This window comes from Myxocyprinus asiaticus, chromosome 45 (assembly GCF_019703515.2).
Source record: "Myxocyprinus asiaticus isolate MX2 ecotype Aquarium Trade chromosome 45, UBuf_Myxa_2, whole genome shotgun sequence".
In the NCBI taxonomy this organism is placed as follows: domain Eukaryota; kingdom Metazoa; phylum Chordata; class Actinopteri; order Cypriniformes; family Catostomidae; genus Myxocyprinus; species Myxocyprinus asiaticus.
Genome location: NC_059388.1, coordinates 1,201,819 through 1,273,907, shown reverse-complemented (window position 1 = coordinate 1,273,907; position 72,089 = coordinate 1,201,819). Strand labels below are relative to the sequence as shown.

Here is a 72,089-nt window from a genome sequence, read left to right as displayed (position 1 = left end):
TCTCCAATTAAAGGCAGATCTAGAGAGTCAAGAAATGTATTAATTGACAGTGTATCTATGTGCAAAGATTGAGAGTAGAGAGTTATAGTAATAGTAATAGTATTCAAATGAATTTTGAATATCCTTTATATTACTACTTATATTCCCTGTAACTGGGCTTTTAATTTTACTCACCATTTTCTCTGTTTTTTTGTTTACACAAGCACCAGGCTAAGAGTTTTATGGCTCTGGAGCCTGTCTCATAAAACCTCTGCTTGGAAAATTTGGCCTTTTTCTCAACTTCCTCCTGATATATTTTGTTAAGCTCTTCTTTAACTCTTGATTTGGTTCAATATTTGTGAGTCGTTTTTCTGTCTGTGTTGACATTCTAGATATTTGACATTTTCCTGCAGATCCTGTAACTTTAGTTGTTTCACCTTTTTCCAAAATGAAGTCAGTGCTATGAGTTTTCCAAGTATAATAGCCTTAAAGGCATCCCATAATATGTGCGGTGGATCTTCTCCATTGTCATCCTTCAAATATAGACAAAGGTCTTTTTTCACCTATTCTTGCACTGCCATATCATTTAAAATGCCTTTATTTAGGTGCCATAAACTATTTTTTGGTGGATTATCTAGATGAAATTTAAGATAAACCACTGCATGGTCTGATACATCTCTCACGCCTGTGTCACAACTTATAATGCAATGTTGGTCTGATTTCAGCATAAAAAAAATAGTCTATCCTGGAGTATACAGAGGGGCCGAATAATATGTATATTGTTTACATGAGGGGTGTAAGTCCCTCCAGAAATCAATTAACCATAACTCTTTAAGCAATTTCTGAACCACTGAGGCTTGTGGGGTTACTCCTTATTTTTGCAATTGAAAGGTCCAGCTTAGGTTGGAGATAAATATTTAAATCACCACCGCATATTAAAGTTCTGTATGTGTCTGTGGCAATCTTTTGAAAAGCCTATCTAAAAACATTTTTGTTACTCCCTGGCAGGGCATAAATATTAAACAACGTCACCTCTTTCTGATCTAGTTTGCCCTTAACTATAATAAATCTGCCTTCCTTATCTTTAATTTCAGATAGTATTCAAAATTTTTTGAGTTGGGAATTAAAATAACTACTCAACGTTTTCAGCCAGACCTGTATGATAAAAAAAAACAGTTCCTAAAGCCTAGTTCCCTGTCTGTCACTCACTCAATGTTGTGTTGATGTAGTGTCACTAGGGGTCGAAATTGGGAGCCCCAATCGCCTCTGATATTTGAGAAAAGGCTAATGAGAATTGGCGAGTGAAATTTGCATGCCACTCCCCCGGACATATGGGTATAAAAGTAGAGGGCTTGCATCCATTAATTCAGATTCGTTCTTCGGAGCCGATCAGTGTTGACTAATCCACTGGCGTTCCATTCACCACTAACAGTGTATAAAAAGGCTGTTGGATATTCGCCGCATTACAGCGGGTTCTCCCTTCTCTCACAGATAAGTGCAGAGAACGCCCCTGGACGCTTCAGCAGCCACACTAAAAGAGTTTATTTTCTCTAAAAGCATAAGCACTGATGGAGAGCGTCTTTTTAAAGATGCCTTTCCGTTTATGTGCAGTTCCTGGGTGCGGTCGGTATCTATCTTCCTCTGATGGCCATGATCGCTGTCTCACGTGTATGGGTCATAGTCATGCTGAGACAGCGTTCGTGGATGGTTCATGTTCTCACTGCGAGAACATGACCATGGCGACGTTGCGATTTGGGGGCTTTAATGGGAGCATTTCCGCCAGGTGAATCCCCACGGACCTCCCATTCTCCAGCATGCTCGTTTCCACCGGTTGAGTTCATGGATGAGTCAGACGGCTCGCCCCAGGGTGGGCTTAATGTCTCATTCGGGGCTCGAGATGAGAATGAGGTATCGATCACAGCATCAGGGAGCTGGCTTTTGCAGTCTGACGCTGAGAACTCGGCCGGGCTCCCACAGTCTGGTGCGATCGCCCAGTCAGAGGCCAATGCGGAGCTGATGGCTATGCTTTCCCAGGCTGCCATGAGCGTCGGGCTGGAGTGGAACCCTCCACCCTGCCCTGAGCATTCGTGGCTGGATGACTGGTTCCTGGGCTCAGAGCTGGCTTGTCAGGAGGCAGGCAAGGACACCACTGTTCTGCATGCAGAAATCGCAATCCTTCTAGAGAAGGATGTGATAGAGCCTGTTCCTCCAGCCGAGATGAAGAAAGGGTTTTACAGCCCCTAATTCATCGTACAGAAAAAAGGCGGTGGGTTGCGGCCAATCTTAGACCTGCGAGCTTTGAATCGGGCCCTGCACAAGCTCCCATTCAAAATGCTGACGCAGAACGCATTCTGTCATGCGTCCAGCATCAAGATTGGTTCGCGGCAGTAGGCCTGAAGGACACATACTTTCATGTCTTGATTTTGCCTCGACACAGACCATTCCTTTGGTTTGCCTTCAAGGGTCAGGCATACCAGAACAAGGTCCTCCCCTTCGGTCTGTCCCTGACACCTCGTGTCTTTATGAAAGTCGCAGAGGCAGCTCTTGCCCCGCTAAATGAAGAGAGCATCCGCATCCTCAATTATCTTGACAACTGGCTGATTCTACTGGCTGATTCTACCTCATTCTCAAGATTTATTGTGTGCACACAGATTGGGGCTTCAGGTCAAGTGAAGAACAAGCTCTCCCTGGTGCAGAGCGTCTCTTTTCTCGGGATGGAGTTGGACTCAGTCACTATGACGGCAAGCCTCATGAGTGAGCGTGCTCAGTCGGTGCTGAATTGCCTGAAGTCATTCAGAGGAAGAACAGCGGTACCGCTGAAACAATTTCAGAGGCTCCTGGGGCATATGGCGTCCTCAGCAGTGGTTACGCCACTTGGGTTGATGCATATGAGACCGCTTCAGCACTTGCTTCGGACTCGAGTCCCAAGATGAGCATGGCACCGTGGTATGCATCGCGTGGCTATCACACCGGTCTGTCGCCGCACGTTCAGCCCTTGGACGGACCTTGCATTTCTACAGGCAGGGGTTCCCGTAGAACAAGTGTCCAGGTATGTCGTTGTCACAACAGACGCGTCCAAGTCAGGCTGGGGCGCCGTTTGCAAAGGGCATGCAGCCTCGGGCTCCTGGACAGGACCTCGACTGCATTGGCATATCAACTACCTCGAGTTGCTGGTGTTTCAAATTCTAAGTGAGCTTGAAACTACTGGATTAGAAGTTCCTTGCTCCCTCTAGTGGTCAACAGAATTCTGTCGAATCCAGTAGTTTTAAGCTCACTTAGAATTTGGACCCAGTTTAGGAAATCTTTCAGACTGCATAGAGCTTCCGTACATATGCCTATTTTAAATTTAAAAAAAATAATTTCACTCCGCATACCGTATTTGGGCATGCAACGGTCTTCTCGCAATTAAAGATTTGTACGAAGAAGGGGTGTTTTTGTCCTTTTCGTCTCTGTCAGCTGTTTAATCTACCCAATAGTCATCTATTTAGCATTTTTCAGACTAGACTGAAAATAACCATAAACATCTTAACTCAGTAATTTACGATTTAATTAGCACTATGAATACTGATCTGACAGGACCTTTAAAGGAAATTTGGGAAAGGGACCTTTGTACACTCATTTCTGATGATCAGTGGTGTCATATTATAAACTGGGTGCATTCTTCCTCAATTTGTGCTAGACACGGCATGCTATAATGTAAGGTGCTCTATAGAGCCCATCTGACAAACGTTCAATTAGCTACATTTTTAGAGTGATGCTTGTAATCATTGTTGACATTGATTGTTAACCTTTTGGTCCAATGTATTTGACACACTGAAAAAAGCAGAAATTGTTTTACTGTCTCCACTGGTCAGGTTGTTGCTTTTACTACTCTTCTTCTCCAATGCATGACAGATGGATCTAAAACATTTTCGCTTACATCTTAATTCTTCTAGATTTATGTATGCTCCTAGGATCTCTCAAATCCTTTTATAGCACCTGGGATCCCTTCATGAACTTTATTAAAAGCTTACTAGAGCCTGATAGTTCTGGATAATGACTGATATATACTAGGCACTAATTCATTCATACGTCTCTCTTCCTTTTTTCATGCCTTAGTTGGTAACACTTTATTTTGATGGTCCCAAATAGATATTTAACTGACTATAAGTGACTCATCAACTGGCTTGCTATAGCTAGTAAACAGTGTTTCAACAAACATTCAGTAGACACTCAGTAGCCTGTACATAGATCTCTATTAATGACCTACTTACATTATTGTTGAGAACATCAGTTCATTAAAAGGTCATTAATAAAGATCTATATACAGGCTATTGAAAGTCTACTGAGTGTTTGTTGAAACACTGTTCACTACCTATAGCAAGTCAGTCGATAAGCTGTTATTTTGCTGCTGTTAAACAGTCTATTGAAAGTCTACTGAATGTTTGTTGAAACACTGTTTACTAGCTATAGCAAACCAGTTGATAAGTCACTTATAGTCAGTTAAATATCTATTTGGGACCATCAAAATAAAGTGTTACCCCTTAGTTTGTTAAGGTTTTTGTTTTTGTGTGGTGAGGGCTGGGGTTAATATGTATAAAATTAGGACATTCTTTGTATACTGATTTCTTCCATGTGTTTGCTGATCTGTGTTAAATACCACAATAAAGAGATTGGAAATAGAATGTCATACACATCTGGGATGGCATGAGGGTGAGTAAATAATGAGAGAATTTTCATTTTTGGGTGAACTAACCCTTTAAAACAATAGCCTAAATAATCTACTTTTTGTATATGTGATCAATAAAGCTGCCTTTAAATCCAAAACATCCTGCACAGGCAACATAAAATTTGTGATCATTAACTAGCAAACACAGAATGTTCCCCTAACGTTAGTATTTGGTTCCCATTTGGTAATTTTTTTGGGAACCAAATAATAAAGTTCTTGGAACATTCTTATTAGGTTTTATATTTGCAACCATAAAATAACTTTCCCAGTATGTTGCAGGGAGTTTTTATTTTTTTAGACAACCTAAAAATAACTTATACAGAATGTTCCCTAATGGTTAATGGTAATTATTATGGCCCATGTCTGTGGAACAGCCTTCCTGAAGACCTGAAGGCAGCAGAGAATGTTGATATTTTTAAAACCAAACTTAAGACCTTCCTTTTTAATCTGGCTTTTAATTGAATTTTACCTCCCAGTTCCTTACTCCCTTTTTTTATTGAGTCTCTTTATTTATAACATTTTATTTATAATATTGTTTAATGCTTTCTGTGTCGAGGGTGGGGAATTGGTATTTTTATGTGTAAAGCACTTTGTGTTACATTCTGTTTGTATGAAAAGTGCTATACAGTGTCACATGATGCCATGCGAGGTTCAGACGTGTGAATGGCGAGCTCTGTGCACTTTGCCTGTTTTAACACTATTAATGACATAAACCGGTGAGATTCGATACACTCTATTCCATAACTGTTCTAGGAAGACAATTTGTCAAAGAATTAAAAACTCTCTGGCTCTAGAGACATTAAAAGACACTTACATGCTCAAGCTGACACCCCCGAGAAGGCCCCGAGCCAGGGTGTTGATTTGGTCAGAGAAATTAGGGAAATTCGGCAAGAGATGTTGAACATGTTGGCAATGTTGATGAAGGTCATTGCTGACTTGGAGGATCTTGCTGTAATATGTCGATCGATCACTGCCATGGAGACGAAATTCTCTGAGGTGGTTACAAGAGTGGGGGATGTCGAAAAATGGATCAATTATCTGGAGTCATTGGAGAGGTAATTATCTGCTAATCCACTAGCGACCAAGGTGGATTTGGAGCATGTCTGGGAGAAGTTGGAGGACATGGAGAACCGTAGCCGGTGGAATAACATCCGAATCGCCGGAATTCCTGGGGCCGAAGAGGGTCAGGATATGGTAAAATTCCTGGACGGGCTCTTTTCGAATCAGCTTGACATAACAGGCCATAAGTTGGAAATTGAGCAAGCTCACAGGTTCTTCCACTGAGGGAGACAGGCCTGATCAATTCTGGCCAAATTTCTGAGATCATCCGATAAAGATCTTGTGTTACGCGTGGCGAGGAGTAAAGGAAGGCTTTTTTGGAAGAACCACAGCATTTTCTTGTTCCCAGATTTGTGAATTCGACAAGAGAGAAACGTGATCGATTCAAGGAATGCAAGAAACCCTTACATCAACGGAAAGTCACTTTTGCACTGATATTCCCGACCAAATTGAGAATAGATGCTAAGGACAGCTGTAAAACATTCACATGCCCACAGCAAGCGATGTCCTTCATAAAGTCAATGGAGTGAGTAAGTTATTTTGTGGTACTCACATTGCAGCTGAGTGGGCCTATCTCACTGAACATTCACTTGACTGTTTGAGGAAACTGAGCGCCTTTTTTGTTTCTTTTTGTGCTGGGTCCACCTAGCGGCTGGAGTTTGGTTTGTGGAGTAACACTCCTTCGGGACAGTGTTGTGGATGAATCTGCATGCTCTGTGTGCTTATGCCTCCTATTGGCTGGAGTTTGTTTTGTGGAGTATTTCTTGCAAGACATTGGAGTGATAAGGTCATTTTTTGCACTCATGTAGCAGCCGAGTGGGCCAGCTCACTGAACATTCGTTCGACTGTTCGAGGAAACTGAACACCTTTTTTTTTCTTTTTGTGTTGATTCCGCCTAGCAGCGGGACAGTTTTGTGGATGAATCTACATGCTATTTGTGTTTATTCCACCTATTGGCTGGAGTTTGTTTTATAGATTATCTTTTGTTGTGTAATTCTGTCTCACAAAATTTGTATAGAAACACCGGACTTGATCAATCCAATGGCAAAGTTGTCGCGGGTACTCTCATAGGCGTACATGGACTGTTTGAGTTTGGAGGGATGGACGGCAGTTGGCGCTGTCATGCGTGGGGTTAATGTGCACGTTTTTCTTTTTTCTGTTTGTTTGGTTCTTGGGGAAGTTCGGGGTTTGATTATTACACTAATGTTGGATTGTGGTCTGTATAATTTTATTTTTGACACACAATCTATTTTTTCTCATATGTCAAATGTTAATATGAGTGGATTGTCTCTCTCCACGTGGAATTTGAATGGGTTGGGGCACCCCATAAAGAGAAGGAAGGTTATTTCTTTTCTTAAGCGTAAGAAATATGATATAGTGTTTCTTCAAGAAACGCATCTTTCCCCATAGGAAGCTAAAATTTGGGAAGATATGGGGTGGACATGTTTTCTTTAGTGCTGGCTCAAGTAAGAGCAGGGGAGTAAATAAAATAAATTAGGAAGAATCATTATTGTTTTAGCAGAAATTCAGGTGCAAAGGTTGATTTTGGCTAATGTTTACGCACCAAACGTCGATGATCAGGGCTTTTTTACAGATCTTGAAGGGATGTTGCGAGCTGCTGGCACCCCTCATGATATAATATTGGGAGGAGACTTTAATCTATTGATGGACTCAAAAGATTAACCATAGTGAAGCAAAAGTTGAGCAACACTGACGCTTCACAGGATGTGTAAAAATCTTGGTCTTACAGATATTTGGAGACTTTTGAACCCATCTGGTAGGGACTATACATTTTTTTCATCAGTCAATAAGATTTAACCTAGAATAGTTTTATATATATATATATATATATATATATATAAAATCTAAGTCCCTCATTTCATCTGTTGTTGATTGCTCAATTGAAAAAATTTTAGTCTCAGATCATGCCCTGGTGTGTTTAGAGGTGTTGCCACATATGGAGAAAAAGAAATCATATAGTTGGTGCTTTAATGTATCCCTTTTACAAAATCCTGAATTCCAAAAAATGTTAAAGGCTGAAATCAGTGTTTATATGGAGACCAACTGGTCCTCAGTATCCTCTGTAGGCGTGGCTTGGGAGGCACTTAAGGCAGTTCTTAGGGGCCGGATCATACAGTATGCCTCATTCACCAAAAAATCCAAAGCACGAGGAGTTGGAAGGGAATATTAAAAGTGCAGAGGCAGAGCTGAAGCACCGAATGTTGTCTGATGGCCTCAGAGAATTTACCCAATTGAAATACAGATATAATACTATTTTGTCACGGAAGGTGGAGTTTTGGCTATTCAGGGCAAGACAGTCGTACTTTGAGGCGGGGACAAGGCAGGAAAACTTCTGGCTAGATATACAAAACAGAGAGAGTCTTTTTCTACCATTCCCTCAGTGAAATCTGCTGGTGGTGAAATATTTACCTCAGCCATTGATATTAATAATGGTTTTAAAGAATTCTATCTTAATCTCTATAGTTCCATGTCTTCGTCTACTAATGAGGGTATTAGAAACTTAGTGAAAACTTGGCAAGGTAATTAAGGCCTTGCCTACAGTCAAGGCTCCGGGGCCAGATGGCTTTGCCGCTGAGTATTTAGATCTTATGATACAGAACTGACTCCACTTTTGCTAGAAGTTTATACGGAATCATTAAAGAATGGAAAACTTCTGCCAACCATGACACAAGCCTGGATCAGTCTGATTCTTAAAAAGGACAAAGATCCAAGTGAGTGTAAGAGTTACCATCCAATTTCTCTGATCCAACTAGATATTAAAATATTGTCAAAAATTCTGGTTAACCGATTAAGTAAAGTTATGACATCTCTTATACATATAGATCATGTGGGGTTTATTCGGGGCCGCAGCTCTTCTGATAACATTAGGTGATTCATTAATGTCATGTGGGCAGTGGCGAACGATCAGACTCCAGTCACTACCATCTCACTTGTCGCCAAAAAGCATTTGATATGGAAGAATGGGATTATCTTTTTAAGATTTTGGAAATATACAGGTTCAGGAATACTTTTATTGGATGGATTAAGTTACTTATAGACACCCGGTAGTGGCGGTTCAAACGAATGGATTAGTTTCAGATGATTTTACTCTGGATGGGGCACCCGGCAGCCATGATAATGGAACCATTAGCAGCCACGATAAGAAAGGAGGATGATTTTCCAGGGGTGGTGGCAGGAGGTGTGGCGCATAAGTTTTTGCTTTAGGCAGATGATATTTTATTATTCGTCTCTGACCCTACTAGATCTATGCCTTGTCTCCACAGAATTATTCATTCCTTTTCTAAGTTCTCAGGATACAGAGTGAATTAGTCTAAATCCGAAGCTTTGGCTCTGACAGCGTACTGCCCGGTAATGGCTTTTCAGCCAGGCACCTTCCAGTGGCCCAAACAGGGCATTAAGTATTTGGGCATTTTATTCCCAGCAAAATTGTGTGATTTAGTTAGTTAATTTTGATCCTTTAATAAAATGGTTTTCGAACAATGTGGGTAGATGGGCTTAATTACATTTATCTATGATTGGGAAGGTTAATGTTATTAAAATGAATTGTATTCCAAAATTTAACTACCTGCTACAATCTCTCCCTATAGATGTCCCCCTCTCTTGTATTTCAAGCTATTTGATAGCATAGCGAAGTCCTTCATTTGGAATGGTAAACATCCCAGATTACATTTCAGTAAATTACATGGGCCGACTGACAAAGGTGGGCTAGCCCTACCCAAGATTTTGTTTATTATTATATATTCGTCTCAGACATTTGGCTCATTGGTCGCTTCCACCTGAGAGAGCCCCTCCCTGGTTTTGTATTGAACAGGAAGTTCTTGCCCCCATTTCGCCATTGCAAAGTCTTTCTATCAAACTAACCGGAGAAGTTAAGTTACACCCGTTATCTCGCATTTGCACTCAGTATGGACAAAAGTGTCCAGAGTGTTTAATTGGGACATTTATTTAAATGTTGCCTCAAGCATATGGCTGAACCCAAAATTATGTATTAAAAAGTCCCCTTTCTGCTGGTCAGAGTGGATTGTGAGGGAGATTAATATTCTCGGTGACCTATATAAGAGTGGAGTGTTGAGATCTTTTGAAAATATGGTTCAAAATTTTGGGTTTCCCAGGTCTCAATTCTTTAGGTAATTACAGCTGCGCCATCTGCTCTGTACTATTTCTGGGTTAATTTTTTATAAGTTGATTCCGTATCTTCTGTTATGTTTGTTTAATTTGTTGAAAGGAATCATTAAAAATTGTTAATAATAATTTTTTTTAAAAAAGTACCCATATCTGTCTGTTTTTCTTTTGGTTTCTTTGTAATAAACCAATTGACATGCAGGGACGGATTGACCACCAGGCCGATTGGCCTGTTGCCCAGGGGCCTCTAAACCCAAAGGGCCCCAAGCTCTATATCAACTATTTATTTATTTTGAGATACCTGTTATAAATACATACAAAAGTCAGCCTTATATAAAATACCATTTGTTCGGTTGAATGCATGCTGGAGGACAGCAGCGAGAGCACAGAACTACAGAAAATAGCGTCTGATTTTCAAAACACTTCCAAACACAAATATAAGGTGCAGTTTTTAGAGAAAGGTGCCTTAATACCCTAAATATGTACACGGTAACCTTTTGTAATATTTGGTTAACCACGAGAGTTCACGAACGGTTATTGTGTTATTTGTCGGGACTCGGGAATAAAGAGGGTTTATTGCCATGGATGCGTCAAACACATTCTCGATAGCAGGGAATAAAGTGTACAGTGAGCTATGAGCCTAAATAGCACAATACATAGATCTTCAGATGATAAAATCACATTAAAGTCAAACAAAAATAATCTCTGTCACTGCCTGCAACATAGTAGGCCTATTCTTAATAAATGGAAAATTAGTAATTCTGCCCGGGCAGGTTTCGATGAGGCCACGAATGCTACAGATTATTGGACTTCTTCGGAATGCTTTGATTTTTAAATGATTCAGCATTTAACTTGTGTAATTATTGTCTGCACACCAGAGCAAATGTGGGAAAAACATTGGCTCCCTGTTTATCAAGTGCTGAAACTTTGCCAGGTGAAAAACAATCTGGAATCCTGTGTAACAATCACATTAAGTCGTCTTTGCAACCTGAACTTCATCAGAATGTTGATTTGTGACACCTGAGCTGAAAAAGCTTGATGCAGCGCAACAAATCGTGAAACAGACCACAGGTGCCTCAGGATGCGTTTATAAATATTGAAGTTCTTTTAAACTTAACAAAGTGTCTAAAAAAAATGCAACTGCTGAAAAAAGTGAGTTGTGGCACAACGATCAAGATCCATCCAGTGTGCGTTTACATGGCCTCAACGCACGTGTGAACAGCCTGTAACATGCTCTATAGGCTACTTGAAAAACTGACCTGAACCTGGTTGAAGGTTGAAGACCTCTAAACATGTGCAGAATAAACAAATAGTGATTTTGATATTTGAATACCATGCACATCCCTATTAAAAACGCATGATTTTGGATCGGTTCATAATTAAAAAGTACATATAACTGGCTGTGTAAGACATTGCTCCAGACTTTTCTTCTGTCAATTTGAAAAATCCAACCAAATCTGGCAAGCGTCCTGTAGCACATTAAAGTGAACAAAGTCACGTGACATGTCATGGCGGGGGTGGGGCTCCATGGTGTGCCGGCCCATGGGCCTCTCAGTTCTTAATCCGTCCTTGTTGACACGGGTACATTCTTGCCGATTACCCTGAAATACGTTGCATGTATGTATGATGTTTTGTTTGACATTTTAGTCAGAGGCACGGCTGTGTTGTTTAAACGTGCTATGAGATGCAGGCGAGGGAGACGAGCAGGCATGCTGGTCAAAATCCGTCGGCAGGGCTTTCGAACAACGCTGCCGAGCATTCATCTAGCGAATCTCCACTCTCTCCCTAACAAAACGGACGAACTACATCTCCTCACCCACACAAACAAGGACTTTTCAAACTCTGCTGCCTTGTGCTTCACAGAAACCTGGCTGAGTGAAGCCATTCCGGACAGCGCGTTACATCTGCTGGGCTTTCAGCTGTTCAGAGCGGATCACATCGCAGAGTTAATGGGGAAAACAAGAGGCGGTGGAACATGTTTTTACATCAATGAAAGTTGGTGTACAGATGTAAAAGAAGATGTGCTGTCCTAATTTGGAAGCGCTCTTTATTAACTGTAAGCCTTTCTACTCCCCACGGGAGTTTTCCTCGTTTATTCTGGTGAGTGCATATATATCGCCAAACGCGTGTTTGAATACAGCGCTGCAACAGCTGGCTGATCAAATCACGGAACAACAATACCCGGACTCAGTTATAATTATTCTTGGGAATTTTAAAAACAAACCTCACACGTGAACTGCCTAAATACAAACAGCACATTACATGCCCAACCAGTGACAGAAATATACTGGATCACTGCTACACAAAAATAAAGGATGCATATCGCTCTGTTCCTAGAGCAGCTTTGGAACTATCTGATCACTGTCTGATTTATCTTCTTCTAACCTACAGACAGAAATTAAAATCTGCTAAACCTGTAGTAAGGACTGTAAAGTGATGGACCAACGAAGCAGAGCTGGAACTATAAGCCTGCTTTGACTGCACTGACTGGCATGTTTTTTAGGCTGCAGCCACAGACCTGGACAAGCTCACAGATACTGTTACATCATATATCAGTTTCTATGAGGATATGTGCATTCCTACTAGAACTTATTTAACATTTAACAACGACAAACCATGGTTTACAGTGGAACTCAGGCAGCTTCGTCAGGCCAAAGAGGATGCTTACAGGGTTGGGGATAAAGTCTTGTACAATCAGGCCAGGAACACACCAAATAAGGAAATCAAGAGTGGCTAAAAGAAGATACTCTGAGAAGCTGAAAAACAAGTTTTCAGCTAACGACCCTGCATCAGTGTGGAGTGGCATGAAACAACTTTCGAATTACAGGACTCCTACCCCCAACCCTGTGGTGGACGAACAACTGGCTGATGACCTGAATGTGTTCTACTGTAGATTTGAAAGGTCCAATCTCACACCCCACACCCACTCTGACCTTCACTTCACACAAACACCAACACCTCCTGCAACCCCACTCCTCCCCTTCCTGCTACTCAACCGGCACTTAAGATCTGTGAAGATGATGTGAGCTGCGTCTTGTGAAAATAAAGGATAAGGAAAGCACAGACCCCAGATGCCATTTTACCTGCATGTCTTAGATCCTGTGCTAACCAGCTGGCCCCCATCTTCACACAGATCTTCAATAGATCACTGGAGCAGTGTGAAGTCCCATGCTGCTTCAAACATTCCACTATCATCCCCATCCCAAAGAAACCAAAAATCACAGAACTTAATGACTACAGACCTGTCGCCCTGATATCTGTGGTCATGAAGTCATTTGAGAGACTGGTGTTGGCCCACCTGAAGGACATCACTGGACCCTTTCTAGATCCCCTTCAATTTGCTTATCGAGCAAACAGGTCTGTGGATGATGCAGTCAACATGGGATTGCATCATATCCTGCAACATCTGGACAGACCAGGGACATATGCAAGGATCCTTTTTGTAGACTTCAGTTCGGCTTTCAACACCATCATCCCAGCTATTCTCGGGACTAAATTACACCAACTCTCTGTTCCCATGTCTATCTGTCAGTGGATTACCAGCTTCCTGACAGACAGGCAGCAGCTTGTGAGACAGGGGAAATTCACTTCCAGCACCTGTACAACCAGCACTGGTGCCCCCCATGGATGTGTGCTCTCCCCACTACTCTTCTCCCTCTACACCAACAACTGCATTGCCAAGGACCCCTCTGTCGAGCTCCTGAAGTTTACAGACGACACCACTGTCCTCGGCCTCATCCGAGATGACGATGAGTCTGCATACAGTAGGGAGGTTAAACAGCTGGCTGTCTGGTGCAGTCAATACAACCTTGAGCTGAACATGCTCAAAACAGTGGAAATGATTGTGGACTTTAGGAGGAACCCCCCAACACTGTCCCCCCTCACCATTCTAAACAGCACTGTGGCAGCAGTGGAGTCATTCAGGTTCCTGGGCACTACCATCTCACAGGACCTGAAGTGGGAGACTCACATTGACTCCATTGCGAAAAAGGCCCAGCAGAGGTGGTACTTCCTTCGCCAGTTGAGGAAGTTCAACCTGCCACAGGCGCTGCTGATACAGTTCTACTCAGCAGTCATTGAGTCTGTCCTCTGCACTTCAATATCTGTCTGGTTTGGTTCACAAAATTATATCTGTAAGGCCATGATAGCATGTCAGTTAATAGTAGCAAGCATACAGGGTCTGTACAGGCACATTACATATGCTACAGAGCATGCTTTATATCCATTGTATCACATACACTGTTGCACACTGACTACATTGAGTAGTAGAGAATGCAGACAGAGCAATCCCTGAGGCTGAAAGGCTTTTCTCCACAGAAAAAATGTATGTGTTTATATCTGGGTCGTATGTGCATAAAAATGGTTGTGTACAAATAAAGGTTTTTGAATGCCCACTTAGAGAAGTTCAGAGACTTGAAATATCTTAATATACTTTTCTCAACAATTTTTGTAGATTTAATATTAATTGAGCTACACTTGTTGAGTTTCCATCAAATTGTTTTAAATTAGTTATAAAAATTTGACTAAAGAAAATTCTAATCATTGCATGTTTCCATTCACTATGTCATGCACATTATCTTGAGGAAGCCCGCCTTGTCATGATGGAGCAGCTGATTGACATCCTTGCTTCGGGGAGAGTTTTATTTGCAGTATTGGAGCAACTGTACCTCGTTTTATTAAATGCTGCCTGGAGATGCCACATAATGAGTGTAATATCTTATATAATGAGGGCTGAAATGACTGATGTGCCCATACACCACCAGCCTCAGCATACCTGGGAGCGTCCGCGGCATGTTCTGGAAGATTGTGAGGACCCAATTTAACAAACAGCTGTGGGATAAACACTTTCCAATGTCAAGGTTTATTTATGAAGAATTGTGTGTTAATGCCAGATCTTTCATTTGGCCAGTCACATTAAGCTATCACTTGGTCAAAACACATCATTTTTGCAAAATAAACTGTTTCCATCACCTTAATGCACATTTTGACTTATGCAAAACTCTAGAAAAGCCACCTCTGCCTAACGCATAAACTTTTAAGCAAATTTTGAGAGTTTATGTGCATATCAAGCATTTCCATTCAGCTTTTCTTAAATGCAAAAATTAAAACTGAGCTCTAAAATGTTAGTTTTCATCACTGGACTTCTGTTGACTTAATCAAAGAATTGACAAAGACAGACTACAGGAATGAGGCTCTTTTTCTTTTTTTGTTGATGGTTATGATATATGGCCACAGTTTTCAAACTGTGGGGTGCGACTACCCAGGGGGGTGCCAAAACATGTCAGGGGAGGCGCAGAGAATGATGGTAAATTCACAAAGTAAGATCAAAAGATAAAAAGTAAAATGTTACAGTAAAAATGTTTTGTGAAGATAAATGAAAATTAATAGCTTAACAGATTATAGTCCATTTTAAAGGTTCACTCAGTAGTTTAGTTCCTCATGTAAAAAGTGTTACTTCTAAAGAAATGAATAGTAATTTTGAAACATATGTATAAAATCATGACCACTCGTGAGATGAAGAGTTCAGTCAAATCAGTAACCTTATAAAAGCTCTTTAATTTTACATTGAGCAGTGGCACCTCATGGGGGCAGCCATTTTGGCATCACATGACCAGCTGAATAATACTCGTTTAATTTCAGTAACTGCCCTGTTATTGGACTTTTTTCATTCATGGATTAAATTAATTCTGGCTTACTGTGCATAGTGAATTTCTACAATGTCATTGGTAACCGAAAACTTGTGTTTAAATTATTCAGTATCCAGGCCATTGGGTGTCAGTGTAAGCCAATGTAAGCCACGTCAACATTCTTGTGGTGGTGGCGTAGTGGGCTAAAGCACATAACTGGTAATAAGAAGGTTGCTGGTTCAATACAGAATTTGAGCAAGGCACGTAACTCCAGGTTGCTCCAGGGGAATTGTCCCTGTAATAAGTGCACTGTAAGTCGCTTTGGATAAAAGCGTCTGTCAAATGCATAAATGTTAATGTCTTCCAAAAATTTCTGAGTGCACCTTTAATAGACTGTAGCTTTGTGGCGTTATAATACTGTTAAATGTCAAGAGCAAAGACATGTCATGCAAGAGCACATCTACTGTGTGTACAAGTTGCCCAAACCCTAAATCTACACTGCTGTCTTGTGAAATCTACCTGCTCTCGTACAAAGAATGCGTGTGCTTGCACAAAACATTTCCTGTGCACTGTTCATTCATACAAAGAGTAAAGTTTCTTTGTGATCTCTGACCAGCACACAAAAATACTTCAGACAAAAGAGTAAAAAGTTTTTAATGATATCCAATGTTAACACTTGTGTAAGAGCACACAAATATTTAAAGGTGCAGCATGTAAGATTCAGAAACCCTTGTTATTAATGACACCGGTGGCCGTTAAGTGAACTGCAGCCTGTTGCTCGTGATCGCACGTGCACACACTGTATTGGGATGCGAGCGAGCATAACAAAAACAAAGAGACTGAACGTGATTCACCGGCATCATGCTGACAGATGAGGTAGCATAATTAAAATTACACCGTTATGATTGTTTTACTACAAACTTTGAGACTGTATATTATATTTGACTCTCCAGTACTGGAACAGGGCTAAAACAAAGTGTGGATATAGGTCTGACTATGCGAGACTGTAGTTTGAAGTAATCACTTTTCTTTACATGATACATTGACTGCATTTATACGATAGCCTATGTCGGCGTTAGCTAGCTAGCCAGCCTTATCAATAGCTGTTAGCTAAATTTGGTGGATGATGACAGTAGCTGTTTATAAAAGAGACTGTACATTATAAATATGTTGACACAATTCAGTATTGATGTGATTCCATCATAACTGTCATTTTGATATATCGATGCGCTATAGTTTTATAATAATAGAATGTTTATATTTTCTGTATAACCAAGTTACGTTACACTAATGATGGAGCATTTTGCATTATCTTGAACATTTTCTAGCATTCATTTCATGTGTTGTTGTAGTTTACCTTGCTGAATAATTACAGATTAACATTGTTTATGACAGTTACTGTGAATCAGCATACCTGACTTTTAGTATAAAGAGAAGATCGTTGAAATTATTTGAAAGTTACGAAGCAAGGTAGCTTGCAATTCATCAGCATTAGCAGGCAAGATCAAGTTAGCTAAAATTACACAGATCAATCCTTATGGCTCTATATTTCACATGCTTTGCAGTTATGTAAGCTTACCTGTCCAATAAGAAGAACGCCAATTCAGGGTCGAACGAAGGTCCCTCCAGGAATCAAATGCCCTGCCGATGTTCACTCTAGTTTTCACTCGACCACAATCACGTTCCTGCTTAGCCAGACGAGATTCAGTAGATACATTTTTTTTTTTTTGTTGGCTTCCTCAGAGTTTGTGTAGGAGTCGGTGTTGTGCTGAGAGCCGGACGTTTGCTGGATTTCATCTCTAAGATAATGTTACCTAATGTTGCAGTTTGTTGTCACTGTTGAATAACGGAAGAGAAGCACTGAAGCAAGGCTCTTGGGAGTGTGCATAAACATCACATCCTTTGGATTTTCCTGTCAAAAGCGACCCGCTCCCTTCATATGAAAATCAGTCTACAGGCTTTAATAGGCAACCTAGGAAGTCGGGAAGGGCTCATTTTTTAAGTTGTGTTACAAGCCATTCACACATTGGCAAAAAAAGGTGAATATTACATGGAAAAAGTTACATACTGCACCTTTAAGCAAAATGAAGGAATTTTCATTTAAGTAATTTCATTCATTTGAGCAGAATTAAATTAGAATGTTATATTTTGAATAGCCGAATTCCCCTGATAAGTGTAGATAGGAGATACCAACCGGCTCTACCTTTGGAGAAAGCGTAACGGTCAAGCTGGATGATGTCATGTAAACCAGTCATATAATGGCACCAACGTCAGTGGATGGCCTTCAGAGTTTTAATTTAATCAAAAACATAAATTTTTACATTTTCTTTACACAATATACAAAATGTATTATTACATTGTAATGCTATACATTTGTTGATATACAGTGCATCCGGAAAGTATTCACAGCGCTTCACTTTTTCCACATTTTGTTATGTTACAGCCTTATTCCAAAATGGATTAAATTCATTATTTTCCTCAATTCAACAAACAATACCCCATAATGACAACGTGAAAGAAGTTTGTTTGAAATCTTTGCAAATGTATTAAAAAAATAAATAAAAAAAAATTAAAATAAAAAATAAAAATAAAAAAATCACATGTACATAAATATTCACAGCCTTTGCTCAATACTTTGTTGAAGCACCTTTGGCACATATTACAGCCTCAAGTCTTTTTGAGTATGATGCTACAAGCTTGGCACACCTATTTTTGGGCAGTTCTTCTTTGCAGGACCTCTCAAGCTCCATCAGGTTGGATGGGGAGCGTCGGTGCACAGCCATTTTCAGATCTCTCCAGAGATGTTCAATCGGGTTCAAGTCTGGGCCACTCAAGGACATTCACAGAGTTGTCCCTGAGCCACTCCTTTGTTATCTTGGCTGTGTGCTTAGGGTCGTTGTCCTGTTGGAAGATGAACCTTCACCCCAGTCTGAGGTCCAGAGCGCTCTGGAGCAGGTTTTCATCAAGGATGTCTCTGTACATTGCTGCATTTATCTTTCCCTCGATCCTGACTAGTCTCCCAGTTCCTGCCACTGAAAAACATCCCCACAGCATGATGCTGCCACCACCATGCTTCACTGTAGGGATGGTATTGGCCAGGTGATGAGTGGTGCCTGGTTTCCTCCAGACATGACGCTTGCCATTCAGGCCAAAGAGTTCAATCTTTGTTTCTCATGGTCTGAGAGTCCTTCAGGTGCCTTTTGGCAAACTCCAGGCGGGCTGTCATGTGCCTTTTACTGAGGAGTGGCTTCCGTCTGGCCGCTCTACCATACAGGCCTGATTGGTGGAGTGCTGACGAGATGGTTGTTCTTCTGGAAGGTTCTCCTCTCTCCACAGAGAAATGCTGGAGCTCTGTCAGAGTGACCATCGGGTTCTTGGTCACCTCCCTGACTAAGGCCCTTCTCCCCCGATCGCTCAGTTTGGCCAGGCGGCCAGCTCTAGGAAGAGTCCTGGTGGTTCCAAACTTCTTCCATTTATGGATGATGGAGGCCACTGTGCTCATTGGGACCTTCAATGCTGCAGAAATGTTTCTGTACCCTTCCCCAGATCTGTGCCTCGATACAATCCTGTCTCGAAGGTCTACAGATAATTCCTTGGACTTCATGGCTCGGTTTGTGCTCTGACATGCACTGTTAACTGTGGGACCTTATATAGACAGGTGTGTGCCTTTCCAAATCATGTCCAATCAACTGAATTTACCACAGGTGGACTCCAATCAAGTTGTAGAAACATCTCAAGGATGATCAGTGGAAACAGGATGCACCTGAGCTCAATTTTGAGTGGCAAAGGCTGTGAATACTTATGTACATGTGATTATTTTCATTTTTTTTTTAATAAATTTGCAAAGATTTCAAACAAACTTCTTTCACGTTGTCATTATGGGGTATTGTTTGTAGAATTTTGAGGAAAATAATGAATTTAATCCATTTTGGAATAAGACTGTAACATAACAAAATGTGGAAAAAGTGAAGCGCTGTGAATACTTTCCGGATGCACTGTAGGCTGGTGGTAATTTCAAAAATGAGTCCTGTCGAACACTCTCTACACCGCCTTGTCTTATTAAACAGCATTTTTATTTTTTATTTTTCAAAATGTTGAAGATTAGCAGACAGGCTGTCGATTCATTAAGTAAGCTTTTAAATTGGCTACCATAATTCTCAAGAGTATATTTAGCGCTATATCAGCCAACACACGATTTTAGCTTCCTTATAAATGAACATTATGTAGATATTATATGTGTAGAACAGTTTATTAAAATGATGTTATATGTTAGATTATCAAAGATATACTCACCACGGTAGCAAGCTAAAAGTTCTTCTGCTGTTCTGGCGGTTAATCTAGCAGCTCCAAAAGCCCGCCAAGTGTCGTCACTAGATGTCACAGCTAGTGCGTATGTCTTGAAACTCAGAGCAGAGATGGTGTTTTTGTTTTTTTCTCAAAACCACAGTTACCTTAACCACTTTAAGCTTGTTTGATTATAGGAATTAAATCATTAATTACCAAATTTAGTTACATTTAATGGATTAAAGAAACAACCTCCATGTTGAAATCACCAAAGTTGAGAAAAAAAGAGAATGTGGAAAAAAGCTAAAAAATAAATGAATAATAGGAATTAAAATAATAATGAAATACAATAAATAACAAAGTTGACAGGGAAAGGGCTTTACAACTGATCTTCCAAAGTACATTTTTTAAAAATTTATTATGTGTGTGTGTGTGTGTGTGTTATGTTAAAATATATTACGTTTAAGTTTAGGGGTCACTGCTACATAATTTTCTGACAAAGTCGGACCAATTTGCAACATAGTTAAAAGGTGACCCACCTTGAAAAGGCATCTCTACCCTATCCCGTGCCCCAGTCCCTGATCTGTCCACCCCCAGCACTCAACCTAAACTGGTCCAGGTCTGTATGGCCATATCTCACTCAAAATGAGGCCAGCACTTATGGTCCATAGTCGGGCCGAATGTGGCTAAATGTGCCGTGTCTCAGCCCAAATCGGGCCAAATCCGCACATCCAAAGCCTAGCCAAATCTGGCAACCATTACTGGGCCAGAGCTGGCTCACTTTTGGTGAGCCGCTGCCAGAACACAGCCGAGTGAGCCAACACTCAGCCGCAATTGGCCCGATTGCGCTGGCTACCTGGGATGTAACGGGATTACGTATTTAAAATATTAAATATTAGTAACTGTATTCCACTACAGTTACAGTTTAAATTGTAGGTAATCGGAATACAGTTACATTCAAAAAGTGTTTTGATTGATTAATAGTTAGTCCATTCAACTGGAAAATATTTATCCATATAAATGATGCAATCCGAGGAGCATTTGAACAGCGATGAAACACTTTTCTTTCATTTATGAATTTGTTTCATTTATATGAACAGTTTGTGAGTGAAAAGGTGGATATGATGTCATTGAGGAAGTTTGCCTTTGGAGCTTAATAGAGTAACTACATCGTGTTTCTACAGCTTAACAAAAAGCAGTTAGAAACGTTTTGACAGATGAAACATAAATCCATTAAATACATGATTACATGCCTTGTCAATGTTTTTAATGCTGTTTGGGTATTTATTTATTTTTTTTTACAAGAAATTCTAACCAATGTAGCCTTTAACATCATATAGAAAGCTGTAAGTAATATATTTCCTGCCTCATTCTGGGAACAGAATCCACATACGATTAGAAAAGGATGTCGTTGTGTACACTGTGAGGTTTTGAAGTTTGGAGCAGCAGAAATTGTTAACCTTGTTTAAATTGTCATGTGAACATTTAGCTTTATGCTAAGCTAAAATGCTATTTTTGCCTTACATGCATCTGTTACCAGGTGTGAATATATTTTATAATGAGTTCTATGAAGAAAATTCATGTTAGAGCATAACTTTTTTTCTCAAGTAAGACCTTTGATATTAGGGCAAAGATGTACTGCAGAAATGTATTCTTAATGAGAATTTAAAGTGAAAAAATCAACCAGTGCTGAAGAAGAAATCAAATGTATTTAGTAATCTAACGGAATACGTTACAAATTACATTTTACAGTATGTATTCTGTAATCTGCAGTGGAATACTTTTTAAAAGTAACCTTCCCAATCCTGTAAATGTGTAAATAAATAGATGCATTTAGCCTGCATTTGTTTCCAGATTCAAAAATAGAGCATCGCTTTTGGTTACTACACTTGCAAAAAACAAAGCAATTTTGTCGTCAACGACTATAGCTGCTTTTAAACCAATGGGGAGAAGTATTTATCGGGCAAAAGTAACCATTACAGTTATTTTTTATCCACTGTGGTGCTTTAATGTACGTAACACTTATGTCAGTTGGCGACGGCGTGAGAGGTAAACATTTGAGCGATTGCACTATGGAGGATGATCTGATATTCCAGTTTATACGACTGCTTTTTTCCGTTTTTTTTTACTCTGCTAAAGCACAGGAAAGACATGGCCCATGATGCAAAAAGGAGAGGTTTGCCATCATTTGCTGAGGGGTTGTGTATGCCACCAGACATGGCCACACAGAAAGGTAAAAGTTCCCAGACTTGCTAAAAAGAACATTTACTGACAACATATTTTACGAGTATAAGCTAGCTAGCATAATCTACCTCCCTGAAGAAAAAGGCATGTAGAAAAATAATGAACGATACTAGTTAAACCATCATTATAGAATACATTTATTTTTATTTGTATAGCACTTTTCACAAAATGTTTCAAAGCAGCTTTACAGAAAATGATTCTGTAATGTCTTAGAAAATCATGAAGATACACCAAACATACACTATTTTTTAAAGACATTTATTCAATTTTATCAACCTCACCAAAGTAAACTTTGCCAGCTACCTAGAAACAAATGAGTTACCTTGGCATTGGCATATTAACAATTGTGAGGTGCCACCTAGTAAAGGCATTCCACCAGCACGGTTGAGCACGGTTAGCTAACCGTGCGGAGAAATCCAGGCCGAGAACGGCTTGTAATCGTGCCATGCAGTACTATGCTCGTGGAAATGCTACTGGAACCGTTCCTCACCATGCTCCGAACCATTCGGCCCGATGGTGGAAATGCACCTTTTAATACAGCACTTGATGCAAGCTTCAACAGGGGTAAGATTGTCAGTGAAAAACAAAATTGGGACTATTCCTCACACAAAGTTAACATAAATTATATGGACAACTTTTATGGTGGTTTTTTGTCCATTTTGGACCTTGACAGATGATCACTATGAATTGTTGATGTATGGAAACGAGGTCTGTGAAGATTCTTCTTAAATTTCTAATTTTGTGTTCCACAAAAAATAAATAAAAATCCCTTAAAACATCCCTTACAAAAAATCTAAATGAGCAAATGAGTTTTTGATTGGCTGCAAATGTTTGCCAGAAGTTTGTAGCTCTTTGCCAGTAGTGGTGAACCTCCAGCAAACCTTTGGGAACAATGGACAGTTTGCCGCAAGTTTGCCACAAAGCTCATTTGCATGTTAAAATTTTCAGTAGCGAATTTAAGCAAGTTTGCGGCAAATCTGCCACAAATTCTCGATTTTCGTAATGGAATGTGTTTCAAACTACTTGAGGGTGAGTAAATAATGTTTTGGGTGAACGATTCCTTGAATTACATAACTTATGTTCAGTTTCTGTCCTACTACTTTGCTACCCTTACAAAAATCTAGAATTCTGGAAAATCCCTGTTACCCATGCCGCCAATTTGCTGCAGGTTCACCACTACCGGTGAAGAGCTGCTAACTTTTGCCAATAATTTGCAGCAAACCGCAAAGCTCATCTGCATGTGAAAATAATGAGTGGCAAATTTGCAGCATGTTTGCTAGAACTCTAGATTGTAGTATGGATAATTGCATTATCAATTAAATGGAAATCTCAAAGAATTTTGTTTTATTAATTTTTTTATTGTGCCTATATTACACATCACATTGTTATATTACATATGTAGTGGTTGCATTGCCTGTTTTCCAAATGCTTAAAACAATTAACATATACAATAAAATTATTGCCAATGATCCATGAGATTTCACGCTCTAGCGACAGTATTTATGTCACCATCCAGTCATGAAGGAAGATTCTTTGAGGAAGTCTGATTACCCCTCCAGATCCTGAGTTGCTTTACTGTCTGTGTCTGTGCCTGTGTTTACAGGACTGGAGTCCACAGGGGTGTTCAACTTCTCTGGCTTCTCTTCCATATCTGTAGGATGAGATTCTCCCTGAGGGACTTCTTCACTGGAGGGTCCCACAATTTCCTCTTCTTGCAAAGTGTCTTGAGGAGTCTTTGATGAAGGACTTGACGTTTTCTCAGGAGCCACAGAAGCAACATTTTCCTCCTTTACGCCAGCAAACGTTCGTTCTGGATACAAGAGTTTCAACTGCTCCTCAAAGTAACTCTCCAGATTAGCTCCCACACTAGCCATCTCAGTATCCTCCTAAAAAAACATGAAAACTCAACATCAGATGTTAGATTCACATGGTGCAGCCCAGTCAAGCAGCAACCACTGTTTATAATTTATATACAGTGAATATATATATATATGTATATATATATATATATATATATTCAGTTTTACCAGTGTTGGGGAAGCTACTTTTAATTTATGAGTAGCTTGTATCTTTAAAGCTACAAATTCTCAGTGCGCTCAGCTGTAAAGCTGCACGCACAATCTAATGTGACATAAAAACAGTGCTAAAAACACCTTTTTGTCACGCTACACCGCTACTTGTTGAAAAATTAGCTCGTTACTGGAAAATGTAGTTATTTAGTAGCATCACAACTGTATGTCAGTTACTCCCCAACACTAAGTTGTATGTTCTAAGTAGAATCAAGTTCTTGAAAATACTGTATCAGGATCTTTATGATCATATTCTTAGCATCTGAAATGGAACACAACCAACGTCAACATACCTTATGGAAAGTTGCACAGTTTTTGAAAATCAACCTGACATCTACAACAAAGTCCTCTGGGGTCTTATATCCAGTGTTCTCCAGTTTGCTTCTGATAACAGAGAGGTCCATTGGTGTCTTTATTATCTCACTGTACTCTGGCATCGACTGAAATTTGAAGAGTAAAACAGGGTCAGTACGCCAAAGAGAAAACTGTCCTGGTCATTAAATGGAAAGATTTGATATTGGGTGTTTGGATGGTTTTAGTTAAGATCTAACATAGAATTGTATAGAACACATGAGACATCCAGTTGATACCAAAGCTACGGCCTGGGAAACATAGACTGGCCTCGGCTTCAAAACAAATAGAAAAACTAGACCAGCACTGAGTATGACAAAATGAGGAATACGAACACTGTAGTCTCATGAAATGGTCTGATCAAAATCCCATGTGGAACCAATTCACACGAAAAGACGACATTGTTCATTGCCATTACTATGATGGTATTTTGAAGTTTAACAGCAATAAGAGTCCGTTAATGTACCACTTTAGAAGTCAGTATCCAATGGTGGTAGTGAGGACTGGTACAGCACAACATTACTATTACCTCACTGCTCGCTTTTTTGTGACCAACCACCTCACCCATTCTAGACAACTTAACTACCTCTACCACCCGATGAAGACACTACTTCTCCATTCCTGACTGCTACACTAAATCTGCCACCCACTGAAGACACTACCTCTCCATACTAGACCACTACACTACAACCCAATGAAGATACTAACTCCCTATTCCAGACCACTACACTACTTCAACCACCCACTAAAGACACTAACACCTCACCCATTACAGACCCCTCCTCTACCTTTACCACCAACTGAAGATGCCACCTTACCCTTTTCAGCCTCTAACTCTACCACCTAGTGAAGACACCACCTCCCCTCTCTGTTGACCATCTGGCAGCAGAACCTGATGTAATCAGCCCCTGGTTTCTGAAACATTAATCAGCCAAGCGCTGGAGTACTTCCTGTAAAATCCTGGTGCCAAAGATGGGTCACTGTCACAATCAACTGTAGACATTCTATACATGGCGCTTTATCTCACAGCACATTTAGGCAAGTTCCTGCAGCTTTTATTCAGTCTGCTGTCATCAGATGGTTGGCTCAATCTTACATACTTCTCATCTGGAGTAAAGACACTTAACTGGGACAGTTCTTTTCTCAGCCATGGACTCAGCAGTAGCACCAATGAACACTTTTACCCTGCACAGTATGTAAAGTCTTGCACTGTATTTTATACTTGAGTATGTTCAGTTGTGTATTGTGCTCTTTGTGTTTGATTTTGCTGATGTTGTTTACCTATATGTTCCCTTGAAAAACAATAAAATTTCATTATCTAGAATGCCATATTAGATATTTGATCTTACTGATGGTGTTACAGGTTCCTGGAAATCTGTGCTGAGCTCATTGCAGAAAAGACGAAGCAGCAGCCGCTCACATTTCTGCGTGAACACAACAAATGTATCAAATGAAAGTTGTCTTTTAAATCCTACTTCTAAATATTTTACAAATGTAAAACCATTTTTAGCCGCTCTGATAGGTGTCAACAAAATCAGTGGTTCTCAAACCTGTTACTGGAGACCCCCTCAACACTACACATTTTCGGCTTCTTCAAATACATCTGATTCCATTAAACAGCTCGTACTCCAAGTCAGATAAGAGATGCATACAACAAGTGTACTTTTGGGGGCCTCCGGGACAGGTCTGGGAACAACTGAACTATAATAAAACTGAAAGGAAAAGTTGTTCATACTCGTCTATCCACAGGAGTAAATACTTCAAAATCCGGATCCTTTTTCACATTGTTTGATTCTCTGCAACCATCGTTATACTCCATTTCAGGTGTGGTAAGGTCACGACAGAATGTACAAAACCACTCACCACTACAAATACACACAGAAATAACAATCAGATTTGCCAGATTTGTCTCGTAGACGAAAGCTTTATTATGCAATCAATTTCATTCAGTAATTTAGTATTTTCACTGGGGTCTAGTTTATGATTTCCATTTTGGGGTTATAAGTTTAACTTATAGTGTCACTACCATTGTCAAAAATAGTTTGAAACACTCCGCCTATCTTCCACTGGTCAACCAAACCGATAGTCACATCCCAATTTCATGCTATTGGTTGACCAGTATTGTTATGTACGATTCATTTGGGTCACTAAAAAAAACTGCAATTTTGTTTGGTGCCACTAGTGGCCCAGAAATTACACACGGCCCCACCAAGCATGACACCGTTACCTTGGTGATGCAGTGAGAGATGGGATATGGCAGCTAAGATGGAAGACTTTGGGGCATTTATCACAGCAGAGCAGTTCTCCTCCGTTCTGGCACACTGCACACCAGTCCTCATTGGGGTCTTCATCTATTTCTGGGGTCGTCTCTGATGGCTGCTCACCCTGCTGCGGCGTCTGGGACTGAACACCCGTGCTGTCTGGAAGACTGGCTTTAGCACTGCTCTTCACCTGATGTAGACAAAAATACATGTGCATTAATTCGAAGTATAGGTCACCTGAACATACATGAACATTCTTTAATCATTTTTTCATCCTCATTTTGTTTAAAACCTGTATGACATTCATTCTTTTGTGTTTCATAAAATCTGCTCAGCATTTAGCTTTTTAAGACTTCTGATGCGGTACTGTTTGAATAAACACTTACAAAATGAACTTCATCATCATCCTCTGGTTCATCTTTGATGACAATGACCGGCCCTGGAGATGACCTGCGTCTTCTCTTAGTAGAGGGGTTTGAAGGGCCGCTCTGAGGGGCCTCTACTCGCTTCCAGAGCCCAGAACTTCAAAATAATACAGACACAAACAAATGAAAATTAAAAAATAAGAAAATGGCAAATACATGAACAGATACAAGAACATCACTGTAGCAAACAACTCAAATTAACAGAAGAATATTGCTAGAATATTTACTTGGTCTTTGGTTCCGACGAGGTGACAGACATTTGAGAAAACAGTCTTCCTTGTCCTGAAGGTCAAAGAAAAGAGAGAAAATATGGTGTATTCACATAAATATACACAACCAGTAAAACGTTTGGACACACTTAACTAATTGTACGTTTCACATGGTTTTGAATATCTATGAATCTAAAATACGTTTTGCAAGTAAATGTACAAAAGACTAAAGATATGGTAATTGATTTCAGATCTAGCCCTATTGTCCCACAACCAACATACATAAATACTCAAATGGTGGATTGGGCTAGTAGTTACAAGTACCTTGGAACTATCACTGACAACAAGTTGGGTTTTGACGCAATGCTGAGGCATTATGCAAAAAAGGCCAGCAGGGGCTACATTGTCTATGGACGCTCTCTTCTTTTAATATCAGTAGGACTCTTATGAGCATGTATTATAAATCTTACATTGAATCTGTACTTTGCTTTTCTATCTGCTGTTGGTATGGTAATTTAAATTTTAAACATCGGAACACACTGAATGGTATTGTCAACCAATGTGGTAAGATCACAGGCATTAAGCAGACTGGATTATCAAATATTTTTGAACGGTTTGTTTTACAGAATGCCAGAGCCATTCTTGGCGATCCTAACCACCCACTGTTTCATGAATTCATAGCGCTTCCTTCTGGTATTCATTATAGTATGCCTAGACTTAAAAGTTATCGGTATAGGAATTCCTTTATCCCCACTGCTGTAAGGCTTTTAAACTTGTAAGGTGTTTGAATGTTGTGTTTTGATGTTAGTGTCAATTTATTTAGAAATGTTTTAATGTATTTGTATTATATGTTCACTTATTTTTATGCTGCACCAAAACTTGCCCCTTGGGCTTAAAATAAAGCTTGACTAGACTTGACTTAAAATCTTATATGCTTGAAATTAGTTAATTTTAATAGTACGATTTTTGTTCACTATGTAATTACTATACTTCCACATTCTTTGCCCTATATGCATTCAGCAGCGCCGCTGATAAAAATTTCCCATGGTTCGTTAATATTCTTGATGCAACGTAACACTTGCTAGCTGCATGCTTTCTACAAGTACATTGCATGCAGTAGTGATGTTTCATTCGTGAAAGAATCATCTTTTAAGTGAATGAATCGTTCCTGTTAACCTCCATACACTCAATCATATTTCTCGTTCACTGACATCTCTCTCTTTTGAAGCCAACAAGCTCTAGTTTGAAGCGCAAGACTGCTTTGGTGGCTTTTCATGCCTGTAAAGACTGATGCGAGCCAATAGCATTTGAGTGTGGGCTGTGAAGGAGCATTTCATTGGTTTGACCCATTGAATGCATTTACCCCATAGCTGAATGAGTGAGGATCAGGATCTGTTGACCAACTGAAGGAGAGGAGGAGGAGTGTCATTCGTTTACTTTGGTAATCTCCTTCAACAAGGAGAGAAAGTGGCTGGATGAATTACGAGTAAAAGTGACTGATGACATTACAATGACATCAGGCCGTAAATAAATCAATTATTTTCAGCTAAAAAAATGATATCTATGCTTTGCTGTCATTTGTGGGGAAAACACTTTTGATGCTCAAACACTCTCTTAGTAGATTTGTAGACACAAATTTGAATAAAGTATAATTAGGTGACTCAGTGCTTTATCAATGGTTTAATGACTCACTCAAAACATAAAAGATGTTCATTTGTTGCCACCTACTGGTTAAGGTGTGATTTACAAAAATTGTCGCTGAACGTATCAGTGAACAAAAGAGAAACATCATCTAGAGTTAATTCACTCCTCTAAATGTTACATATATCGTAGTAAGAGGTTTTTGTGGTGTTTGAAATAATTTTAATCTATAGAAGTTGTGAAATGATTGATCCATGTTCTATCATTTTTGTTAAAAAATGGAGAACAAAAAGAAATGATTAGGACAGATGAAACGTACTGAGAATATATAGACAGTTGCAATAATATATGGTTTGTCTGTATTCTTTAAGCATTTTCAGTTATTGTTGTAAAATAGACATATTATGAATGAATATTAGCTGGCTTGCTTAAATGATGTAAAAAGACATCATCTATGCAACAGAGTGGAATGCAAATTATTTTATTATTTGACAGTTATTACTACAGCTATCTGGGCTTCCAGAGGCCTTCAAGTGCCAAAAGCTCCCAATAAATAAACACACATGACAAGGTGAACATGAATAACTCATCTATAATGATTCTAAGGTTTAAAAAAGTTTAAAGCTATTCCTCCACTGATGCACATAAATACGGGTTCACCGTTGCAGGCTCGTTGATGCATGCATAATGGCACTGCTGCTGAAAAAAACTGCTTCCATTTATGTTATTTCATAGTTTTGACGACTTCTAAATGTGTAATAATAACAATAAAGAATAAGAAGGAGTCTGAAAACTTTTGACGGGTGGTGTATGCCACTGCTCTTACACAACATATTTGTTGTACATGGAATAAATATTATAGACTTTAGTCAGTCTAGACTCCAAATGGATGTTTCTGTCTGCTAAATAATCAACAATATGGCTGGGTGTCACCAAATACCTCAAATACGATGCATATAATTCAATACATTGTTATGCATCGCAATAAAATAATTGGTTTTCAGTTTGCTTTCTCAATGTGTCCAGTAAAGTGACCTGGGAAATGTGGGGATTTTCAGAGGAAATTATATGAATTCAAGCATAAATAAATAAAAATATAAATATCTAAATATCAGTACAATAAGAATAATAAAGAATCGCAATTTATTGATATATGACAAAGAGGTTCAACCCATTGAACGCTGCATTTCTGTCCCTCAACAACACATTTTCTCTGATTAAAGTCTATAATGAACTACACAACCATCAGATGAGTTTTAAATAATTAAGCGTACCAGCTCGATCTGATGATGTGGAGAGCTGAGCCGGGGGATAACTCTGCCTCTGACCAGACAAAAGCACACTGGGTTCACATCTCCTGTTCAGGTACGATGTCACCTGAACGTTTTGCTTAAAAAAATCAACAGAGAGTTTAGCATATTCAGTGCACACATTCAAATACATATGCAAACTTTTAGTTTGAGTTTTCGATGGTTGATGCTGATTTCTAGAGAGCATGATTGACAATTGATGATATAATGTAGTTGACAAATGTACATGAAATTTAAGATGTAGGTTCAAATGTATAAGTATGTAAAAGGGTAGGATATAGGGATGTTAATGATAAATCGATGATCGATTAATCGTTTAGGCTCATCAATCGTCGATTAATAACTTTTCAGCACAAATGTGTTCAGTATTTATTCATTGATCAGAAGATGGTGAAAAGAATGTCTATACAGTCATGTGTGTATATTACTATTAATTGGATTATTCTATTGCTGCAGGACATGTCATGTCAACTACCAATAATCCAAAAGCAAATAAGACCTACACAAATGTAGAACATTTTAAAAATAAACAAACAATTATATTACACAATATTTACTCAATTTCACTTGGTAGATTTTGGAAGTAACACAAGGAAGAACTATCATTTTTGTCACTAAACCAAACAGGCATGGTTATCAGCTGATGGGAAATAGAGCCAAATATTGTAAGAATATAAAGCCAAATCTTGGCTAACAGTCAATATTCTGTACAAAAGCTCAGAATTTGTGTTTCATCACACTAACCTGATGGAGAGCGTGCGGAGAAGGAAGTGAACCTGCACCAGAGACAGCAGCATTGTGAGGATAGCGTGCTCTCGGCAGCACCTCCACTGGTTTAGGAGGGTAGATGGGATTATTGATGAGTCCACTCAGATTCTATGAGAAACAAAGACATCAAGTTCAGAATTATACAATTATTCTTCTAGTTTAAAGCTGCACTACGTAAGATTTTTTGATTAAAAATGAACACAAGTCCATAACTGAGCGAGTACATAAAAACATCCATATTCAAAACCCTGTCCTTGCCTTACCCCGATTCACTACAGTAAGCCTTCAATAATCGGGTCGAATTGGGTGTGAAACCGCAGATTTATGTTATTCATTCTTGCATGTTTATGTCATGTCCATAAGCACAGAAAAGAAGAGCTGGCAATCGTGTCACGGTTTGTGTTGACGGTCAAGTTATCAGGAGAACAGCAGCAGCACAGCAGTCTCCAGGTGGATGTTTAATTGTTTTTGCCAAGTTGTTTACTTGCTATAATGCTTGGATATGTTTTTTGGTAGGGTTGTTTAGCTATTTGTTCTCATGCTTTAATGAATCGAAAATTACTCTGGGGATATTGTTTACTGATCCATTAAACTTGTATCAGCTGTATCACGAGTTTTACCTCTTGAATTTATATGTGTAGTAAAATGCAAAAACAGTTGAATAATCATAAATATAACTGTAAGGGGGTTTAGAGGAAAGGAGGAGGCGAGAACCGGCTTGACAACTTAAATAATAATTTATTAACCAAAAACCCCAACCCAAAAACACACAACTAAAAACACAGCACAGCTGTCTGTAATTCTCTCTCTCCCGAACTGTCGTCCCCGGCCGCCTTTATCCCTCGCGCGCCCCATCAGGCTGATTGGGGACCGGGTGTGTCTCATTCCAGCCCGGCCCCGCCCTCCTCAGCTCTACACTCCTCCCGGCGTTGCCTCAGGCCGGGGAGCCCCCGGCATGACGTACATCCCCCCCACCCTTCCTCTCCGGGTGGGGGGGCGTGCCTTATGCCCCGACTGCCGGCGGGTCCTCCCCGCCTTCCTCGACCTGGGAGGAGAAAAAACAACACAAAATGGCGAGGGAAAGGCCAACACGGAGCGGCAGAGAGAGAGAGAGGAGAGAGAGAAAAAGAAACTCACCGGTTCTCTGATGCGCCGTCGCGTGGTCCTCGATCACTACTCCACCCTCTCAGGCGGACTGCAGCCGCTCCTCCCCGGGCGGACCGGAGTCAGACCTCCGACCCCCAGCGGACAGAACGCCCCTCCGCGTTCCCGGCGTCCCGTGGAGACTCTCCTCCGCCCCTGGCAGCGGCCCTACCACTCCAGGCGGTCGGGGAGTCACTTCCCTCCTCCCCCCGCGGACGGCGGTCTTCTCTCGACCCCTCCGCGTTCCCGGGGGACGGCAGGGCACTCCTCCGCCCCCGGCAGCGGCTCCCTCACTCCAGGCGGTCGTGGAGTCCCGTCCCCACTCGCCTCGCGGACGGCGGCCGTTCCCCGCGTCCGGGTAGTCGGGCTACTCCGTCCCCTGTCGGACGGCAGCGGCGCTCCCCTGGGTGGACGGCAGTGTCGAGGACTCTGCGACGGGAATCCCTCCTCCTTCCTGGGTTTCGGCACCAGTGTAAGGGGGTTTAGAGGAAAGGAGGAGGCGAGAACCGGCTTGACAACTTAAATAATAATTTATTAACCAAAAACCCCAACCCAAAAACACACAACTAAAAACACAGCACAGCTGTCTGTAATTCTCTCTCTCCCGAACTGTCGTCCCCGGCCGCCTTTATCCCTCGCGCGCCCCATCAGGCTGATTGGGGACCGGGTGTGTCTCATTCCAGCCCGGCCCCGCCCTCCTCAGCTCTACAATAACGTAAAACGTTTCTCTGCAAGTTACTTGCGATTTTAGGTTTCAACCACAGATGTCTATACAGTGCATCCGGAAAGTATTCACAGCGCTTCACTTTTTCCACATTTTGTTATGTTACAGCCTTATTCCAAAATGGATTAAATTCATTATTTTCCTCAAAATTCTAAAAAGCAATACCCCATAATGACAACGTGAAAGAAGTTTGTTTGAAATCTTTGCAAATTTATAAAAAATAAAAACGAAATTAATCACATGTACATAAGTATTCACAGCCTTTGCCATGACACTCAAAATTGAGCTCAGGTGCATCCTGTTTCCACTGATCATCCTTGAGATGTTTCTACAACTTGATTGGAGTCCACCTGTGGTAAATTCAGTTGATTGGACATGATTTGGAAAGGCACACACCTGTCTATATAAGGTCCCACAGTTAACAGTGCATGTCAGAGCACAAACCGAGCCATGAAGTCCAAGGAATTGTCTGTAGACCTTCGAGACAGGATTGTATCGAGGCACAGATCTGGGGAAGGGTACGGAAAAATTTCTGCAGCATTGAAGGTCCCAATGAGCACAGTGGCCTCCATCATCTGTAAATGGAAGAAGTTTGGAACCACCAGGACTCTTCCTAGAGCTGGCCACCCGGCCAAACTGAGAGATCGGGGGAGAAGGGCCTTAGTCAGGGAGGTGACCAAGAAACCGATGGTCACTCTGACAGAGCTCCAGCGTTTCTCTGTGGAGAGAGGAGAACCTTCCAGAAGAACAACTATCTCTGCAGCACTCCACCAAGCAGGCCTGTATGGTAGAGTGGCCAGATGGAAGCCACTCCTCAGTAAAAGGCACCTGACAGCCCAACTGGAGTTTGCCAAAAGGCACCTGAAGGACTCTCAGACCATGAGAAACAAAGATTGAACTCTTTGGCCTGAATGGCAAGCGTCATGTCTGAAACCAGGCACCGCTTATCACCTGGCCAATACCATCCCTACAGTGAAGCATGGTGGTGGCAGCATCATGCTGTGGGGATGTTTTTCAGCGGCAGGAACTGGGAGACTAGTCAGGATCGAGGGAAAGATAAATGCAGCAATGTACAGAGACATCCTTGATGAAAACCTGCTCCAGAGCGCTCTGGACTTCAGACTGGGGTGAAGGTTCATCTTCCAACAGGACAACGACCCTAAGCACACAGCCAAGATAACAAAGGAGTGGCTCAGGGACAACTCTGTGAATGTCCTTGAGTGGCCCAGACTTGAACCCGACTGAACATCTCAGGAGAGATCTGAAAATGGCTGTGCACCGACGCTCCCCATCCAACCTGATGGAGCTTGAGAGGTCCTGCAAAGAAGAATGGGAGAAACTGCCCAAAAATAGGTGTGCCAAGCTTGTAGCATCATACTCAAAAAGACTTGAGGCTGTAATATGTGCCAAAGGTGCTTCAACAAAGTATTGAGCAAAGGCTGTGAATATTTATGTACATGTGATTTTTTTTCCGTTTTTTTTATTTTTTATAAATTTGCAAAGATTTCAAACAAACTTCTTTCACGTTGTCATTATGGGGTATTGTTTGTAGAATTTTGAGGAAAATAATGAATTTAATCCATTTTGGAATAAGGCTGTAACATAACAAAATGTGGAAAAAGTGAAGCGCTGTGAATACTTTCCGGATGCACTGTAGAGAGCCCAAAGTTCTGTAGTGCAGCTTTAAAAAAAAAAAAAACAATTTCAATGGACCACATTCATGAGGAATAAGATTTTCCTTGATCTTTAGGGTGTGGCAGGGTGAGCAAGAGACAGACACATTGGGTGTGTTTTTTTTTTTAAATAATAAACAACATAAACCATTAAAAGGGGAAAATAAAGTGTCCAAGGGGAATAAGTGTCCAAAATAAAGGGGGGTCTGGCATCCTCGCGCCGAGCTCGGGCTATGTGATGATAGGGTAGCAGTAAGAGGGTAAAGTCCAAGTAAAAGGGGCAAGGTCTGGCGGCCGCACACACTCCCCTCTTGAGCTCCCGGTGCTTGAGGGGAAATGCGGCCTGGCATCCTGTTGCTTCGGTCATGACGTGTGCTCCAATCTGTTCTGGCGAGGCAAGGTCCAGGCAGCACATCTAACATGCAGCCAGGACTCCCTACCCGCTGCCATCCTGGACCTGCAAGGACACCAGGCCGGCCTCTCGAGAAGAGGCGTGTTCTCCATTTAAAGTCAGCGGTGATGAGGCTGTATTAACATCAGGTGTGCTTCATCACGTGCTGGGGGATAGTCGCTGTGCCCCTCCTCTCTCCTGCTCCATTTGTGGGCCTGGCTGAAGAACAACCCTCTGAAGAGGCAGCCTGATGATGCTCCAAGGGAGGGACATGTCGTTCCATCACATATGTTAAAAAAGCTTGAGGTACTATGAAAACAAACTGTAACTTTCAGAACTTATTGAATTTATTGAAACTAACTGCAAAAACGACTTTTTGACGCATGTTTTCAATTATATACATCATCACAAAGTTGAGGATCCAACAATACCTAGATTAAGCTTCTAGTCCACTCAGAGGCCGAGATATTAAAAAAAAACAGCGGGAAAGGTGTTTGGGATCACAAAACAGACTGAATGCCTAACTGTGTTAGTGCGCCACCTGCATTTCAGATCTGTATATTGTGATTAAGTGATAGAGGAAAAAAAAAAAAATCCTAATACTTGCTGCCATCTAGTGGAATTTACTAACACTTTTAACAGGGACATAGAGCAAACAGAGCCTGAATCACAGATTTTCAATGACAGGATAAAAACACAAGAAAGGTTAAAAAAAATAAATAACAAATAAAATAAAATAAAATGTATGTTCATCATAACATTACAAAAATATGCAATACTATTTATTAATTATTGGAACATCTTTTTAATGGGGGTTTCTGTAAAATAAGATGAATAATTTGCAGTTAGTGCACTGTATGTGTGTAAAGTGAGCTTTTAAACATTGGTGTGGGAGTGTGTTTTGCAGCTTATTCATGGAAGTACTAAATACAAAAAAATACTTTATGATCCCTCATTTTTTAAAAACATTTTACAGTTTCTGCTTGGGTTAAGTAAACTTATGAGCACAACTGTAAAAATGCCATATTTAGAGCACACTTCCTGTAAAATGGCACCTCACCTGTGGAGGCAGAGCCGAGGGCTGCAGTATAGGTGGAGGGCTCCTCGCGTTATATCGCCGCCCGTGTTGAGGCATGCTGGGTAAAGACTGAGATGGTGACCCACCCTGCAGGGGTCTATGAGGGAGCGGTCCAGGTAAGCGCATGCCGTGGTACCATGGCCACTGATTAGGTGGTTGATGTCGGTTGGTGTGCTGGCTGAGTTTCTCCACCTGCATCTGCAGCTGCACGAGCGTGCTCTGTCTCTGCTGCTGCTGCTGCTGCTGCTGTTGCTGTTGCTGCTGCTGTTGCTGCTGCTGCTGCAAGCTCAGGAACCCACCCTGAACACCATCTGGTCTGGGCCCTGTGTTCATTTGATGGAAAGAGAACGACTGTGGACCACTCAGATGACGGAATGGAATTTTCTCTACAATTAGAGAACCTGCGAAAACAATCAGGAACATTTATGAGAACTTACAGTAAAATTTCAACTTCAGCTTTATTACAAACCATGATACAAATTAGTGGTTCTTAAAGCAGCATTATTATAGCTTTGAAATAATTTTTTATTTCCATTTTATTTTAAATTCTTCCTTTCAATTTAGTTTTTTTTTTTATATATATATATATATATATATACAGGTGCATCTCAATAAATTAGAATGTTGTGGAAAAGTTCATTTATTTCAGTAATTCAACTCAAATTGTGAAACTCGTGTATTAAATAAATTCAATGCACACAGACTGAAGTAGTTTAAGTCTTTGGTTCTTTTAATTGTGATGATTTTGGCTCACATTTAACAAAAACCCACCAATTCACTATCTCAAAAAATTAGAATATGGTGACATGCCAATCAGCTAATCAACTCAAAACACCTGCAAAGGTTTCCTGAGCCTTCAAAATGGTCTCTCAGTTTGGTTCACTAGGCTACACAATCATGGGGAAGACTGCTGATCTGACAGTTGTCCAGAAGACAATCATTGACACCCTTCACAAGGAGGGTAAGCCACAAACATTCATTGCCAAAGAAGCTGGCTGTTCACAGAGTGCTGTATCCAAGCATGTTAACAGTAAGTTGAGTGGAAGGAAAAAGTGTGGAAGAAAAAGATGCACAACCAACCGAGAGAACCGCAGCCTTATGAGGATTGTCAAGCAAAATCAATTCAAGAATTTGGGTGAACTTCACAAGGAATGGACTGAGGCTGGGGTCAAGGCATCAAGAGCCACCACACACAGACGTGTCAAGGAATTTGGCTACAGTTGCCGTATTCCTCTTGTTAAGCCACTCCTGAACCACAGACAACGTCAGAGGCGTCTTACCTGGGCTAAGGAGAAGAAGAACTGGACTGTTGCCCAGTGGTCCAAAGTCCTCTTTTCAGATGAGAGCAAGTTTTGTATTTCATTTGGAAACCAAGGTCCTAGAGTCTGGAGGAAGGGTGGAGAAGCTCATAGCCCAAGTTGCTTGAAGTCCAGTGTTAAGTTTCCACAGTCTGTGATGATTTGGGGTGCAATGTCATCTGCTGGTGTTGGTCCATTGTGTTTTTGAAAACCAAAGTCACTGCACCTGTTTACCAAGAAATTTTGGAGAACTTCATGCTTCCTTCTGCTGACCAGCTTTTTAAAGATGCTGATTTCATTTTCCAGCAGGATTTGGCACCTGCCCACACTGCCAAAAGCACCAAAAGTTGGTTAAATGACCATGGTGTTGGTGTGCTTGACTGGCCAGCAAACTCACCAGACCTGAACCCCATAGAGAATCTATGGGGTATTGTCAAGAGGAAAATGAGAAACAAGAGACCAAAAAATGCAGATGAGCTGAAGGCCACTGTCAAAGAAACCTGGGCTTCCATACCGCCTCCGCAGTGCCACAAACTGATCACCTCCATGCCACGCCGAATTGAGGCAGTAATTAAAGCAAAAGGAGCCCCTACCAAGTATTGAGTACATATACAGTAAATGAACATACTTTCCAGAAGGCCAACAATTCACTAAAAATGTTTTTTTATTGGTCTTATGATGTATTCTAATTTGTTGAGATAGTGAATTGGTGGGTTTTTGTTAAATGTGAGCCAAAATCATCACAATTAAAAGAACCAAAGACTTAAACTACTTCAGTCAGTGTGCATTGAATTTATTTAATACACGAATTTCACAATTTGAGTTGAATTACTGAAATAAATGAACTTTTCCACGACATTCTAATTTATTGAGATGCACCTGTATATTTAGTTTTTATTTTAGGATTTTAGGGGTGCCAAAGTTGATGCGTTAACTCAGTGATTCAAAAACTGGGGGTCACGACTCCCACTAAGGGTCGCGAAGCTCTCTCTATTTTGAGCGTTACAAGAAGAAAAAAAATGGAATGGGTGAAAAAGTTACAATTATTTTAGTAATAAAGCTCAATTAAATAGGGCAATTTAAAGTATTTTAATCATATTTAATTGTTTATGAGATAAATGAAAAGACAAGACATACAGTATGCCTAACATAAGCTGTTTTTTAAGGTGTGCATCTCGCGAGAGTGGTAAGGACCCAGGTTTTTTTTAAAGACATGGCAAAGCTGCTTGTTCTAATTGCACAGTACTAAGCAACAATCAAAACAACAGGTTAGCTAGCCAAACCAAATTAGTGACTATGGCAAAGTGTCATGTAGAAGAGAAAATGTGGATTAATTTAGTTTTATTTATTCATTATTTATGTGGATTTATTATGATTTATTTATTTGTATTAAATTTGGTTTCATTGAGGCAATGGAGAAAATGCCAGTTGAGTGCATGATTTGTGGTGAGAGACTAGGGAATGAAACATGAACAGACTGTGCGTGCGATTGTCACTTGGTGTCACTCACAGTTATGAGTTACTCACAGATATTCTCCATGTCATTTCAACATTTACAGATTGGCCGAATACATGAGATATGATACATTTCAGTAAGTTGTATTGTATCGTTCAACATGACTTCTGATATTCATTCATGTTTTTTTATGCGATAAGTCGGAGAGAGAGAGAGTGTTACGCCTCGCTCCCTTTGAATGGGCAGCTAACGCAATCTGTCACACACAGCATTAAAAAATACTATTTCATATATAGCCTATTATACATCGTCTATATGCAATTTGGAACAAAGACAATTATGTTTGTGTTCTCTGGAGTAGTCAGTCCTTTTTTTCCCTCAACAAAATTCAGTAGGCTATATTTGGCCAGTGGGGGTGCTGATGTTCCACATGCTCTGATGACATCATCATAGGATTATCGCTGGGCATATCACATTATCCAGCAACTTAATGCATACCATTTTTTTCCTCCATATCGTTATCAAGAGACATCAGAGCACCAAACACCCTTAAATGGTGGGTTAACCCAGCGAGTTTTTCCTTTGGAAAACTTCGTACAATCAGAATAGACCCCAGAAGTTCAAGGATCTTTTGATTAGAGCTCAAATTAAAATGTAAACAAAAAGTTTTTGTAGTAATACAAAAGAAAAAAAAATGCATGCAGAAATATCCATATAACTTCAGTAATAGGTGCGTGGTGAGTTGTGCGTGGATGCTGCGGAGAATAGCGTGAAGCCTCCACACGCACTATGTCTCCGCGGTAACGTGCTCAACAAGCCACACGATAAAATGCATGGATTGACGGTCTCAGACGCAAAGGCAACTGAGATTCGTCCTCCGCCACCCGGATTGAGGTGAGTCACTACTCCACCATGAGAACTTCTAAAAGGAATGTTTCCATTGTTCAATCAACAATAACCAGAGGTGGGCCTATAAGAACAAAAAAAAATCAAGAGCATAAATGATTGATTGTAAAAGCATCTTACCAAGATCAACATTTGAAGCCCAAAAAGTCGTTCGACACTGGAATCGAACTGAACTCTGAGGAACGTACGAGATGTTGCACTTCGCTCTCATGAGGTACTGGATTTGACACGTGATCTGAGGAGAAAAAAGACCATCAGCCGAACAGCAACTATTACATATGAAATTATTTGATCTAATTGGGATTACACATGCTAAACACAAACATTTCACACTTTAAATTCCAATCACATGTTGCCATCTAAATCAGGGTATTTAAAAAGAATTAGAAATACCATAAAATCTGCCTAATCATAAGTCTCTTTTTTTTCATTTGAGTAGTCCTAATGACCTTGGGCAGTATCAGTAGGTCACTTGCTCTCGTGTACGTTATTTTCACAGCTAAAGCTAACGTACACCGGCAGACAAAAGTTTGGAATAATTTTGCTGTTCCGTGAGGAAATTGATACTTTAATTCACCAAACTGATCACAATGTATAGTCAGGACATTACTGATGTAAAAAACAGCACCATCACTATTTGAAAAAAGTCATTTTTGATCAAATCTAGACAGCAGTCATCACTCCAACACCTTATCCTTGAGTAATCATGCTAAATTGATCATTCGGAACAGAAAATCACTTGCCATTATATCAAACACAGTTGAAAGTTATTTGGTTCATTAAATGAAGCTTAACATTGTCTTTGTGTTTGTTTTTGAGTTGCCACAGTATGCAATAAACTGGCATGTCTTAAGGTCAATATTAGGTCAAAAATGGCAAAAAAGAAACAGCTTTCTCTAGAAACTCGTCAGTCAATCATTGTTTTGAGGAATGAAGGCTATACAATACTTGAAATGGCCAAAAAACTGAAGATTTCATACAAAGGTGTATACTACAGTCTTCAAAGACAAAGGACAGCTGGCTCTAACAAGGACAGAAAGAGATGTCAAATCAAATCAAATCACTTTATTGTCACACAGCCATATACACAAGTGCAATGGTGTGTGAAATTCTTGGGTGCAGTTCCGATCAACATAGCAGTCGTGACAGTGATGAGACATACGCCAATCTACAATAAACATCAAATTAACACAACGCAATTTAAACATCTGTTATACATAATTAAACTCGACTTAAAACATCAAATTAACACAACACAATTTAAACATCTGTTATACACATAATTACACTCAACTTAAAACATCAAATTAACACAACACAATTTAAACATCTGTTATACACAATTACACTCAACAATATACAATAATAACATACATTGCACAGTATACAATATGCTGTTTTTGTTTTTTTTTTTTGTTTTTTTTTGTTTTTTACTATATAGATACTATATAGATACACATTATTCAATAAAAATTAAAATATATATGAAAAAAGTATATATATAGAATGTACAGTATTGTACTGTATTGACATTCAGGCTGTCGGTTGATAGTCAGTTGTTAAGAGAGACATAATATAATGACAGTAATATAATTTATGACAGTCCGGTGTGAGATAAAAGAGTAATAAAGTGCAGGGATGATGTATTTTGATCGTGGGAGATCAAGAGTTCAGAAGTCTGATTGCTTGGGGGAAGAAGCTATCATGGAGTCGGCTGGTGCGGGTCCTGATGCTGCGATACCGCCTACCTGATGGTAGCAGTGAGAACAGCCCATGGCTCGGGTGGCTGGAGTCTCTGATGATCCTCCGAGCTTTTTTCACACACCGCCTTGTATATATTTCCTGGAGGGAGGGAAGCTCACCTCCGATGATGTGTTTGGCAGTTCGCACCACCCTTTGCAGTGCTTTGCGGTTGTGGGCAGTGCTATTGCCGTACCAGGCGGAGATACAGCCAGTCAGGATGCTCTCCACAGTGCAGGTGTAGAACCGTGTGAGGATGTGGCGGTTCATTCCAAACTTCCTCAGCCGTCTCAGGAAGAAAAGGCGCTGATGAGCCTTCTTCACAACGACTTCAGTGTGGACGGACCATGTGAGTTCCTCAGTGATGTGGACACCCAGGAACTTGAAGCTGCTGACTCTCTCCACTGGTGCTCCATTGATGGTGATTGGACTGTGTTCTCTGTCTTTTCTCCTGAAGTCCACCACAAGCTCCTTTGTCTTACTGACGTTGAGGGAGAGGTTGTGCTCCTGACACCAGTGTGTCAGAGTGTGCACCTCCTCTCTGTAGGCTGTTTCATCATTGTCAGTGATCAGACCTACCACCGTCGTGTCATCAGCAAACTTAATGATGGCATTGGAGTTATGTGTTGCCACACAGTCATGTGTGTACAGGGAATACAGTAGTGGGCTGAGAACACAGCCCTGCGGGGCTCCAGTGTTGAGGGTCAGTGATGAGGAGATGTTGCTGCCTATTCTAACCACCTGGCGTCTGCTTGACAGGAAGTCCAGGATCCAGCTGCACAGCGAGCTGTTTAAGCCCAGAGCCCGGAGTTTCTCATCTAGCTTGGAGGGCACTATGGTGTTGAATGCTGACCTGTAGTCTACAAACAGCATTCTCACATAAGTGTTCTTTTTTTCCAGGTGGGAGAGAGCAGTGTGTAGTGTAGATGCAATGGCATCATCAGTGGAGCGGTTGTTACGGTAAGCAAACTGCAGCGGGTCAAGATTGAGTGGTAATACAGAGCAGATGTAATCTCTGATTAGTCTCTCAAAACATTTGCTGATGATGGGGGTCAGAGCAACAGGACGCCAGTCATTTAAACAAGTTATTTTCGATTGTTTTGGAACAGGCACAATGGTGGATGTTTTAAAGCATGTGGGGACTACAGACAAAGAGAGGGAAAGGTTGAAAATGTCCGTAAAAACACCAGCCAGCTGGTTCGACGCCGGACGCTCTCCGCTGACTGACGCGTGCCCGGAGATGCGCGTGTCTGGCAGTTTTTATTCCCTTTAAAGTCCGTGATGATGTTAATTCCCTGCCACATGCTTCTAGAGTTGGTGGTGTTAAACTGTCCTTCAATCTTACTCCTGTACTGGCGTTTTGCTGTTTTGATAGTTTTTCGGAGGGCATAACTGGCTTGTTTATGCTCCTCCGCGTTCCCGGAATTAAAAGCGGAGGTCCGCACATTAAGTGCTGCGCGAACATCGCTGTTGATCCACGGCTTCTGATTCGGATAGATTCGCACAGTTCTGGTCGGAATCACTTCCTCTACACACGTTCTGATGAAGCACATTACGCTATCAGCGTAAAGCTCGATGTCGTCATCAGAGGCGGACCGGAACATCTCCCAGTCCGTGCGATCAAAACAGTCTTGTAGCGTAGCGTCTGATTGGTCCGACCAGCACTGGATCGTTCTGAGGGTGGGTGCTTCCTGTTTCAGTTTCTGCCTGTAAGCGGGCAGAAGCAGAATGGAAGAGTGGTCTGATTTGCCAAATGGTGGGCGGGGGAGGGATTTGTAGCCATCCCGGAACGGAGAGTAGCAATGGTCCAAAACCCGGTCCCCTCGTGTGTTGAAACTTATGTGCTGATGATATTTTGGTGCGACTGATTTTAAACTGGCTTTATTAAAGTCCCCGGTCACAATGAACGTGGCCTCAGGGTGCGCGGTTTCCTGCTCACTTATACTCCCATACAGTTCCTTGAGTGCCCGGTCTGTGTCGGCTTGTGGGGGGATGTACACAGCAGTGATAATGACCGCTGTGAATTCCCTCGGTAGCCAGAATGGTCGACACAGAAGCATAAGAAATTCCAGATCAGGAGAACAGAAAGACTTGATAGAATGTATGTTCCTCTGATCACACCAGGATTTGTTGATCATAAAACATACACCACCTCCTCTAGTTTTACGTGGAAGGACAGATGTACAACTAAACTAGAGGATAAGTACATCAGAGTCTCTAGTTTGAGAAATAGACACCTCACATGTCCTCAGCTGACAGCTCCATTGAATTCTACCCGCTCAACACCAGTTTCATGTACAACAGTAAAGAGAAGACTCAGAGGTGCAGGCCTTATGGGAAGAATTGCAAAGAAAAAGACACTTTTGAAACAGAATAGCAAAAAGAAAAGGTTAGAGTGGGCAAAGAAACAGACATTGGACAACAGTGGAAAAGAGTGTTATGAATCTTAACCCCATTGAGCTTTTGTGGGATCAGCTAGACTGTAAGGTGCGTGAGAAGCGCCTGACAAGACAGCCACATCTATGGCAAGTGCTACAGGAAGTGTGGGGTGAAATGTCACCTGAGTATCTGGACAAACTGACAGCTAGAATAACAAGGATCTGCAAAGCTGTCATTGCTGCACGTGGAGGATATTTTGATGAGAACTCTTTGAAGTAGTTTAAGAAGTTCTGAACATTTTTTTCAAATTGTAATAGTAATTTTTCTCGTTATTAATGTCCTGACTATACGTTGTGATCTGTTGAATGCCACTTTGGTGAATAAAAGTACCAGTTTCTTTCCATAAGAGCAAAATATCACAAATATTAAAGTTAGTTCTGGTTCAGTCCGATCTAATCACTCCACTTGTCTGTGTTTGTAGCTTTCAAAATAGTGGTGGGGTTTTGATTATTCTTAGTGTGAGCTCAGTTCCCTTTTGAATCATTTCACCAAAGAAATTTACTCACTGACCATTTCTGCAAATTACATATTTAGGTCAGAAGGTGGCGACAAATGAACATCTTATGTTATAAGTGAGTCATTAAATCATTAACTCAAATGAACACAAATGTGAACACAGTCATTCAATGAAAATGAACAAGAAAGATTTGTTTACTTAAAAGATTCATTCAAAAACACTTATTCACAAACAAACCTTCAAATGCATATGTGGGACAAAATGACCGACCGTTACTCTTACCAGGCGTTTGCAATAGAGGAGGGCAGTTCCACTGTTACTGGCTGTGGCCCACTTAGTGAAGTTGATCACATGATCGAGATGTGTGGAGAGTGAGGTCACATCCTGTCGTTGCCTTTTCAGGACAGTTTCATGGTCTTTTGTGATCGCCTTAACATTAAACATAGTTATGTATAACACATCATATCATATAGATCATATTTTAATAGGATAAATACTGAACAGTACCTCGAGTTGATTGACTAAAATCTTTCCTTTCCTGTTGATCTCCATTATGAGATTGCAGATGGATTTTTTTATCTCGTTCGCCACAGTCTTGCGATTTTCATCCACTTGCTGAAGACTGTTTATAACAACATAAAACATAATATAGATACGGTATTAACTTGGAAGATTTACATTTTTTTAATATGAATATTATATTTTAACATTGGCAGTAATAATAATAATATAACAAAATATAATAACAGAAATACAACAGAAAATTCTCTATAACAATAATTATTATTATTAATTAATTTCATAGCAATTAAATATTTTAGAGCTGAACATAAAATATTGGACTCAAGATGGTGCCGAGTATGGCTGCTGCGTTGCAAGCTCTGACACAACATTGCAGTTTTTTGTTTGTTTTGTTTACAATTCTTATGTTTTTTGTACTGGATGTTGTCTGCCTTATTGTCTACGACAGACAAACACTTTTGGACATTGGTTCTGCAATTGCACACCGTAAACCGGACTTCAAATTCCTCAATGCCGACCCGCTGTTTACAAACACACCAGCGGAGCCCTTTGTCTGGGCAGCCCGGCCGCGGAAACACAGAAGGAAAAGGCGAAACAGAGCCGGCGTTCTCATCAGAGTAAGACGCCGTGCAAATCGACCCCCGCTACCCACTATTCTACTGGCAAATGTTCAGTCTCTGGATAACAAGCTCTGCGAGCTGAAAGCGCGGATCTCTTTCCAACGAGAAACGAGGGACTGCTGCATTATCTGCCTTACAGAAACTTGGATGTCTGTGGAGATTCAGCCATTGAACCCACGGGGTTCCCCGTGCACCGAGCGGATAGAGCGAAAGACCTCTCAGGTAAAAGCAGAAGTGGTGGTGTATGTTTTATGATCAACAAATCCTGGTGTGATCAGAGGAACGTACATTCTATCAAGCCTTTCTGCTCTCCTGATCTGGAATTTCTCATGCTTCTGTGTCGACCATTCTGGCTACCAAGGGAATTCACAGTGGTCATTATCACTGCTGTGTACATCCCACCACAAGCCGACACAGACCGAGCACTCAAGGAACTGTACGGGATTATAAGCAAGCAGGAAACCGCGCACCCTGAGGCCGCATTCATTGTGACCGGGGACTTTAACAAAGCCAATTTCAAATCAATCGCACCAAAATACCACCAACACATCAGTTTCAACACACGAGGGAACTGGGTTTTGGACCATTGCTACTCTCCCTTCTGGGATGGCTACAAATCCCTCCCCCGCCCACCATTTGGCAAATTGGACCACTTTTCCATTCTGCTTCTGCCCGCTTACAGGCAGAAATTGAAACAGGAAGCACCCACCCTCAGAACGATCCAGTGGTGGTAGGACCAATCAGACTCTACGCTACAAGACTGTTTTGATCACGTGGACTGGGAGATGTTCCGGTCCGCCTCTGATGACGACATTGAGATTTACGCTGATAGTGTAACGTGTTTCATCAGAAAGTGCGTAGAGGATGTTGTTCTGACCAAAAAAATACGGATCTACCCCAACCAAAAGCCATGGATAAATAGCGATCTTCGCGCAGCACTTGATGCGCAGACCTCTGCTTTTAATTCTGGGAACACGGAGGAGCATAAACAAGCCAGTTATGCACTCCGCAAAAATATCAGAGCAGCCAAACGCCAGTACAGGGACAAGATTGAAGGACAGTTTAACACCACCAACTCTAGAAGCATGTGGCAGAGAATTAACATCATCACGGACTTTAAAGGGAATAAAAACTCCGCCGTGAACACCGCTGCCTCTCTCCCGGATGAGCTACATACTTTTTATGCTCGTTTCGAGGGAAATAACATCGCCCTCGCGGAGAGAGCTCTCGCGGCCGAAGCTACAGAGGTTAGTTCACTCTTCGTCTCTGTAGCGGATGTAACCCAATCCTTCCGACGGGTGAATATCTGTAAAGCCGTGGGTCCAGATGGCATTCCAGGCCGCATCATCAGAGCGTGCGCGAACCAACTGGCTGGTGTTTTTACGGATATTTTCAACCTTTCCTCCTTGTCTGTGGTCCCCACATGCTTCAAAATGTCCACCATTGTGCCTGTTCCAAAGCAATCCAAAATCACTTGCTTAAATGACTGGCGTCCTGTTGCTCTGACCTCCATCATCAGCAAATGCTTTGAGAGACTAATCAGAGATTACATCTGCTCTGTGCTGCCTCCCTCACTGGACCCATTGCAGTTTGCTTACTGCAACAACCACTCCACTGATGATGCCATTGCATCTGCACTACACACTGTTCTCTCCCACCTGGAAAAAAGGAACACTTATGTGAGAATGCTGTTTGTAGACTACAGCTCATCATTTAACACCATAGTGCCCTCCAAGCTTGATGTGAAACTCCGGGCTCTGGGCTTAAACAGCTCGCTGTGCGGATGGATCCTGGACTTCCTGTCAAGCAGACGCCAGGTGGTTAGAATGGGCAGCAACATCTCCCCATCACTGACTTTTAACACTGGAGCCCCACAAGGCTGTGTTCTCAGTCCACTCCTGTATTCCCTGTACACACATGATTGTGTGGCAACACATAGTTCCAATGCCATCATTAAGTTTGCTGATGATACGACGGTGGTAGGTCTGATCACTGACAATGATGAAACGGCCTACAGAGAGGAGGAGCACAACCTCTCCCTCAAGGTCAGCAAGACAAAGGAGCTTGTGGTGGACTTCAGGAGAAAATACAGAGAACACAGTCCCATCACCATCAATGGAGCACCAGTGGAGAGAGTCAGCAGCTTCAAGTTCCTGGGTGTCCACATCACTGAGGAACTCACATGGTCCGTCCACACTGAGGCCATTGTGAAGAAGGCTCATCAGTGCCTCTTCTTCCTGAGTCGGCTGAGGAAATTTGGAATGAACCGCCACATCCTCACACGGTTCTACACCAGCACTGTAGAGAGCATCCTGACTGGCTGCATCACTACCTGGTACGGCAATAGCACCGCCCACAACCGCAAAGCCCTGCAGAGGGTGGTGCGATCTACCAGACACATCATCGGAGGTGAGCTTCCCTCCCTCCAGGACATCTATACCAGGCAGTGTGTGAAAAAAGCTCAGAGGATCATCAGAGACTCCAGCCACCCGAGCCATGGGCTGCTCTCACTGCTACCATCAGGTAGGCGGTATCACAGCATCAGGACCCGCACGAGCCGACTCCGTGACAGCTTCATCCCCCAAGCAATCAGACTTCTGAACACTTGGTCTCTCACGATCAACATATATCAGCACTTCACTTTAATAATCTTATTATCTCACACTGGACTGTCATAAATTATATTCTCTCTTAACAACACACTGGCAACTGACTATCAACCGACAGCCTGAATGTCAATACAGTACAATACAATCTACTTTATATTTTATATATACTATTTTTATTGTATAATGTGTAATTTTATATATTGTATGTGTATTCTATATTGTGTGTATTGTATAATGTACATTGTATACTATTATTTGTATATTGTGTTGTGTGTAATTATGTGTATACTAGTTATGTAAATTGTGATGTGTAAATCTGATGTTTATTGTAAATTGGTATTTGTCTCATCACTGTCATGACTGCTATGTTGCGCAGAACTGCACCCAAGAATTTCACACACTATTGCACTTGTGTATATGGCTGTGTGACAATAAAAGTGATTTGATTTTGAAATAGAAAAAATATTTTGTTTATTTCAATTAGTTTTCAAGGCCTGGAATTCACTATTTTAAAATTCCCTGATACTTCCAGGCTAGCTTTCAATAGTAATTTTTTTTTTCTCCCCAATTTGGAATGCCCAATTCCCAGTGCGCTCTAAGTCCTCGTGGTGGTGTAGTGACTCGCCTCAATCCAGGTGGTGGAGGACGAATCTCAGTTGCCTCCACGTCTGAGACAGTCAACCCGCGCCTCTTATCACGTGGCTTGTTGAGCGTGTTACCGCAGAGACATAGCGCATGTGGAGGCTCACGCTATTCTCCGCAGCATCCACGCACAACTCACCACGCGCCCCACCGAGAGTGAACCACGTTATAGCGACCATGAGGAGGTTAACCCATGTGACTCTACCCACCCTAGCAACCGGGCCAATTGGTTGCTTAGGAAGTCTGACTGGAGTCTCTCAGCATGCCCTGGATTTGAAATTTGGACTCCAGTTGTTGCAGTCAGCGTCTTTACTTGCTGAGCTACCCAGGCCCCCTTCAATAGTAATATTTTTGTTATTAAAATTTTTTATTGATTCATAAATTAACACAAGAAATACAACAACATCTATATAATGAATCAAAAACTTTAAACATTAAACCCCCACTATATCCTCTCCCCCTACCAATCTCTCAAACCACCCTGACCCCCCCACGAACACCCCTGTGGTCAATAGAATATAGACACACACACATAAAACTAAAACAACAACATAAAATAACATACAATAATCAAGTATAATAATAATAAATAAAAATAAAAAATAAATAAAAAAAAAAACTTTAAATTACTCCCTCCACCGTCCCACCTCGAGATTCCCTCAAAAATGCTAAATAATTGCCCCATTTCTTATTGTAAGTCTCCCTAACCCCCATCCTAATACTCGACCCCTCCTCGAAGGCAGCCACCCTCCCCATCTCCGCGCACCACTCCGGGAACGAGGGTGCTCCATCCGACTTCCAACTCCTCAAAATAACCTGTCTACCAGTCATCACACCGGTCAAAACCCAGTCCTTCATGTACTTATCTTCCAAATCCATGACCTCCCTATCTCCCAAAATACAGAGTCTGGGGCAGAACAAGACCTGAGTGCCCAACACATCACACACAAAACTTTGCACCTTCAGCCAAAATTCTTGGATCTTAAGGCACCCCCAAAAAACATGGATGGTGTCTCCATCTTCAGTATGGCATCACCAGCAGATGGGTGTGTCCATAAGACCAAGCCTATACAATCTAGAGGAGGTCCAATAAAATCTATGCAAAATCTTAAATTGCATAAGGCGAACCCTTGCATCTCTAGATGCAGACTTTATGTTTTTTAGAATCCTTGCCCACACTCCCTCCTCCAATACTAAGTTTAAATCTTTCTCCCATAATCTTTTAAGAGAATTTAAAGCTCCATCCCCCAGACTCTGTATTAACAAGGAGTAATACACTCATGCCTCATGACCCTTCCCAAAAGCAGTAATCACCACTTCCAGAGTATCTGCCGCTCTAGGGGGGTGTATGCTACTCCCAAAAACAGAGCAGAGCAGGTGGCGCAGCTGTAAATACTTATAAAACTGAAATCTGGGAATCCCAAAATGTTGAACCAAATTTTCAAAAGATCTCAAATCTCCACCCTCATATAGGTCACCAAGTGCATTAACCCCCCTCACAATCCAATCTGACCAACAGAAAGGGGACTTATTAATGCATAGTTTAGGGTTCTGCCATATGCTCGAGGCAACATTTAAATAAATATCAGAATTAAACACTCTGGACACTTTTGTCCATATCGAGTGTAAATGCAAAATAACGGGGTGCGACTTAACCTCTCAGGCTAGTTTAATCGAAAGGCTTTGCAGTGGCGAGATAGGGGCAAAAACTTCCTTTTCAATACAAAACCAGGGAGGAGCTCTCTCAGGTGGAAGTGACCAATGAACCAAATGTCTAAGACTGAATGCATAATAATAAAATAAAATCTTGGGTAGGCCTAACCCACCTTTGTCAATCGGCCTATGTAATTTACTGAAATTTAACCTGGGATGCTTACCATTCCAAATGAAGGACTTCACTATGCTATCAAATTGCTTAAAATAAGAGAGGGGGATATCTACAGGGAGAGATTGTAGCAGATAGTTAAATTTTGAAATGCAATTCATTTTAATAACATTAACCTTCCCAATCATCGATAAGTGTAATGAAGCCCACCTGTCCACATCATTCGAAAACCTTTTTATTAAGGGATCAAAATTAACTCTGACTAAATCAGACAAATTTGCTGAGAATAAAATTCCCAAATACTTAATTCCCTGTTTGGACCACCTGAAGGCGCCCGGCTGGAAAGCCGTTACTGGACAGTACGCTGTCAAAGCCAAAGCTTCGGATTTAGACCAATTGACTCTGTATACTGAGAATTTGGAAAAGGAGTTAATAATTTTGTGGAGGCAAGGCATGGATCTAGTGGGGTCGGAGACGAATAATAAAATATCATCTGCGTAAAGCAGAAGCTTATGCGCTACACCTCCCGCCGTCACCCCTGGAAAATCATCCTCCTTTCTTATCGCGGCTGCTAATGGTTCCAGGGCAAGACAGAACAATAATGGGGAAAAAGGGCAACCCTGCCGGGTGCCCCTATCCAGAGTAAAATAATCTGAAATTAACCCATTTGTTTGTACCGCTGCTACAGGGTGTCTATAAAGTAACTTAATCCAACCAATAAATGTATTCCCGAACCCATACCTTTCCAAAATCTTGAAAAGATAATCCCATTCTACCATATCAAACGCCTTTTCGGCGTCAAGAGAGATGGCAGCAACCGGAGATTGTTCATTTGCTACTGACCACATGATATTGATGAAACGCCTAATATTATCAGAAGAACTACGGCCTCGAATAAACCCCACCTGATCTATATGTATAAGAGGTGTCATAACTTTACTTAATCGATTAGCCAGAATTTTGGACAAAATTTTTACATCTAACTGGATCAGCGAAATTGGGCGGTAACTTTTACACTCGCTTGGATCTTTATCCTTTTTTAGAATCAGACTGATCCAGGCTTGTGTCATGGTTGGCGGAAGATTTCCATTCTTTAATGAATCAGTATAAACTTCTAACAAAAGTGGCGCCAGTTCTGTAGCATAAGATTTGAAAAACTCAGCGGCAAAGCCGTCAGGCCCTGGAGCCTTGCCTGTAGGCAGGGACTTAATTACCTCATCAAGCTCCTCCAAGGTTATCTCAGAATCAAGAGAGTTTTTTTGCTCATTCGTCAGTTTAGGGAGATCTAATGGTTCCACAAAGTTCCTAATATCTTCATCAGTAGACGAAGACGTGGACCTATAGAGATCAAGATAGAACTCTTTAAAAGCATTATTAATATCAATAGCCGAGGTAAATATTTCACCACAAGCAGATTTCACTGAGGGAATGATAGAAAAAGACTCTCTCTGCTTTATATATCTAGCCAAAAGTTTTCCTGCTTTATCACCTGACTCAAAGTATGACTGTCTTGCCCTGAATAACCAAAACTCCACTTTCCGTGACAAAATAGTATTATATCTGTATTTCAAATGAGTCAATTCTCTGAGGCCATCAGATGACATACGGCGCTTCAGCTCTGCCTCTGCACTTTTAATATTCCCTTCCAACTCCACAAGTTCTTGTGCTTTGGATTTTTTGATGAATGAGGCATACTGTATGATCCGACCCCTAAGAACCGCCTTAAGTGCCTCCAAAGCCACGCCCACAGAGGATACCGAGGACCAGTTGGTCTCCATATAAACACTGATTTCAGTCTTTAACATTTGTTGGAAATCAGGATTTTGCAAAAGGGACACATTAAGGCACCAACTATATGATTTCTTTTTCTCTATATGTGTCATCACCTCTAAACTCACCAGGGGTGATCTGAGACTAAGATATTTCCAATTGAGCAATCAACAACAGATGAAATAAGGGATTTGGATATTAAAAAAATATATATTCTAGAATAAATCTTGTGGACTGATGAAAAAAATGTATAGTCCCTACCAGATGGGTTCAAAAGTCTCCAAATGTCTGTAAGACCAAGATTTTTACACATCCTGTGAAGCGTCAATGTTGCTCTAGGGGATTTGCACACTTTTGCTTCACTGTGATCAAGCACTGAGTCCATCAAAAGATTAAAGTCTCCTCCCAATATTATATCATGAGGGGTGCCAATGGTTTGCAACATCCCTTCAAGATCTATAAAAAAGCCATGATCATCAGCGTTAGGTGCGTAAATATTAGCCAAAATCAACCTTTGCCCTTGAATTTCAGCTAAAACAATAATTACTCTTCCTAATTTATCTTTAATCTGTTTGATACATTTGAATTGTAGATGTTTATTTACCAATATAATGACTCCCTTGCTCTTACTTGAGCCAACACTAAAGAAAACATGTCCACCCCATATCTTCCCAAATTTTTCAGCTTCCTGCGGGGAGAGATGTGTTTCTTGAAGAAACACTATATCATATTTCTTACGTTTAAGAAAAGTAATAACCTTCCTTCTTTTTATGGGGTGCCCCAACCCATTCACATTCCATGTGGAGAGAGATAGTACACTCATATTAACATTTGACATTTTGATATAGTAAAAAAAATAAATTGTGTGTCAAAAACAATATTATATAGACCACATTCCCCAATAGTGAAACAATCAATCCCCGAACAAAACAAACAGAAAAAAGAAAAACGTGCGCATTAACCCCGCGCACGACAGCGCCCACCGGCGACAATCCCTCTAAACTCAAAAGGTCCATGTACGCCCACGAGTCCCCACGACAACTTTGCCATCGGATTGCTCAATTTTGCCTCACAAATTTGCAAGGCAAAATTACATAACAGAAAATACTTTGTAAAATAAACCCAGCCAATAGGAAGAATGAACACTAAGAACGTGAAGATTCATTCACAGAACTGTTTTAAAGGTGTGATCTTCCACAAGACAAATTCCAGCTGATATTAAACCGTTCATATTCCTCGGACAGACAAACGAATGTTCAGTGAGCCAGCTGTTATGAGTTCAGCGGATGACGTAATCATTCCAATGTCCCATAAAAAAAAAAAAACTCAACAAAACAAACTACAGCCAGCAGGAGGAATAAGCACGAAGAACGAACAGATTAATCCACAGCTGTTCCAATGAGTGTTATTCAATAGAACAAGCTCCAGCCGGTAGGCGGAACCAATACAAAAAGAAACAACACCGGCATCCCGGTTCCCCGGATGATCGAGTCAATTCACTCGGAGGCTGCATAAAAGTCTATACCATGACTTACATAATCCGTCGGCTTCATAAAAAACATCCTTTGTGTGAGCAGCATGTAGATATTTTGCGGTCATCTGTAGTGTCCACTCTCAATCTGTCCGGGAACTTCAATGCAAAAGTAATCTTTTATCAATGCAAAAGTTTCTTTAAGGAAAAGTGTTATTCACAAAACAAGCTCTAGCAGCTCAGCGGAGCCAACGCAAAAAATCCAAAATGTCACCCAGCATCCTCAAGAGTTAGTACAGCAAGTCAGGCCCACTCACATGAGAAACATCCAATGGTTTACTCAGTCATTGATTCTATAAAAGACATTGCCTGATTGGGACATGTATATACTTTCTATTCTCAGTTTGGCAGGAAACATCAGAGCAAACGAGATGTTTTTCTGATGTAAGAGTTTCTTACATTCCTTGAACCGATCGCTTTCTCTCGTCGAACTCGCAAAGTCCGGGAACAAGAAAATATTATGGTTCTTCCAAGAAAGCTTCCCTTTGCTCCTCGCCTGGCGCAACACAAGATCTTTATCGGATGATCTCAGAAATCTGGCTAGAATCGATCTGGGCCTGTCTCCCTCAGCAGATCTGTGAGACGGGACTCTGTGAGCTTGCTCAATTTCCAGCTTGTGGCCTGTTATGTCGAGCAGACTCGGGAAAAGCTCCTCTAGGAATTTCACCATATCTCTGCCCTCCTCAAGCTCAGGAATTCCAACAATTTGAACGTTATTCCTGCGGCTTCTATTTTCAAGATCTTCAATCTTGTCAAGGAGATGTTCCAGATCAACTTTGGTCGCTGGTGGATTAGCGGTTAATTCCCTCTCCGAAGATTCCAGAAAATCGATTCGTTTTTCAACATCAGTCACTCTTGTACCTAACTCGGAGAATTTTATTTCCATCGCCGTGATCGATCGACGTATTACAGCGAGATCCTCCAAGTCAGCAAGAATCTTCGTCAACATCATCAACATGTTGGACAACTGACGCTGGATCTCCTCTCTCGCCGCACCATCCAAATCGAGTCCCCGGTCTGTAGGCCTGTCGGGGCTTTCATCCTGAACACGTACGTGTCTTTTAATGTCTCCCGAGCCCGAGGATTTTGACTTCTTTGCCATGTTTTGCAACAAAGGGCAAATGTGTAACTGGGTGTAACAAATTTCACCAGATTATAATATGAAAATAATCGAAAATTCAGCAAAGTGCGCAGAGCTCGTCGTTCACACGTCTGCTCCTTGCATGGCGTCCCCCTTCAATAGTAATATTAATAAAAACACAGCTGCAAGTACACCTAAGGCATGAAAGGAAGTATGATTGGAAATCACTGTTTATGATTTCAAGAAAAGTGGTATAAAAAGGTAAGTAGAATTGCTTATATTACAATACAATTGATTATAACTTCGACTCGTTATGCCCAAAGGAATTTAAAGAGACCAGTCTAATGATTTTAGGAAAAACTCATCAGAGGTTATAAGCAAAATTAGACATTTCTCATATTTCGTGACCACTAGGTGGTGCTGTGCTGAAACTGTGCAGGTCAAGTCATGTTTGTGATGACATATAACAGGTTTCTTATAAATAAATTCTTATAAAGCGTTGCAAAGATACAGCCTCACGTCCATTTTGGTGTGCTCGCCGACGTATTCGTTGATGTGGTATATGAGAACAGTTAGGTCAATCGTCATGAATTCCATAACTTTTTGTCATGAGTGTCTCTAGACATGCAAAATTTCGAATGAATCGAACATACAGTCTATGAAGAGTTTGAAAAAGTAGATTTATCGGAAAATTTGAAATGGCTTCAAATCTAGTGGCCGGAGCTTTGAAACGATGGAAAACAATGGAACTCGCCATGACCCAAGGAATCAGAAGAAAAGGAATTTTGTTTCAAGGCCTTACGGTTCAAAAGTTTTAGGCCGAAACGTGTGTGCAACTTTGCTAGAGGGTTTTTTGCTAGTTAGAGAGCCCAAATTCGGGTCAGTTAAATTTGAAAGTGTCCTTTATCAGTGTGCCAAACTTTCCTATGTACGGTTCTATGGGCTGCCATAGACTTCAAGAGCAGAATAATAATAAGAAAAACACTAATGGATACACTAGGTTACTACGCTCTTTCATGATTGGCCCCTAATAATGTTACTTAAATATATTTACCCATTGTTGATGGCGTTAGATATGTCCTCTATTAATTTCTTCTTTTCCTGAAGCTGACAGGTCATGTTTTCCAGGTGTTCCTTGTGGTTCTTATAAGCATCCTCTATAAATTGGTAACTGTTTTGTAGAAAAACTCTGTTAGCTGTTCAGTTCAATCGTAACTCAAGCTGAAGATATCAATATTATATACATTTATGTTAAAATTACTGTAATGTACTTACAATAGAAGTCCGTGGGCCAAGACATTGCATTGGGATGCACATTAAAATAAAACTGATCCAGAAGTATAGCCACGCAACTTTTGTGACATGAGACTAACATGGTCTTTGCAAAGTCATACACAGACATTTTTATACGAGCGCTTTAACAAAAATATGACTGTCACATTACTGATTTTAAACCCTCCAGAATGGCTGGCCTTACAGACTTACATTGTTAAGGCATAACTGTGGAAACAACTTTTACTTTGTTTTTACAAACTGACGGACTGAAATTATTTCTGTGTTTATTTCTTTCAACTTGGTTGGAATATTCCTTGTATATTCTTTGCAGGCGATTTCTTACTAAAGCTACATGGTATTTTAAATCACTAAATGCGATATAAATGTGTGCTGTACTTGTGGTCCTTGTGTTTGAGTAGTTGACAGTCTCTGCAGGTGAGTCGATCACAGGTTTCACAGAAAAGCTTCAACGGCTCCTGCTTGTGAATGTCGCAGAAAACAGGCTTCTGTGTGGACGCGCCCATCACCTCTGTGAACAATGATTCATAAAAGTACATGTGCAACATATTAAATGCATTCCTATGCAGTTTAGTTAAGTTTATTTAGTTCCTGTATGGCAAGATGAATCAACCTTTAATCGTGCAATACATGAATTAAAGATATTTATAATTCAATTTTCACTAGTGAAAAAGCTCTTTTTTTAAATAAAAAAAAATGCCCCATAACTTGTGGAAATATCTATTCTTGATATAAAAAATGAAATTTCAGCTAGTAAGAAAACTTTTTGATATCTGTAACTGTATTTTCACTAGTACAATTTCACAATGATCTGTCATTCACTCCCATTGTAAGTGTAATCACAGATATCTACATTCTAATTTCACATATCAGCAATGCACTACTTAGCATTTTTGCTAGTTGTTATTCTCTTGTTGATATCAGTAATGGATATTTGCAGTTGTAACAATGTATTTACTGATATTAAAAATGGTAATATTTACTAGGAAGAAGTGTATTGCTGATTTGTGAAACTAGAATTTCAACTAGTAAGAAATTAATTATAGATATCTGTAATTACATTTTGAACATAAGGGAATCATTGTTTACAGTTACAGATATCAAGAATGGGATATTTTTTACTAGCTGAAATTCAATTTTTGATATCAATAATGGGTATTTCCATGAGTAATGACATCATTTCTGATATCAAGAATTAACATTTTTACTAGTGCAAATATAAGTACTGATACTTGGCACTTTCAATAGGAGTAATTCCATTGCTGATATCAACAATTAGCATTTTAACTAGTAAAAAATGAATTATAGATGTATATAATTAATATCCTGCAAATCCTGATTAAATGTCGAAAGGGCTTGCCATAGTTGCTGCACACTGAAAAAAAGTGTTCAGCTTGTTCTCAATCATTCATATATATGACACTTGCTTTTATATTTTGTTATCTAACTGACTGCCATTCAGACATTTTTAAGGGCGAATCAAATGTCAAAATACTTTTTGGGGCCACTGTATATAAAACCAAACTGTACTTAAATGTAATACTGATTTACATGCAATTTCATATGCATACTAAGCAAGTACAGCAATCATAAAACAATGATAAATAATGAATAACTAGGGCACAACCAATCAACTTTACTGTCTTGACAAAGCCGGTTAGGTGAATAATGTTAAAGTATTGATTATACATGTTAATGTTCAGACCTGAGGACATCTCCGTCATTTGTCGGAGTGTGTGATCTCTGGTGAACTTCACACGCTGATGCGCCTCGATGCAGGTGACACACAGAAACTCCACACACTCCACGCAGAAACCACTCGCCTCAGTGTTGTCATCGCAACTCACGCACAGCTGCGAACAAAAGATACCATGTCAACTAATGCAATTCATAAGAGACATGTTATGTGAGCGACACCATGTGAGCTGAGGCTGTCAACAGAGCTGAGAAAAAAAGAGTCACATTTTTTACTTTAATATAAACAAAATTCAAATTATATTCATGTTGTTTAGCCAGAGGGGAACTGGGTCCCACAGTGAGTCTGGTTTCATTAACCAGCATCTTATGGAGTTTTGTGTTCCTTGCAACAGTCGCCTTCAGCTTGCTCACTGGGGGCCTAAATAGAAATATAATTATTTTCTATTATTTAAAGGCGCAATTTACAGTTAAGGTTTTGTTTTTTATGAAACTGCACTATTATGAGACAATACTATATTAGCTTTATTTTCTGTTAATGCATAATTTCCTGTAAAACTGCTTTGAAATGATAAAATAAAAATGACTTGACTTTACTATTAGAATTTTAAGACACTCTTTCAGTTAAGGCGCAGTCACATTTACCTTTGCACAGCAAAATTCCGCAGGTGAAGGAGTGGGGACGGACACTGAGCACGTGTGAAACCAGCAAAAAATGTATTGCTAAGCAGCCTCTTTTTAATGCTGCACTTTGTAATCTATAAGAGTTAAAGAAACTCTCAGCTAAAATGAAATCCTTGTCCATTGTTAATATTCTTTGTAGCTGTGTATGAAGCACCACCCACACTGCCAAACCAAACAAATTACTGTTGGTCAGCACGGTGAATTCACCTGTCGAAGTTCACCAAACTTGAACTCCACGTGAAATCCGCGAGGGGAAATTCTTTGCCATCGTGTAAAATTCATGATCGTGTGGATTACCATTAAGATGTCTGTATTTTACATGCAGAATTTCACCGTGCGAAGGTAACCACCCCTTTAGGGGTAAAAAGCTAAAAGACATCAGTGATCACCAGATTTTAAATCGACGTTGTAACATAACAGATTGCACGTGGGGATCTCGAGACACACTTTCAATTTTTTAAAATTGTGATGTGAGACACTGATAAGAGAGCAAGATGCAATGGTCAAAGACCTTTACCTAAGGGGGCGTTCACACCGTATGCATTATTACGTCCACCTGCACTGTTTTTCAATTATCTCTCTACATAAATGTGCAAGACGGACAATTTTGAAATATAATCGTTTTATTGCCCAGCCCTACTTTAAAGTATACTCGGTTTAGGATTCAATCCTACACAAGGTGGTTGTGACCTCTTGTCATTTTCACTTATGGCAATTCAATCTGAATGTCAAGAAAATCAGTCAGTGATGGGACTTTTTAAAAAAGGAACTCAATTCCCAACCCAACTAATTGGTGCCGTGACCCATGCAGTGCAGTAAAGACATTGTTGTATCCAAACAAACGTGCACCTGACAACTCTTTTCCATCGTACTACTCGGCACTTCCATGGAATCCTTGACAAAGAAGTTATCCAAGACTTCAACATCCATACACTCCTGTTGACACACTGGACAGCGGATCGTGTTCACTGATAAACACAGAAACACACCAACTACATGTTACAACACCACACAATACAAATACATCACTGAACAGACAAATGTCGAAAATTTATACAATAAAAGTTACACATGTCTATGCTTATTTCTAAAAAAACAAACATATACAGGCAAACATAACACATGCCACTACAGAATCCAAAACAGAAAGAGATATTGTAATAAGAGATATTGATAAATAATAAAGTAGTAATAAGGTTTAGTAAGGTTGCCAAGATAACAACCAAAGTTACACCTGTCTCTGCAAAAAATAGAGAGAAAGAAAAAGCTTTTTTTGTGATAATGGCTGTCTGGCTGTCAACTTACCAAATAATTAAATAAATGCACATGAAATATGCGGAAATATTCAGAATTGGTTTATTATGGAAGAAGAAAAGGCATAGAGTAGTACGAGAGACATGAAACAGACAGCTATGTAGGAAATTACTTGAAAACTGTCAATTAAACAGTTCAGAGTCATTATAAACAAATATTTGGCAGCAGAATGCTCTGATCGACCAATCAGAATCAAGTATTCCAGTGAGCTGTGTAATGATATAAAATACTGATGTTTAACTTGTCAGTTGTACTGTATTACCAAGGCAGAATTTCACTTAAAGGTTTAAATGTGTTCTTAAGACACAGATTTCTTTTCATGAATGTCACACGTGTTTTAAACATAATAAATGTATATAATTGATCAATTACAATGTTTTTGGCCAAAACAATGTTTTTCCTGATATCACACGTACATCACCCAGACGTCTATTTGATGTGTGTTCACATCTGGCAGACTTTTTTTTTTTTTAGGTTGTTTGCTCATCTGTAACATCCTCTCGGATTTCAATAAGTAGGGATGCAACGATATGAAAATATTTGGCTGATACCGATACTGATTTTACAGAAAAACTATAGGCTGATATCAATATTTTGCCATCAGATCAGTGTTTTACTTTGGAATTTACACTGTTCTAACAATAAATAATTGATCATTTTCGATATCTCAGAAGTCATGCTTTGAAGTCTGCTGGTTTCAAAGCATTTTGAATGGTTGTCCTCATCATGTAGCCTACAGGTACAGCTGAAGTCAGAAGTTTACATACACCTTAGCCAAATACATTTAAACACAGTTTTCACAGTTTCTGACATTTAATCGTAGAAAACATTCCCTGTCTTAGGTCAGTTAGCATCACTACTTTATTTTAAGAATGTGAAATGTCAGAATAATAGTAGAGAGAATGATTTATTTCAGCTTTTATTTCTTTCATCACATTCCCAGTGGGTCAGAAGTTTACATACACTTTGTTAGTATTTGGTAGCATTGCCTTTAAATTGTTTAACTTGGGTCAAATATTTTGGGTATCCTTCCACAAGCTTCTCACAATAAGTTGCTGGAATTTTGGCCCATTCCTCCAGACAGAACTGGTGTAACTGAGTCAGGTTTGTAGGACTGCTTGCTCGCACACACTTTTTCAGTTCTGCCCACAAATTTTCTATCGTATTGAGGTCAGGGCTTTGTGATGGCCACTCCAATACCTTGACTTTGTTGTCCTTAAGCCATTTTGCCACAACTTTGGAGGTATGCTTGGGGTCATTTTCCATTTGGAAGATCCATTTGCGACCAAGCTTTAACTTCCTGGCTGATGTCTTGAGATGTTGCTTCAATATATCCACATAATTTACTTTCGTAATGATGCCATCTATTTTGTGAAGTGCACCAGTCCCTCCTGCAGCAAAGCACCCCCACAACATGATGCTGCCACCCCCATGCTTCACGGTTGGGATGATGATCTTCGGCTTGCAAGCCTCATCCTTTTTCTTCCAAACATAACGATGGTCATTATGGCCAAACAATAAAATTTTTGTTTCATCAGACCAGAGGACATTTCTCCAAAAAGTAAGATCTTTGTCCCCATGTGCACTTGCAAACTGTAGTCTGGCTTTTTTAATGGCGGTTTTGGAGCAGTGGCTTCTTCCTTGCTGAGCAGCCTATCAGGTTATGTTGATATAGGACTCGTTTTACTGTGGATATAGATACTTGTCTACCTGTTTCCTCCAGCATCTTCACAAGGTCCTTTGCTGTTGTTCTGGGATTGATTTGCACTTTTCACACCAAACTACGTTCATCTCTAGGAGACAGAATGTGTCTCCTTCCCGAGCGGTATGATGGCTGCGTGGTCCCATGGTGTTTATACTTATGTACTATTGTTTGTACAGATGAATGTGGTACCTTCAGGCATTTGAAAATTGATTCCAAGGATGAACCAGACATGCGGAGGTCCACAATTTCTTTCTCTGAGGTCTTGGCTGATTTCTTTTGATTTTCCAATGATGTCAAGCAAAGAGGTTTGAAGGTAGGCCTTAAAATACATCCACAGGTACACCTCCAATTGACTCCAATTAGCCTATCGGTAGCTAATTGCCTAAAGGCTTGACATCATTTTCTGGAATTTTCCAAGCTGCTTAAAGGCACAGTTAACTTAGTGTATGTAAACTTCTGACCCACTGGAATTGTGATATAGTCAATTAAAAGTGAAATGATCTGATCTGTAAACAATTGTTAGAAAAATGACTCGTGTCATGCACAAAGTAGATGTCCTAAATGACTTGCCAAAACTATAGTTTGCTAATATTAAATCTGCGGAGTGGTTAAAAAAAAAAAAAGAGTTTTAATGACTTCAACCTAGGTGTATTTAAACTTCTGACTTCAACTGTAAGTGGCACTTTCACAACTGTCATATCCGTTTATGATGGTTTTTCCACATTAATATTAAAACGAGAAAGAATAAAAACTAAATATTACATGTTCTCAGGAGTGCCAACGCTTCTACATATTGTGGATATTATTATTTCTGGATTGTTAATTATAAATAAACCATCGGTTTTTCGTATCGTCGTTTTCATGCTTATAACCAATATGCCGTTGGTTTTAATTTGGTCAATAACAATGCGATAAGCGATGAATATCGGCAGTCAATACATCGGTGCATCCCTATGAAAAAGACATATGTCAGATGTGTTGAGACGTTTCTCTGATCTTTTTAAGATGTTTAGCAGATGTTCATTAGATTGTGATGCTTTCCAGATGAAAACATCTAAAACAGAAATCTTGGATATGTACGTGTGCTATCTGGAATGATATTTTTTGTATGTTTTGTTGTTGCATGAAGTATTTTGTGCTTCATAATTGTTTTACTTTTTACCGTAAAGCACGTTTCACTTTTTGATGCAGGTGCGGATATTATTTTGGTGGTTATAATGGTGCCATCACACTGTGTGTTTAATGAACCGTATGAAAATGTTCAATACCGTTTTTGTGGCCAAAACCTAACCTGAGAAATGTTACCTCGAGTATGAAGTGTGACAACTAGCCCCGGTCTATATTTACATCTCGTAGGTTGTGCTAAAGGCTGTTACGACAAATGTTACAGATGCTTATTTAGGGCCCGAAAAATTCAAATGACTGGTTTAGCTGGTCTGGCTTGGTCCCAGTAAACTCGAACCGACATGTTTCCCTCTAAAATAATTGGTTGTGTCTGATGTGTGAATGTGAAAGTCTTACATTGTTGCGCCGGGCTGGCTGTGGAGGCAGCAGGTAAACATCTCTTGCAAAATGAATGAAGGCAGGGCAGCAGTTTGGGCTCTCTGCTGGTGAAACTGAGTTTACAAACGGGACACACGTCCATCAGACCCATCATCATCATCATCACACTACTGTCCTGCACCGGCTTACTCTCCGCTTCATTCTCCACAATGATCACCAGATCATCACACTGGGACTTCTGTCCGCTTTCATCCATCACTCGTCAAATGTGTCTGGTCATTTCACTCACATTCAGATGTGTAGATAGCGATATACACAGAGAATCAGAGTACTGTTTACTCGTTACCAATGCGAGAACAATATGAATTGATTTAGTAAATAAAACGCGCTGCTCATTATCTGTTTCATGTCACATTCAGCGGCTGCTTGTGTTGTTGATGATCAGAGGCCCCGATATGACGTCACGATGTGACGTATGGCTACGGCAGCCGGGAGTGGGCAAACTCCTAAAGAATTACTTTTTCTTCCAGAATAATAATTGTAGTACTCTGGAAACTGCAAAATTATAATTTTCTCTGGATTTTCTGCAAATAAATGCTCTAAATGACAATATTTTTATTTGGGAGAAATGTTTTCAGTAGTTTATAGAATAAAACAAAAATATTAATTTTATTCAAAATAGTAAATCCAGAGAAACGGATAATTTTGCAGTTTTCCGGTGTTGTGTCAGTTTCCCTCTCGGATTCTGTTTTCGCCTAGCCCCGCCCTCGTCCAAACGGCGAAGGAAGCTCGCCCCCGAGATACTGTGCTGGTACCACTGAGTTTTTAACGAATTTTATCTGTAGAATGTTGTATTCTATAAAAAAAAAATAAAAAAATAAAAAAATAAAAATAAATAAATAAATAAATTATGCATTTATTTTCATTTAACAAATGTACAAACAATACATTCAAAATCCAGTATCATAATCCACATTATCATTGCCAAACTTTAAACTCAAAAATATACAATATCAATCACCTACATTTAAATTAACAGAAAAAGATTGGGAGTCACATGACGCCATGCGAGGAGCGGACGTGTAAACGGCGAGCTCTGTGCACTTTGCTAGTTTTTAATTATTTTTGTGTCATAAACCGGTGAGATTCGATACACCCTGCTACATATCTGTACTTTGAAGTCAACATGGCAAAGAATTCAAAATCCTCGGGCTCTGGAGATATTAAAAGACACTTACGTGCTCAAGCTGGTGCCTCAGATAGGCCTGCAGACCAGGGACTCGGTTTGGACGGTGCGGCAGGAGGAATATAGCGGCAACTGGCGAGCATGCCTGTAATGCTGACAAAAGTTGTTGTTGACTTAAGAGGATCTTGCTGTAATACGTCAATCGATTACTGCGATGGAAACAAAATTCTCTGAGTTGGTTACAAGAATCGGGGGCGTCGAGAGATGGATCGATTATCTGGAGTCATCAAAGAGGGAATTAGCTGCTAATCCGCTAGCGATCAAAGTAGATTTGCAATGCGTTTTGGAAAAACTGGAGGATTTGGAGAATCGTAGCCAGCGAAAATTGTTGGAATTCCTGAGCATGAAGAAGGCTGAGATATGGTGAAATTCCTAGACAAGCTCTTCCCGAGTCTGCTCGAAATAACAGATCATAAGCTGGAAATCGAGCTAGCTCACAGGGTCCCAGCTCGCAGATCCACTGAGGGAGACAGGCCCCGATCAATTCTGGCCAAATTTCTGAGATCATCTGATAAAGATCTTGTGTTGTGCGAGGCAAGGAGCAAAGGAAAGCTTTCCTGGAAGAATCACAGCATTTTCTTGTTTCCAGATTTTGCGAATTCGACAAGACAGAAACGTGATCAATTCAAGGAATGCAAGAAACTCTTACATCAACGGAAGATCGCTTTTGCTCTGATGTTTCCGGACAAATTGAGAATAAATACTAAGGATGGCCGCAAAATATTTACATGCCTACAACAAGCATTGTCTTTCATAGAGTCAATGGTTGAGTATACCATTTGGTGACTTTCATATGGCCCCAAGTGAGCTGTCTCGCTGTACATACACTTGACTGTCTGAGGAAGCTGGGTGCCATTTTTGTTTCTTTTTGTGTTGGTACCGCCTAGTGGCTGGAGTATGTTTTGTGGAACAACACTCCTTCAAGAAACTTTTGCATCGAAGAAGGGTCGCTTTTACACTGAAGTTCCCAGCCAAATTGAGAATAGATACTAAGGATGGCTGCAAAATATTTACATGCCCACAACAAGTGATGTCTTTCATAAAATCAATGGACTGAGGAAGTCATGTTGTGTTTCTCACATGCCTCCAAGTGAGCTGTCTCGCTGAACATACACTTGACCGTCCGAGGAAGCTGGGCGCCTTTCTTGTTTCTTTTTGTGCTGGTCCCACTAGTGGCTGGAGTTTGTTTTGTGGAGGAACACACCTTCGATACAGTTTTGTGAATGAATCAACACGTTCTTTGTGTTTATTCTGCCTATTGGCTGGAGTTTGTTTTATAGATTATTTTCTGTTATGTAATTCTGTCTCACAAAATTTGTATAGAAGCACCGGACTTGAGCAATCCAATGGCAAAGTTGTCGCAGGGACTCTCGTAGGCGTAGATGGACTGTTTGAGTTTAGAGGGATGGACACCAGCTGGCGCTGTTGTGCACGAGGTTAATGCACACGTTTGTCTTTTTTCTGTTTGTTTGGTTCGGGGGGAAGTTCGGGGATTGACTGTGGCACTAATGTTGGAATGTGGTCTGCATAATTTTGGTTTTGACACACAATCTATTTTTTCCAATATGTCAAAATGTCAAATGTTAATATGAGTAGATTGTCTCTCTCCAAGTGGAATGTCAGTGGGTTGGGGCAACCCATAAAAAGAAGGAAGGTTATTTCTTTTCTTAAATGAAAGAAATATGATATACTGTTTCTTCAAGAAATGCATCTTTCCCTGCAGGAAGCTGAAAAATTTGGGAAGATATGGGGTGGACATGTTTTCTTTAGTGCTGGCTTGAGTAAGAGCAGGGAAGTCATTACACTGATAAGTAAACATCTACAATTCAAATGTCTCAAACAGGATAAAGATAAATTAGGGAGAATCATTATTGTTTTAGCTGAAATTCAGGGGCAAAGGTTGATTTTGGCTAATATTTATGCACCTAACGCTGATGATCAATGCTTTTTATTAGATCTTGAAGGGATGTTGCAAACCACTGGCACCCCTCATGATATAATATTGGGAGGAGACTTTAATCTTTTGATGGACTCAGTCCTTGATCATAGTGAAGCAAATGTGTGCAAGCCCCCTAGAGCAACATTGATGTTTCACAGGATGTGTAAAAATCTTGGTCTTGCAGATATTTGGAGACTTTTGAACCCATCTGGTAGGGACTATTAATTTTTTTCATCAGTTCATAAGATTTATTCTAGAATAGATTTATTTTTATTTTTATTTTGTATTTTTTTTTTATATCTAAGTCCCTCATTTCATCTGTTGTTGATTGCTCAATTGGAAACATCTTAATCTCAGAATGTGCCCTGGTTAAGTTACATAGGCTGACTGACAAAGGTGGGTTAGGCCTACCCAAGATTTTGTTTTATTATTATGCATTCTGTCTCAGACATTTTGCTCATTGGTTGCTTCCACCTGAGAGAGCCCCTCCCTGGTTTTGTATTGAACAGGAAGTTCTTGCCCCAATTTCGCCATTGCAAAGCCTTTCTATAAAATTAATTGGAGAAGTTAAGTTACATCCCGTTATCTCGCACTTGAACTCGGTATAGACAAAAGTGTCCAGAGTGTTTAATTCAGACATTTATTTAAATGTTGCCTCGAGCATATGGCTAAACCCAAAATTATGCATTAATAAGTCCCCTTTCTGTTGGTCAGAGTGGATTGTGAGGGGGGTTAATACACTCTGTGACCTGTATGAGAGTGGAGTGTTGAGATCCTTTGAAAATTTAGTTCAACATTTTGAGATTCCCAGATCTCAGTTCTTTAGATATTTATAGCTGCGCCACCTGCTCTGTACTATTTCTGGGAGTAGCATACACCCCCCTAAAGCAGCAGATACTCTGGGAGTGGTGATTACTGCTTTTGGAAAAGGTCATGAGGCATCAGTGTATTACTCCCTGCTAATTCAGAGTCTGGGGGACGGAGCTTTAACTTCTCTCAAGAGATTATGGGAGAAAGATTTAAACTTGGTATTGGAGGAGGGAGTGTGGGCTAGGATTCTAAAAAACATCAAGTCTGTATCTAGAGATGCAAGGTTCACCTTATGCAATTCAAGATTTGACAGATTCTATTGGACCCCCTCTAGATTGAATAGGCTTGGTCTTAAAGACACACCCACCTGCTGGTGACACCAATCAGAAGATGGAGACACAACCCATGTTTTTTGGTGGTGTGTTAAGATCCAAGGATTTTGGTTGAAGGTTCAGAGTTTTATGTGTGACATATTGGGCACTCAAACTTCATTTTGCCCCAGACTCTGTGTTTTAGCCGATGGTGCGGTCATCAATATGGGGACAAACACATACAAAAATTGGGTCCTGACCAGTGTTATGGTAGGCAGACAGATTGTTATAAGGGATGGAAGTCGGCTGGAGTGCCCAAATTTCGGGAGTGGTGCATGGAGATGGGAAGGGTGGCAGCTTTCGAGGAAGTGTCATGTAAACGGCTGGAGATCTGGGATTCGTTTGATGGGAAATGGGGCAGTTATTTGGCATTTTGGGGGACTCTCGGGGAGGGGCTGTGGAGAGTGAAGCATAGTTTTAAATGTGTATGATTATTATATTTTTTGTGTGTGTGTGTGTGTGTACACATATATATGACCACAGGAATGTTCGTTAAGGGTCAGGGTGGGGTTGGGGATTGGGGAGGGGTAATAGTGGGGGTTAAATGTTGATTCAGTGTATATATGTTTTGTTTTTCTTTGTTATCTGTACGAATCAATGAAAAAATGTTAATCGGAAAAAGAAAGAAAGCTCATACATGTGTCAAATTCATACCGCTGACTTGTTTCCCCACAACAGATAAGTCCTGTGATTTGTAGCCTACTATCCCTAAATTTGTCCATTATAGCAGGGGGGATGCATCCTGACAGCTGAGAACGTCAGATACTGTTCCCCCTGTCTTCAATAAGAAAGAAAGCTCATACATGTGTCAAATTCATACCGCTGACTTGTTTCCCCACAACAGATTAGTCCTGTGATTTGTAACCATCTATCCCTAAATTTGTCCATTATAGCCGGGGGAACACATCCTGACAGCTGAGAACGTTACTGTCAGATACTGTTCCCCCGTGTTCAATAAGAAAGAAAGCTCACACAAGTATTAAATGGAATACTTTAATAACATAAAAAAAATTAATTGAGCATTCTTACTTTTTAGAATATACAATACAGTTCACTTTAGTTGAAACCAGCGCAGTAGCAGCTTGCCTTGCTGTCTAAATGTTTTTCAAAAAAGATATAGATGGTGATAATTTGTAATATATCACTACAAATTTCAGTAAATACTAAACTAAATGGCAAAATGGACAATATTTAAAACGTTAACAAAAAATTTTAAGAAAACAATATACCATTTAAAATGTGGGAATTAAAGAAATATTACAAATAAAATATATATAGCACCTTCTGGGAAGCTACCATATGATAGATAATTAAGAAGTTTGCGGTAAATGTCTGGACCCATTTGCCTTGAAGGACAAGAGGTAGAGTTAATGGAGAGTTTGGATATGCATCCACAGCACTATTTACATACTTTTCTGCTGCTTTTCCAGTTTTTCAACTTGACTGATATCTTGTTTAGGGTTCTCCTATGCAAATACTGAAACTGGGACTAAATTGGTGTGTTCGGTTGATCCAGTCAATGAGCTCTGCGTAAGATATGATTAGGTGTGCTGACCTCACAAGCACGTGATGAACGTATATATATATATATATATATATGTTGTTCGTAACCTATCTAGCTTACATATTCTTAGATATAATAAATTAGGCTACAGTCCTCTTTTATTTATTTTTTTTTTAATTTTTTTTACATTTTCTTCATTGGCTGAAAGTAAATAGTCCCCTCAAGTGGCAAGCACTGAAGCACTGGCTTAAAAAACACTGTTATTCCTCAAGCTTATATTGGTGAAGGAATTAACATTGATGTTTACATTATAACACAATTGTTAAAATGTTATTGCACTACAGATATCCTGTGATACCTGTGAAATATGTGTGTAGGAAGGCCAAAGATAGAGGAGACATTTCTGTGTGCAGCATGCTGAATCTCAGTGAGACAAAAGGAAGGAACTAAAAGACCAAAAACAGACCAAAGATTGATGAAGTTTTTTTACTTATTTGTAATTTTGAAATTGACATTGTTTGTTTTTCGTTGATTTTGAATGTTTGTTTTTAATTACTTTGATTTTTCCATATATATATATATATATATATATATATATATGTAATATTTCTTTAATTCCCTCATTTTTAATGGTATATTGTTTTCTTAATTTTTTGTTAATGTGTTATATGGCCCATTTTGCCATTTAGTTTTGTATTTATTGAAATTTGTACTGAAAAACATTTAGACAGTAAGGCAAGCTGCTACTGTGCTGGTGTCAACTATAGTGAACTGTATTGTATATTCTAAAAGGTATGCTCAATTTATTTTTTCCATGTAATACTTGTGTGAGCTTTCTTTCTTATTGAACACGGGGGAACAGTATCTGACAGTAACGTTCTCAGCTGTCAGGATGTGTTCCTCCGGCTATAATGGACAAATTTAGGGATAGATGGTTACAAATCACAGGACTAATCTGTTGTGGGGAAACAAGTCAGCGGTATGAATTTGACACATGTATGAGCTTTCTTTCTTATTGAAGACAGGGGGAACAGTATCTGACAGTAACGTTCTCAGCTGTCAGGATGTGTTCCCCCGGCTATAATGGGGGTGGTTTTAAGACAAAGATAAAACCTAAAAAAATCTGTGATGTTATTTTTTTATTTACAATTTCTTTCGACCTTTTCTCTGTAAATTGCGGTGAAATTCTAAACAGCTGAACTAAAGTGGACAACGGCGCTCTTGTGGCCAAATCATGCAATTGCATTTCTAAAAAAAAAAGAAAAAAGAAAAGAAAAGAAAAACGCTGGGCTCAGAAAAAAAAAAGAAAAGAGAAATGTGATCAATATGTCCATGTATTGTGCCTTGTGATAAAGGTCACATATTTAGCTTATAAAATCACTGTTATGTGAGTGAGCACACATTTATTCCAAAAGTCTACAATATTAAAAATTAAAACTCTCACAAATATTATATTATTTATTGATAGAAATAACAGTAGGTGGTTGTGTTCATAAAGACATAGGTTCTGTTACCCCATTTTCAAATATAAATAGACAGTCATGAAATTGCCTTTCACTTCTAGAATACAACATTCTACAGATAAAACTCATTAAAAACTCTAGTTTTGAGCCTTAGCGCTCTCCGTAGTACCTCAATGGTACGAGCACGGCTGTTGCCCTGTCCCAAATGGCGCACTTCATGTGGACTTGCGGTCTCGTAGCCTTCAGTTGCGCATGCTTGTGAAGTCTACGAGTCCGTGTGTGTCCCACTTGTGATTTTAGCGCTTGCGAGGGTTCTCGTGAGCGCCTCTAATGTGGTCTTCGTCGAAGCCCGCACTGCTCCAGGCTCACGGCAGTCGGCTACCCAACAGTCCTTGCAACAGACCAATCAGAAGGACTCCAGTTTCTGAGCTGGAGGAAAGAACATGGCAGACAAGGCGATGTTCAACTGCAGATTAAAAATCTATTTTAATAATCGCTTTTTCCTGATTGTCAACGGCAGATCACTTGCTTATCATGGGTATATAGAATCACTTTTAAGTCTGATGTGTAGAACTTGTTCAAAAGTTTGTTTTATTACATTTTCCAGAGATATGGAATTACTGCTATTATTGTTGTTTCAAAGAGGATTTTAGAATTATTGTGAGTCTCTAAAATATCAAGACAGGAAAGAATAATTTAATGCACATGGCTGTAGCTTGTAAGACTGCTTATATTTATTGATATAGCAACAATCGGTCTAACAGTGCTATTTATACCTGCAGAAGTGTGGCTGTGTGTATTTTATAACTATTCTAGCGAATATATGGTGGTATGTTCTTTCTATACGTTTTACTGTGTTCTAAGCTGTAACCATCCATGTGTCTGAATAATGTTTTATTTGTTCTCTAAAGATATAAAACAATGGGGTTTTGTTGCTGTAGTCATATGTGCACATATGTCTGTCCCAAATGTACACTTTTACCAATCAAGTCTGCACTCTCTTACGTCATCAAAGTCTGCACTCAGAGGAAGACCACAAGAGCGGAGGGTGCCATTTGGGACAGGGCCAGCGTGTTTGGAAGACTACGTGCTAGGTAGGACACATCCTTTGAAGGCTTCAGTATACCGAGTGTCCTCCTTTAAACAAATCTCGTTTAAATAATATGGGCCTTCTAGGACAAACGTAAACGGAACGTAACATGGTTGCTATGACAGCACGCCACTCTTTAACAAGCGCGAGCGCTTTGAGTGAGAAGGGAATGAGGTACATTTTAGGAGAGTTATAATGATGTAGAGAGAAAAGAAAATAGATTTTACAGGTGTACTTTTAGTCTAATACTTTATTTTAATTATATATTAATATAATAATACATATTATATACTCTGCACCCATCTACTGAGGTACTTCAACTTGGGAATTAACATTCCTTGCATTTGAACGTCATATTTACGGGCAAATTGCCGTCATTTTTTTTAGACATTTCCATTGAAGCAAAGAATTGTGGGTTGTGAGTGCCCATGAAGGATACACCTCATGCATCCTCCGAATTCCCGTGAAAGAAGGTCGCATTCGAAGAAT

General features: G+C 40.2%; 1 protein-coding gene across 1 annotated transcript; it reads right to left on the bottom strand.

Moving 5' to 3' along the window:
* Positions 1-23,448: 23,448 nt before the first annotated feature.
* LOC127435310 (transcription intermediary factor 1-alpha-like) lies at positions 23,449-63,644 on the bottom strand. Its single transcript, XM_051688696.1, has 18 exons — positions 63,196-63,644; positions 59,505-59,623; positions 57,982-58,129; positions 56,655-56,787; positions 56,038-56,154; positions 44,891-45,005; positions 44,666-44,812; positions 39,868-39,982; positions 36,070-36,488; positions 31,055-31,186; positions 30,275-30,389; positions 27,378-27,432; positions 27,112-27,247; positions 26,692-26,915; positions 26,200-26,329; positions 25,814-25,888; positions 24,407-24,553; positions 23,449-23,930 (listed from the first exon to the last, which is right to left on the bottom strand). Exons 1-18 carry the CDS (start codon positions 63,431-63,433, stop codon positions 23,592-23,594), a joined length of 2,904 nt encoding a protein of 967 aa, XP_051544656.1. The 5' UTR covers positions 63,434-63,644; the 3' UTR covers positions 23,449-23,591.
* Between the last annotated feature and the right edge of the window lie 8,445 nt (positions 63,645-72,089).

Bases quoted from the DNA above. Each gene is read 5' to 3' on its own strand.
- LOC127435310 (XM_051688696.1), bottom strand. From the start codon at position 63,433: ATGGATGAAAGCGGACAGAAGTCCCAGTGTGATGATCTGGTGATCATT. The intron at 56,788-57,981 runs GTCTGAACATTA...CATTGTTCACAG, and splicing joins AATGACGGAGATGTCCTCAG to AGGTGATGGGCGCGTCCACA. The intron at 36,489-39,867 runs GTAAGATGCTTT...TTGTTTTCGCAG, and splicing joins GGCTTCAAATGTTGATCTTG to GTTCTCTAATTGTAGAGAAA.